This window comes from Neopelma chrysocephalum, unplaced genomic scaffold, assembly GCF_003984885.1.
Source record: "Neopelma chrysocephalum unplaced genomic scaffold, ASM398488v2 Primary Assembly neopelma1_126, whole genome shotgun sequence".
NCBI classification, from domain to species: domain Eukaryota; kingdom Metazoa; phylum Chordata; class Aves; order Passeriformes; family Pipridae; genus Neopelma; species Neopelma chrysocephalum.
In genome coordinates, this window is record NW_020897788.1 from 88,925 (window position 1) to 161,013 (window position 72,089).

Below are 72,089 nucleotides of genomic sequence, written 5' to 3' on the forward strand. Positions count from 1 at the left end.
TAATGTCCAATCTAAACCTCCCTCAGCACAGCTTAAGACCATGCCCTCTTGTCCTACTGCTGGTTCCTGGGAGATGAGACCAACCCCCACTTGACTACAACCTCCTGTCAGGGAGTTGTAGAGAGTGAGGAGGTCTCTCCTGAGCCTCCTCCTCTCCAGGCTCAACACTATCAGCTGCTCCTCATAGGACTTGTGCGCCAGACCCTTCATCAACCTTGTTGTCCTTCTCTGGACCTGCTCCAGCTCCTCCATGTCCTTCCTGAACTGAGGGGCCCAGAACTGGACACAGTACTCCAGGGGTGGCCTCACCAGTGCTGAATCCAGGGGAAGAATCACTTCCCTGGTCCTGCTGCCACACTGTTCCTGATCCAGGCCAGGATCCATTGGCCTTCTTGGCCAACTGGGCACGCTCTGGCTCATGTTCAGCTTCCTGTGAATTCAAACTCCTAGGTCCTTTCCTGCCTGGCTGCTCTCCAGCCACTCTGTGCCCAGCCTGGAGCTGCAGAGGGGTGTTGTGGCCAAAGTGCAGGACCCGGCACTTGGCCTGGTTGATGTTTCAAACTTTCTGATTCAGCTACCCATCTGCACAGGCCACATTCTGTGTTCTGAGATGCCTTAATATTGCCTTGTGTAAGCTTATAATGTGCTGAGTTATGGGTGATAAACCCTGATAATCCTGCTGTATTAGTGATCTGACTCACCCATTTTCATTGACAGCAGTAGCACCAGCTCAGAATTTTTTCTGGAGTGGCCTCAAAGCTGTGACACCACATGATTTACACCTATTTTTGACATTTGTCAGTTTTGAAGCTTGCAATCCAGGTAGTGTTTCTTTTGCTTATTCTGCATAACAAAAACATTTGTTAAAAACAAAATGCAATTGGACTAATTCAGCTTTCTTGTTTCAGCTCTAGTGTATCAATAGATGCCTTTTTATCAGCCACATCTCTGGTTTTAATCAAAACTAGGTGTCTGATGAGCCTAAAATTTCTCATATTGAACCAAGTGTAGCAACATTACCATCTCCTTCAGAGTTCCCTTTTTTCACAAATTATGATTATATTTAACCACAAATAGTGAAACACACTTTTGATCTTCACATCACAGGAAGGAAGGTAGAAGATTAACATGTCCAAGAGAAAATGCAACAGTTTACTAATCTTCTGACAGCTCAACTGTTACTTTGCAAACTCTCAAAATTCTGATTTATTTTTTTAAACCACTTACTCCACTGGAATCTCTGAGAAAATTAAAAAGAGGACTTTCCAGTGATGACTTGTCTACACCATGATAAGGAAAAACATGGGCAGAACAAAAAAAATTCCACCTAAGGAGAGCTTAGGGTGTTTTTTTTCTCCTCTCTCCTCTTGACTTCATATGGAAAATACCTGATTATTTCAGAGAAATTATACAAGAATCGCATTCAATACTTATTTTAATTCTGCTCCAGGCTAACCCTGTCAAAATTGTAAGTGATTATACAATATGCCCAGAACTGAAAAGTTCTGCTTTCAGTCTACAAATTAGGGCTCTTTTCAGCACACACAGCAGTTTTTTAAGAACTAGGAACAGTCATGCAAGTGCTTTTGTGCTCTCCAGCATATGATTAGTGAAATGATGAAATGGGGACTTTCAATGAATATTGATATGTTTATATGAACTCTTCTTCTTGATTTTCCCCAAACACCTCTCAGCACATAGCATAAAAAGAAAAAATGAGAGAAATACCTTTAGTTTTTGCTTTATCTTTGAATTTGTTTCCTGTAGGAATATATTTTTAAAGCTTGAACAGGAAGCCTGGACACAGTTCGCTCCCCTTTTCACTTTTACAATGTGATTCCATATGCACATAACTCACCCCCTAATACTGGGGTTACTCACTTCTTGCTAATGGTAATACAGAAAAAACAGTGCATAATACATTCCAAGAATTTAGAAGAGATATCCATAGTGTTGCATGCAATTTCCATAATCAAAATCTTAGAGAAGCCCAAAGGCAAACATTCAACAAAACTCATTGTGCATTCTGTATTTCTCTTTCTGGACTATTGATTGACTTACATTGATAAGATGCAATCTTAAAACTTATTTTAAACTATTTTTTCTGATTTTGGTTTGTTTTTAAAAGCATTTCCCTCCAATCCAAGGTACAATGGACACAACTGTCTCTGGTTCTCCATTATTATGCAGGAATGCAGGCTGCATTCCTGAAGCTAATGAAATTCTGCAAAGGCAAAAAAAAATGTGTACCCATGTAGGTTTGGGGTGCAGGGGTACAACTAATTAGGAGAACATCTGAAAACTCTTATATATTGTCTGTAAGCAGTAGAGATATATCTTGTATTTCACTTGTGGTGATCAGATCATGCCTTAAAGCACAGACTGTCTGCATTTTACAGATAGGAAGATGGAAATAATAAGACAGAATAATTTGATCAAAACTACCAATCAGACAAACGACAAACCCTCGGGAACCAGTGCTCCTTACATGGAGAAATCCATCCTTCATAGAGGGTTCTCCTTTGGTTCATTGCCACTGAGTTCCCCTGTAGCCCACAGGGCTTCCCAGAGCAAGGTGGGCTTATCAAAACTGCACCCCAAAACCACACCTTACCTGCCCTGCAGCCAGAGCTCCAGGCACCACAGCTTTTAAACAACCTTAGCCTTTTGTTTTCTCCCCACTGACTATTAAGAGTGAGCTCAAAGATGAGGACTATGCAGGAAGCATTTTAGGAGCATCTTCTATTTTTACACCACTAGAACTTCACCTTAAACCCCTGCAGTGACCTCTCTTGGGGCAGTAGTGCAAAGGTAAGGTCATGGAGAGAGGACTGAAAATTGTCATTCTTTCAGGAGAACACATATAGAGAGGGAAGGCTGTATATAATAGATAATAATCAAGCCAAACAGTTGTTGGGTCTCAGCCTCCAAATACCCACTGTACCACTTCTTCACTATCAAGGGTGCCATATCTTGCAGCTTCACAAAGCATCACGTGTTAATGTGCACTGTTAAAGTTTCCCCACTCAGAGCCATTCTAAAATCAAAATCAGAATATATTTTCATTAAAAAAATTAAAGGCCTGAAATAAGAGCAGCTAATTGTAGTTTAAAAAAATAGTCATAGGTAAAAATTTCAGTTTTATAGCCTTGTTACATTTAAGATTAATATTTAGGATTAGCAGTGCTGGAACAGACAAGAAATGGCAGGAAGTTTTATTCGAGATGACCTGGCAGAAACAGTGCTAAAAGTTATCCTCCAAACAGCCAGATGTTCCTGCAATTAACTAGCAGGGATGGGTGGATTACTGTCTGACCCATGTATCCATGTTACTGAGCCTCATTGCCAGCAAATACAGGAGTCCAGGGAGGCAGCAGGGACACAAAAATTGCATGGAAGGGAGTGTGGAGTGGACAGCATCTCTGCAGAGCAAAGCTATTTGCATTCTAGATGTCAGCAATATCTTTCATGGCATTTATCTGGCTGAAAAAAGTCATATTTTAATCTGTATTGATGTGCCCAGAGCAAGCCTTGCTTTATCCTGAATCGATCCCAGCTCAGAGCAACATTATCATTTATCAAGCTATAGACAGATGAAAGCTGTTTATGGACCCAAAGCCTGCTCACAGGCAACAGAAGGACTTTTCCCCACTGGTTCAGCACTCAGTAAAATTCTTATGATCCAAGATTTGTTATAAACACACACAGAGGGAGATTTGATTTATAAAGTAAGTCACTGTAAGGGAAGTCTGAAATAACTTCAGAACATTATGTACACAAAACCTTACAAGCCACTTTCCATTCTTTATCCCTCATACATAAAAACCAATGAAAATACATGTTTTCAGAGGAAAACAAAGTCCTTTCCTCTGTTTTTCTGTAAAACAGGTAAAGAATGTCTTACTACCACTTTGATAACATTTTTCAACAAAGATTCTCAAAGTCTTCTCTAGAACAGCAGACTATTAATGACTCCTCACAAATGGAGAAACTGAGCTTTCATGTGCTGGAGATCTGAGGACTCCAAGTACAATTTAGGACAGGTCAGACAGAAGTTTTCTTAGCTATGATCATAGTGAGAGAACATTTGAACATTTCCCCCTCTCCTCTTCTGTTATCTGCCAAGTGATTTCAAAGACTCAAGCTATGTAGTGTTTCAGAAGGGAAAAACAAAACCAAAAAACTCCACTCCTCATAAATTGTGGTGAAAGGGAGATAGAGGCTTTTACTCTTTAACAAACAGGAACAGAAGAGATCAGAGCAAGAACAGTACGGGGTGGAAAGGCAGGAGAGAAACCCTGTTGGCTTGTCTGAAGCATTAAAACTTGCTAAGGATTAGTTGGGAAGACTAAGAAACTATGGGAACTTAAAGTTTTGCCACCTGTGTTTTCTGTCAGAAAAAGCTTGCTAAGCTGTGTGAGAATATTCAGTTTATTCACGTCGTAACTCTCAGAAGCTCCAGAGAAGAACATTGATACCAAAGTTTGGTACCAGTTAATACCTGACTCCAGCTACTTTTAGTGGAAATCAAGCCCTTAGCCAGGGGCTTGATTTATATCCAACTACTCCAACTAATAAAACTTTCCCAAGATACAAATATTGGTCAGACTAAACTTCTCTAAGCTGTCCTTCATCCCTGGATGCAGCCAGAGTGCCTAGCAAATCTAAACCAGTGTTAAGTTCCAGTTTCACTGCTCAGTCACAGGTGGGCAGCCCCTGCAAACTTGGGTGAAATGTTCATGGAGAGATCTGCCCACAGCAGGGGCGGCCAAAGGGAAAGGAGCTGGGATTTTGAGCAGAGTGCCTCTTCTGTGGAAATGGAGCCTCACAGGGCTCTTTCATAGGGAAATGTGTTTAAGAGGGGGCGATGAAAGCACCGACTGATCGAAACCTCCACGGAGCAACTGTTGGTGCATCAGTACTCAAACACTTCTCCCTTACAAATGAAGGAGAAGTTTCCCTCCTACTTGTCAGCTTATAAACGAGGGAGAATTTTCCCTCCCACTTGTCAGCTTCAAGTTTTCCTTCCCACTTCCAGCACTCACTTGGAGCAGCACACACCACACAACTCTTACAGCAAGCTCGTGTTTCAAAATTCTCAGCAAGAGCTAATGGAAATAAATGCATTTTTAACACAACTCTTCCCAGTTTCAGCTTAATTTTGTTGTCTACATGACACTTCCAGTAAGTAAATAATTTCAAATGGAAAATCCGGGATGGATTAGTGTAAACTTATTGATTGTCAAGGTAATAATTCTGAGACACAGAAATCTGAGACCTCTTGACCAGAAAGGAAATAGAAAATACATCTTAGAGAAGCAGGCTTTTCTGAAAAGATAATTTAGAGGCTTCAGGGCAAAGAAGACAAGTTTGAGAGCAGTTACAATCCATTTTTAGATTATATTACCTCTCAGTCCTTTTTCCTGAAATAACCTGCTTCTCCACCTCCCTCTACTGCAATCTTCCTTCTTTCCTTGCCTTTCTTCAGAGCAGCAAGAGAATGAACATTATGAATTATTGATGTGAGAAATACAGAAATCTCATCAGGAGACTTCTTTTTTCCCTGCAAAAGCTCAGGAGAAAGTTTGGACAGGAGCAGAAAGCCTACTCAGCACAGGAAGGCATGTGTATAACCATCTGTAGCAGCTCTACACTTCCCACTGCCTTTCAAATAAACCAGAGACAAGTGGCATAAGGAGTCTTCTAGAATAGACAAATTCCACCAGAAAAACAAACAAACAAACCCCATAAATGAAAAAAATACATTCCCTACGCTCCCCACCCCAAAAAGCCCCTCAAACAATGACAAAAAACCCCAACTCACCACCACATCCAGAATATTCCTCAGAGGCATTTGACTGAATGTTACACTGATCAAGACTCTTTGGGACCCAGCCAGACCCAGCTGCAAGTGGCAGTGAAACAACCTCCATTCTTTCAAGTTACATATCAGCATCAGAAATATTCTTACCAATTCAGAGTTTCATATTAGCAGGGGAATCTGCTCCTTGTATTTTTACAAGAGGAAAGAGTTTTTGTTCACTTTTTTTCCTTCAGTGACCCAGCATGCATCAAACATCCAAGGCTTAGTGCCTCAAGGCTTTCACATTTCTTTTCTGTCTCACAAAGTGACAGCTACAAATGGCCATGTATGTGAGCTGAGGCCATGGCTGTATCCAAAAGGACCTTCAGAAGGCCAGGATACTCAAGGGTGCGATGTAGAAGAGCTTGTAACACTAATATATGTGCCTGTCAAATACCTACAACCTTTACAGATATCATGGTTAGAAATTGGTTACTGCTCTGCACTGGAAGATCCCAGATCCACACTTTTCCTTTGATACTTTTGGGCAAGTACCTGAAAACAGACTGAAACAGGTTTGCTGTTACCTCTATCCCAGAATTCCTGTGCAGAGAATGAGACAGAACAAGATCCACTTAATATTTGGAGGCATAGGGTCAAATGTGTTTTCTGAGTACTATGTTTACTCTTTTGAATACACATTTCTGGGACGGTATTTTGAGGATTATCAGAAAAATGCATCTCTTCAGTCTTTCTTAACTTTCCCCTTGCTCCTCTAAAGGATCAATCATACTAAAGGTTCACTGCCAAAGCAGGCATCAGTAACCTGCATCTCACTTCACATCTACCTTTTACAGGAAAGAGGGAAAAAAAGCAAAAGGGATCAACTATGCAAATCAAAGCCTGCAGACTGACTGCTCAAACTGCTCAAGCTGATTTGTTGTTATGATTCCAATACCACTCAGTTTTCCCTCTCACTGTTCCAGACATGTCTGCCTTCACCAAATGTCTTTGCTTCCTTTCCCTAAAGTAGTGAAAAATGCATCCTCATTTCTTACTTTTCTCTCCCTGTCTCCTACATCTTCCACTGATATTTTTATGTAGGTTTATGATGTCAGGTTTAGTCTCCTTATCCTCAAGAGTTGTTTCATCTCAAATCTATTTTCATAAATTATGGGTAGAACCCCCTGGCTCTTCTCTGGAAGATCCGCGGGTGGTTTCAATCTTAATTTTTACATATTTCTCCTCTTGATGGTTATTTCTTCTCCATAACTGCTCTCTCACCTCAACAAAAAACCTTCTTCTCACCATCTCCTGTTCTCCTTTACTATATTGTTTTCTATTCCAAGACTATATCTGTGTTTTGTTCTTAATTTTCAGAGCTGTTTAAGGGTAACTCCTACTTTCTATTTGTGAAGTGCTATGTAACTTTACAGCCATATCAGTTATTTTTAGAGCTAAAATCAATTATTAGGATGCTCCATTTTACAAGGCTATAAACTGGTTTCCACTTAAAATGGAAATGAGTAAAATCTTCAACATATATCAATAGAACTTGTTTGTAAAGTTTCATGCTCTAGTAAGTTCCATCTTTATTAAGGCTGGAGAAGTCAGTCCCATGTGTCACATTTAGAGAAACACTGGCAGAAATGGCCCTGAAGACACAAAAACCCACTAGCCCAAATAATTTGCACTTTAAATGTAAATTTCTATCTTTCAAGCCCCTGAAGTTTCGTCTCCCAAAAACACCTCTACAGGTTTATCATCTGTATTCAAACATAAATATTTTCCATAACTATTCTATTTATATATTGTTATTACTTTAATGACAAACTAACTTTTACTAACTGATTACTTGACTTTCCAGCCCTACAGAGTTACTGTAGGAGCTCAGGTGATGTTATTTTTATAAATCCTATATATTGTATATTTAAAAGAGAGTATTCTATATAGCCTGTAAAATTCTACATGTTAGAAATGCAAAGCGGTATTGCACATGAAGTTTAGAGTCAGAAAGAGTAATAGATCATTTGCATAATTAAGTAAACTCCTGAAAACTGCTATGCTTTGACAGTCAAGTATATTAAAACAAACCTTACAAAGATTTCATGATTTGGGAGCTGTGAAAGAACAGTTTGTTTTAAATAAATCAGAGGAGATGAAGCTTACTGTATAAAAACCTAGCTTATTTTTTTTTAAACAACATAACAAGCAAGACAGACTATGCATAGCTCACAAATGTTGTCTCAACTCAAAACTAATCCTTCCCTCAATCTCAGACTGGATTCACAGAGATATATGAAGACATCAAGTGCACCTCGAGGGAAATGTTGATCTACTCCATTTCTGCTTCACATTTCATCAGAAAAATGATTTGATCATCCTTCTCACCTGTCGTTCAAGAAGAGAGCACTTGATTTTTGGATCAAAATCTACTTTAATTAAAGATGTACTGTTATTACTTACTCTATGCAAAGCACAGAACAAACTCACGTGGTTGTAAATATACCAGTGGCTACTGGAATGCAATAATCAAAAAGTGTTCTCCTGATGAAAGGAGGTTAAAAATGCTTCCTCCTGGATCAGATGAAGCTGGAATTGTCTTTTAAAAACCATTCTGCTACTGAACAACTACAAATCATTTCAAGCAGTGATTATTTCACCTATGCCTACAGAAGAGATATCTAAATTATTCCAATCTTCTTCATCCCACCCTAACTCTGGGACTGAAGAAGAAAATCTAAATATTGTTGATATTAAAGCCTGTGGGGCTGGAACTGTAACACAGAAAAACTTCCCATTCTAAGTAAACCTCTGGAAACACGAAAAAAAACCCCACAAGTCAGATGCTAAGCAAGGAAGTTGTGGAAATTAAGGAAGTGCATAAAAGATGTTGAAAAGCAAATTGCATTGGAAGAGTTTGAAATTATGAGTGAATTGAAACACTACAAATTTGCACAGCTTTGATTACTTGAAATAATTAACAACTCAAAGGAATGAGCAAATAAAATGATTGTCTATATATACACACAGTGTATATGTAGTTTTTAAATGAAAACCTTTAGCCTGTTACATTCTGTTCTCCTACATACCTGCTATTAAAGTTAACTGAAAATTAATGAAATTTTCAATAAAAGATGATCTAGTACAAAGACATTAGGAGTCTGACTTAGAATGTGAAACTTCCTATTCTCCCATCTGCACAATTTTCCCACTTAATTTACGTAACAAATGAATTCCACTCACAGATTAAAGTATTTCAGGCTCTCTGCTCTGACTGTATTTGATCATGAAGAATTACCTAGCACACTGACATTTTAGGAAAATCAGGTTTTTGTACTTTTTATAGGCTATTTCCTTTCATAATGTTTTAAAGCAAGAAATGTTAACAAAATAACTATATATGCTCACAATGACTTGCAATGTGGAACTGAGGATCTAGGACAGAATTTTAAATAAAAAAATTTAAAAAAGCTAACTATATACTTCTGTTAGCATGACATCTACAGTTTTATGTAACTTAAAATATTAAGGCAGGTGATATTTCCACGGAGTTGAGGTCTCAGTGTGCAAAATGCCCAAAGGGGGTGTAATTAAGTATTACAAATAGCTCCACTGATACCCAGAGTAGCATCTGTCTGTTCCAGATTATGCTTGAGCATGCAAAGAAATCAAATTCAAAGCACAATCCAAACACTGCTTTCAACCACATAGGGAGTGCCTAATGAGAGTTTAATTCAGAGCAGCTCTCCCTGCAAGCAGAGTATATCACAAATAAAGGAAACTCTCTGCTAAATAGGTGAAAGCAAGGCAGGCACCACTCAACACCTCCCTTGCCTTAATATTTGCTATTCAGAATATTTGGGAAAGTGTCAATATGTTCATTCATTTCATATTTATAACAGAAAAGGTGATTTGTGAGGAAAAAGTGATAAAATAGTCCCCAAGCTGTCATGTATCTGTGGACAAATGAATTGTGAGATTCTTTTTTTTAGTCATGTTCTCTGTCTTGTTCCTTTCATACATTATTTGGATTATGAAATCCAAAAAGGAAGGGGAGGGGAAGATGAAACTCTGACAAATAAACTGTAGAAGTTCTTTCAAGGGCCAAGTTCTGACAAAATCCTGTCCATGTTATGCAGCAACGCTGAGGGAAGGCAGCCAAAAAAGAAAAACACACCTGTTACCACCAGGGTTTTGAAAAAGAAGGGTAAAGGCTTTAGTCAGGTGGAATGACATTTGGATCCAACAATCTTGCATATTCAGTCAAGCCACTTCCTTGAACTAAAAAAAAAGCAGTTTACACAAGGTGCTGTAGAAGACCAACTGCTGGCATCCTGCTGCAGGGCTGGCATTACAGCTTTGGGGATTTGGGTTTGTTCCTCTCTACTGCATGGGGAGTTTTGCTTTTGTTTTTAAAGAAGAGTTCCAGAAAGACCTGCTTTTACCAAAAAAATAGATATGTAAAAGAGCTGAAGCCATCGAACAATAGAAAGAAAAGAAGTCTTTCAAAAAGAAAGGAAATCTTGCTCTATTGAAACAAAGCAAGTGCTGGAAAAGCAATATAATGTACTAACCTAAGCTAATTGCCTGATGTAAAAGAGCAAGAAACAAGTGTAATAGCAGTTTTCTGGAATCTGAGCAAGTATTACAGCAACAGTTGTATTTCTAAAGCAAGTTGAACTAACAGAGCCAGACTACTAAAATTGAAAAGCATGCTCTGCTTCTGACATTATCTTTTTTAAGACTGTTTTTTTCCTCTGCTCTGCTAAAGGCTTGGTCATTGTGCTTGCCATGGGAATAAAATAAGCACATAGAAAAGAAGATGGTGTGGATCTATGTCATAGCAGGTGAATAACTCATCTCATAACCAGTATTAGGTGTCTTCCAGATGAACCAAAAAAAATATCTGGAACTAAAGTTCCTAGTAGAACCTGTAGCCTGATTCCAGATCTAACGGGGTGTAACCAAGAAGTTATTTTTCTTGTAGGATCAGTCTAAACTAAGCACATTCCTAAACAAACTTGCAACTCTCTTCTCTTGGGATTATTTCATATTATTCCACAGGAGAAGCTTAACACACTCCTTATTCAGGCCTCTCTGTGTTGTTTTATTTCAACCACAGCCTGATCATGAGCCTTGAAGGGATTTCATGAGCCACCATCAGCTCATAGGCTCTCCCACCATCACCTGGAATTGTCAGATACATTAAATATTAAGTACCTTTATCAGGCTTGCAGTTTCAACAAGAAAAAAACCACCATCATCTTCAGAAAAATAACTTATTAAAACCCTTCCTCACAGCAGGGAAATGAAACAAAAGCACTAAAATAAGCTCTTAAGGAGTTATATTGGGACACATTTCCATAGAACAGGGAAAAAAAATATAGACTGCCAGTATAAAAGATTCCACAGCAGGAAAACAATAAAAGAGTACTTAGGTACAGAAAGTAAGGAAAAAGTAATTAGCTAAAAAAAATAGCTGCTTAAAAAGCATTAAGTCATAAACACTGAAATACAAAGTTTCTGCTGCATTTTTTCAAGCCTGTCTTTGTAGAGACTGTTGTTATAAGGGTTTTCCAAGTGAATGGGTAAATTTACAGGGACATCTGTAAATACAGAAGGCTGCAATGACAGGCTTATGCCAGCATTTGTAATCAAATGCTCTTCTGAGGAGCTTAATTGTTATTTAACATAATTTTTAGTTCATCGTCTGAAAAGGAGATTCGTTTGATGCTACCAAACAACAGGGTGAGGAAAAAATGTTTGTGTTCTCTGCTACAGGCCCTGACATTTCAAAACCAGGTCTTAAATTAGGTGAGAGCTACAATGAAAGTGAGAAACCTGGAAAGAAGTCAGAGAATAACACAGTGGTCTTTTGATTAGAGGGGTCCCACACAGTCCCTGCACTTTTGTGCTGCACAGTGTGGTTGGACAATGTGGCAGAAACAGCCTCTTCTCTCTTTTATCCCAGCAAGTGTCTGCTGGCCAAAGTACCTGAAGATCAGTCAGACACCAGATGTTGGGGTGGTTTTCACTCACAGACATTGCAAATCTAGGGAAGTATCTGAAAAAACTTTCCAGCTTTGTATGTGTTACCAAAACCAGGCTGGAAAACACAACACAAGTCACTGGGACACCTTCAGCCAACTCTTAGTATGTCACAGCACAAAAAGTAGTCAGCACTTGCATATGGGTGCAAGCAGCTTAGAACCTTTTTTATACTTCGCCCAAAGTAAAAAGGTTACTCTGGGCCACAGTTACATTTCACAGAAAACATCCTGTCTGCTAATACTGAGAAAAAGTGAAAGCAAGTTTAAAATTCCAAGTTATCAGGAGGCTCACTGCAATCTAGAATCCATCTTGAGCCAATCTTGTTCTGTCAAAACCCATTGCCATCAACAAAAAAAGCAAGAAAAACTTTAAGTGGCTAATCTTTTTCTTTCTCTTTAGATTAACTGTATTGCATTTCCCTGAAAAGACGCAGATTTCATGGTCTGATCTCTGATTTTGAAAGGCAAGAGCTGACACTTCTATTGAAATCCCGGGGTGGGTTGGTGGCAGAATTATGCACATTCTATTCCTCCTACAAGAAAGTGGACAAAAAGTTCTGGCATGCATGTTTATGGTGTATTAACAGCAAGGGAAAAGAAAAATGGAGGGGAAGTACATCAAGTTTGATGTTTAGTGCTTCACATTCACACATTCCCAGGAGAAGTCAGAATTTGCAAGTGTCTACCCAGAAGATTTATATTTTAATACCACACCCAGGTTTAAACCTGACATTCAAGCAATCAAAAATAAGTCTAACATTTGTATGGTAAGTTTGGTAAGCTAAACTGTTACATCGAGAAAACTCCAGATTATGTACAAGTTTATCAAGCCTGTCAAGTGTCAGCCAATGGAAACATTTTTAGGCATAGCAAGGAAAATGCACATTACATAAGCAAGGATTGCAATCAAAATGTTAGGGGTGAAAAAAAAATAAAGAACACAATTTCCACAAAAAATCAGCAGCATCTTAACAGAGTTTAGCAACCAAATCAGTTAAGTGCTGTTCATGCATTGCTTTCCAAAATAGCTACCTGAAAATGAAAGTCATGCTGAGTTGAAATGCATTTTTCCACACTTATTTTAGGGAAACAGTCATCACTGAATCACCACAGAGATATTCTAGAATGAAAACACAACTGACCAGACATTTCTGCAGTTTTGAAGTTCTGTTGCACAAGAATTATATTTGAAGAGGGGGAATTGTTGAATGGAACTATTGCATTTATAATAATTTGTAGCATAAATATAGTAGAAGGTGTCTTCAGCTATGTCATTAAGCTGCATTATTTGCTTATGATTTCAGGATAATGACTGAGGGAAATAATGGAAACCTCTGAAGACCACCCTGAAATTATCAGTACATTCAGCGCTTCTTGCCGCAACCCATATCCTTTCATTCAGAGAGACTTTCTGGTAATTTTAGCTTTTAGCCATATTGCTGCATCAAATCAGAATGAGGCAGCAAGTGCTGGAGATCATTTCACAGAAAAAAGAAAGAAAACACTTTTAAATCAGAGCTCAGACTTTAAAAATTATCGTTGTCTGGCAGACTTTGGATGGTAAGACTGCTTAGTTGAAGAAGTTTCCATGTGTGATCCTCCTAGTTAGTTTTAATAGTTTTAAGTCAAGAACATGACATTTAAAATAGGAGGTATACTGATATTCTCTAATTTATGTCAAATTTTAATGTGTTTTGCATGGAAATGCTACTACATAATTACTTGGCTCAGTGCCCAAGGTAATAACACTCCTTATCCTGCTGCCTTGACTTGCTGCCAAAACTGGCAAAGTAGGCATTTCCCTCAGACAACGCTGCTAATGAAAACTGTCAAAGTCCTTTCAACACTCCTTATTTTGTTACACTTAAAGTTGTCATCTCAATTGTGTGGCTTGCTAGACTTCTGCTCTCAACAACGTATTTCTCAGCAACATGCCTGTGCCTTAACACTGGATTGTTTCCCCTTCATTGAAAACAGAGCTCTGAATAAAAAGAAGCTTCCTCTCTTTGGTTTAAAAAAAAAAATCATATAGAAACAACCAACAAAACCCCAAAACTGAAACTTGCCACCCAGATAATAATGAAAAACAATTTTCACTAGCTTCAGAAGATGCAGGTAGATGAAATATCATCTCTCACCCAGAAAAAAAGTCAGGTTGCGAAGGGGCCTGGTTAACACAGCATGGCCAGTCTTCTTCAGCCAGCACAAGATGTAGCAACAGATTAAAATATCCGCTTTTTCATTTCCTTATCAGAAATGGAGAGGCACAAAGGAAAGGTAAAACAAAAAAAACACCCCAAAAAACAAGCTCACCAGCACACAGGTGTGTTTTGCTGAGGTATTGATGGAAACATAAACGCAGTGATGAAGCAGCACACCCTCCCCCAGCCCTGCAGGATCACAGGGACAAAGGGATCTCTGACTAATGCTGTTTGTGGGCTCTGCTTGATACATGACACGGCTCTCCCTTTCCAGGGAAGAAGGTAAATTTTTCAGGTAATAACTTCTACACATGCCCCTCTTACCAGTGCGAGCTGCAATAGGAGGCCCTGGCACAGAACCCCCGGAAACAAAGCTGTGAGGTGATGATGGGGAGAGATGGTCAGCAAACACAAGGGAACACAACTCAGAGGATCCAAAAACTTTTGTTTCGTTCTCTGTAAATTCTTCAGTCCTGCCTCCTTTGGAAGCTTGAGTTTGCATTCTTCTCTGTAGTGCTGCACAGCTGGGTGGCTGAAAACACCTCCCCTCAGGTGGGAGGGTTCCCTGAGGACCCCACAACCTGAACGCTGTAAAAGCTGCTCTCATTCAAGGAACTATCTACAGCTTTTCCATGACAAGGAAGCATTTGGCCTTAGTCTGATTGCAAGTATTTCTGAATCAGCTAAAAGAAATATCAGATGACATCTGTAGCCTCTGCTTCCCTGGAGGAATGAGATATGGTACAATTCTGGTGCACTGTGAGGAAGTCATCACTTCTCCTGACATCTGGATAAAAAGACAACTCTGTTTACCAGAGCAACCAAGTGCACCACTCACACAAAGAGTGTTTGTCAGATTGTCTTATGGAGAAAAAGCATTGCTGTGCTCATATTCAATCAAATTGGAGGCATGAAAGCCACAGGAGGATGGTGGCTAGAGGCTGAGCATCTGTCTCACACATAATCTGAACACCAAAGAAAAAAGGAAGGGGGGAAAGAGAAGAAAAGCAAAAGAAAAACATCCTTCTGACTTGAAAGCTGTGTCAGAAACAGAGCACTACAATAATTTCCTCCCAATCCATCCTGTCACTAGCAAACATTATCATTCTGCCTTTTTCTGTGTCTGCAGAAAGAATCAAGTGCAGCTATTTCATGCCACTCTTTGGTGCCCAAGGTTTTTACAAGCTCACATCTGCTAATGCACACCAAAAAGAGGGACAAGCATGAATCTGAGACACAATACACGAGAGCCTCCCTTCAACTGCCCAGTGTTCCTTGTCAATTTTCTGCCAGTTTTCCAGATAGGAACTTCTGACTGCAGAAGGTGATTGTATTGATAAATAAAAAAAATGTCTTTTTTAAAAAATAATCTGACTGATCTCAGAGCTACCCACTACATGAGACAGGCCATGGCTGCTGAGAGGTATTTTAACTAAAAAATATTTGGAAGAGAACATTTGAAAAGAATAGTAAAACTCCTGGGACACATTCAGATCATTATTGGATTAGATTCTGATTTACATTTCATGTAAAACAGCACAGGAAATAATAAAAATTAAGCATGTTGATGAATAAACTTTCCTTCCTATGGCCACACAGACTCTCACTGGAACATGACTTGAGAACATTTTATGTGCTTAAACCACAGAAAGAGATAAATAGTGAATTGGGATAAGTTAGGAATCACACGATCTGTTTGGTTTTTTTTATCCCATTAGGAAAATCAATACAGAGCAGGAACAGGTAACATTAAGAACTCCCACAAATTTTAGAAAGGTGCTGCACACAGAACTAGACCACATCAAGTTAATTTATACAGACGGCCCAGTGAAACATAAATTGTCCTCCAACCCTCATCATATACCAAGGGTATGTTTTCAGAAGAAGGTAGTTAACTCCTTTCTCTATCAAAATAAAGTTAGCATTGGAAAAAAATCTTTTTTATTTTGTCACCAGTGAGTGAAAGAAAGCAAGATGATATAACCAAGGCAAGCATTTGCATGTTACAGTGCTGCAGGTGGTATCACCACCTCAACCTACTCACCACATTTCATCACTTCACTTCCAAATCCGTGGTCTCAAAAAGAAATAACTATTATACATCACTATTGCTGTTTTTACACCAGTGAAGAAACATCAAAATATGGATCAATTTTTCCAGTATTCTTCTCAGGGGTGTCAAGGTGCATTCAGTTTTCCCTTTAATTTATGCTTTTCTGTTTCTCTCTTCAGATGCACCCTAACACTCTGGTGGGTGCAGTTTGCTAGTCTAAAAGTTGTGTTTGCAGAGCCTGACACTGCTACAAGTCTTGGATTCCACACTGGAAGAAAGGAAAAGCTCTCCAAGCGCCCCAGAGCTGAAAGAGAAAAGGAATTCTGAACTAGTCCATTTACTGCTTTTATAATCTTTTCAAAACCAAAAGGAAAATAAGAGAAACACAGGCTGCAATTTCCTTTCTCTCAATTTATATATTCCTTTACTTGTCACCCTCTGTCTGAAGAAAGACAATTAAACTAATCTGAAAAATAAACAGAAGTACTAAGAGAATATCTGTATGAAGGACATTCAAAGAAATTTAATCAAGCAAGTGCAATATCCCTCCTTCCTTTAAAAATATTCCACATGAAGAAAGATGCAAGTCTGTAAAAATTAGTACTTAAGTGAGCTGAAAAGATGACTTAAGCAACCCAAGCAACTTGAGAGTTGACCAATATCAACTATTTGTTAAGAACAAAGTGCTGGCATAGTATAAAAAATTTAGGAATCTTAACATTAGACACTCAGCTTTGGAAACTGCTTTGTTTTAGTAGCAAAAAAACCCCAATGGAATTTGCTTCCCCATTTAAGCCTAATTCTATCAAGATCTTTAGCACCATCTTATGTATAGCACATGGTAAAAGACTGTTAGTGGAGGTAAGAGGGAAAAATAAGTTCTCCAGGTAGTTATTCCACTACCACATCCATGTGCCTTTTCATGGTAAAGTCAATTATATGTAGGAGAACTTCTTTGGAGATCATACCTCCATCATAAGCATCAGAGAGGAGGAAGTTTATAGGAGTTTTCTTTAATCAATAGTAACATTCGTAGAGAAGTTTTGGATTTGGGCTGATCCAAGGCTGTGGGGTATCAAAATTTCCTGTTGTAGAAAGAAATGGAGAGCTGTTCTACAGGATATGATGACATTAATATGTCGGTTTAACTGGAAAGTTCTCTTTTTTAAAAGAGAGAACTTTTAAAATTGAAATACACTTTTAATGTTTTGAAGCTGCTCTAAACCTATACTTGCTACTTTCTTCTGGTTAGGCAACCTAACAAGAACTTATTGTAGCTTTATAATTAGCCTTACATTCATGAGGAAATCATGCCCTATTTTTTTTTCTTGAACAGCTTTCAGTGCCCAAGCCTACTTCCAGCTTTTTCAGGGGTACAGAAATATTCCTGAAATACATTAAAAAAATTTAGATGCTTCTTATAGAAACCAACCAGAAATAAGTTATGAAATATGTAACTTTTAATTTTATACCTGAAAATGGAGAAAATCTAAGAAATGTTTGAGCCAAGTTCACACAGCTTTCTGAGTTTCTCAGATCTCAAAAGATTTTTTGATTTATACACCTGAGCACTAAAGTAAATTTTGAAAACTGAGTCTGGGTTGATGAAAAAAAAAACAAACCCTGAAACTGTCACATAATTCTTTTAAAAATGTTGTTCTGCTTGAATTGCATCATCACATGTACTATTATCCCAAGAAACTTTAAAGAACTTCCAGAAACCTTCTTATGTGTTTTATTTGTAATTTTTTTTACTTAATTGCCACTTTTAGCTTATGCATCAATTTATGCTTGAACATCCCTGTGTAAGAATGGGATATAGTTCCCACTTTTCAGGATGACTGCAGCAAATAGAGAAAGCTCATCTATTACATTTTATGGTTGGTCAAGTGGCAGCAATGGTTATTTAGAAAAAAAAGGAGCTTTTATGCTGCTCTTAATATAAGAGAGAACTGCTACTAGAATAGGGGTGAGATTTTTTTATTTGATACTTCGGTAAAAGTTAACTATCAATAATTTAGGAATGTAAGATGAATTGTTTAGGATAACGGACTTCTGAGTGTTTTTTGTGGCTTGGATTGTATAATTTCTTCTGTTGGTATGTCTTCAGAAAAGAATAGGAAGAATTTCTAATAATGAATAAAAATTTGAAATGAAAAGAATACTTTTGCTTTTATAGGTGTCACTGAAATACCATGTAATGGCATGTAAAACAGGACTATTTAATAATTACTATAAATTAATATCACAGTTATCTCCTACTTCTTACAGAGCTACTCAGGAGCATAACCCAGCTTTTGCTGTAAAATAGTAGATGAATACAAACTTCTTAAACAGCCTTTTCTAAGTCTATACTCAAAATTGCAGAGTGTTTAATGAAAGGGAGAGGAGAGACAGTTTCGATCTCCACAAGCCTTACCCAACTCACATCGTGTGCAACTCCTATTGATTTCTAAAAGCATCATTAGGTTGGGCTGTGGACTTCAGCTGCTTCACAGGTGATTGTGTGCTCACTTGAGCTCTATGGCAGCTGGGAATTGTGGAGCTTCTATTTCTGACTGAGACAAGTTAATAGGCCCCAAATATGTTAAATAGGTTATGGCATCACAGTCATGAGGCCATTTAGCCCTGGGTAGCACAGAGCAGGGGCAGGCAGGATCTGCCAGAGCACAGGTAGAGCAGGATTGAGGCCACCCACTAAATGTCATGATGACGTGGAAGCTGAATGGGAAACCAGCAAATTGCCCGCAAAGCAGAGCACACCTCCATGTCCTTGTGTTCAGTTCTGGAAGAGAAAGGATGGCAGGAGTTTAATCTCATGTTGTCACAGGTGAAAGTGGAAGGCTTAGGACAAAATTTATTAAAAAAGCCCTGTTGAGTCCTGAGGTGAGGAAAGGACTCCCTTGCTTTCTAAACCCCTTTTCAGAGTGGAGTCTGGGTGCAGCTGAATCCAATCTTAGCTTGGGATAATGTCAACGGCTTAAATTTAAGGACTTACAGAGGTGTGATTGAACCACTCTTGTCCCATGGGTTTTAATTGTTGGTTTTAATTGTTGGCAAAATGCGAATATTTATATAAAATGAATCATTTGTTATTACAAATGATCAGATAAAAGATCTTAGAATTATTTAATATACAGTGTAAAAGCTAAAAATCTACTAGTAGGGTATTATATAAGAAAGTAATATAGTGCATTATAACAAAGCAATTATATTAAAGTAATTGTATTAAAGCTGGCAAAAGAAACAATCATTAAGTAGAGATTGATGTAACTCACCATAAGGGATAGCAGGCAGATCTCTCTCTTTCTTTTAAGGGTAACCATGAAGAGACCTCTCTACTTCACGGGAGAAGCTCCACACTTCAAGGAAGTATGTGGAAGAATCTGCCATATGGAAGTGTGGACTGGGCTTTTATAGTAATAAAGTGATGGACTGGTAGTCACAGATTTACAAGCTCAAAGAGTAGTTTAGCTGTCAAATCTTGTTTGAAAAAAAAGGATGTGTACTGGAAGACTGGTGAACCGGGATGGTCTTTGCATAATTTCACACCACGACAGCAGCCTGGCCCCAGGAGTAGAACTGGCATGGTAGCTGGCATGCTCCTTGCACAGTCTGCATTATTGGAATGTAGGGTTGTTCACATCCTGCCACATGTGTTGTAGCAAACCACGTTGTACAGAGCCAAGGGTTCTCTGTTATCTGTTACCTGACTAGATCTTCTGGCCTGATGGCAAGGAATGCGGTGCTTGAGGGCTTAGTGGTGGACTTGACAGTGCTGGGTTAATGGATGGACTTGATGATCTTACTGTGTTTTTCCAACCGAAATCATTCTATCAATGCATTCTTGATTATGGAGCAAATTTTGGTGGGGTTATGAGGAAACGTGAACTGTTGTGTATGCTGTAAACCCAACACGTGTTTTTTTCCAACAGTGAAGGGAAGCTCAGCCTCCTGCACTAGAAAGGAGGTTGTGTTGCTCTTCCTCAGTTGAGCAGACACCACAAGCTGTGCTATTGTCTGGCAAGGTTTTATTTATTTTATTTTCCTTCATGCCATAGCCTGAAACAATGAGAGAGAGAGATCCTTAGAAGAAAGTGTGTATATGCTTCTCAAGCAGCTACAATAAAATAGTTTGATTTCCCCTTAGTCTCTGGGAAATATGAAATGGTCAGCAAATTTTAGTGATGATCAAGTCCCAGACTTTGTAGACTGAGGTGCAAAAAGATCTATCCAAAGGCTCTATGATACCAGAAACTTTTTCTGGTTTATTGTCTGTCTAGTGTATTACAGGGATAAAATAATAAGAAAGCACATGAAAATGGGAACAGGGTTTTTTTCTCTAAATATGGTATAGAAATATTGAAACTTAATAGCACAATTATTTTTGTGTAACATGGATGGATATTCTGTTAGATGCAACCACAAGAGGAAGTTGCTTATGTTTGAAGGATTTCTTGATTTTAAATTATCTGTAATATTGTCCACCTGCTCCAAGCTGGCTGATGAAGTCTATCAGCTCCTCAGCCTTCAGTGGCTAATTTCTTGTCTTCCTTAAATCAGTAGGATTTAAGCAGTGCAAAGGCTCAAGAATTGGTTAGGATTGGGCCCTGAGGCCTTTTTGACGTTCTGAAACACTGCAGAAACCTCTATGTATTTCAGGGATTTTGTGTGATAATGTTTTGTATGTGCTCATGTTATAGTTTGCTAGTTGGAAATAATGCCTCTTGGGAAGTGTTACATTGTTTTTCTTCTTTTTCCAAATAAGTAATTCTTATTTTTCAAAGAATGAATTTGTTAGGGAAGCAGTAACTATCTTATATTATGTCTGTATAGTATATTCTTGGCAGGAAAGCCTCAGATTTTAGAAAGTCTATGAGCCACTCGGATCAGTTTTATTAGTTTCAGATTGATTCTGTGGATCAGATTAGATTCCATGAGCAAAGATGTCTGTGAAAAAAAACAGACTTTGCTCCTAAGCAAGTTAAAGGAGGAGCTACAGGTCTTGTATCAATGGTGATGGACCTAAACTAGAAACAGTCAAAAAATAAATCAGGAGTTAACTTGGGAGTGGTACAGTGACTACTCAGTGTTGGGTGTAGAGTGAGGGGGCACACACTGGTAGCTGTTTTAGGGGGTTTTATGACACTCTTTAATGCAAGTTTGATGTTCAGCTTGCAGAATTGAAAATAACAGCCTTCTAAATGCAACTAGAGTGAACACAAGGGTCTCTCCAGGGAGTTCAGAGCAGCAGTAGAAAAGGAAGATACGACTTGACCTCGTTGTTTAAGCTTAACAACGGCAAGATCATGGGCTTCCATTGCACACCAAGGCATAGGAATCATGCCCCTAAATGGCTTCTGGTTTTAATGTTAACTTGTTAACTAATGTTAATGGAATTTGGGAACATTGTATTGCAAAGTGAACCATGTTGTGTTCTCCCAGACAGCACCACTGGTCCTTTCCTGCATAGTAACTTATACCAATCAGCACATTTGACCCCTGTGTTCTGAGATTAATGCCTTCCCACCAAAAAGTGCAATTTGCTTTATTAAGTAATCAAAGCAATAAGTTAAACTGCAGCTTTTTGATGCTTTATCTCATTCAGGAGCAATTTACTCTAAAGAATGAATCACCAACACTTAACTGTTCCTCCCTATTACACTTTTTTAAGTAGCAAAATGATTAAACACTTGTACAAAGGCCACCAAACTCAACTTCTAGCATAATACCATAGTTCATAAGGTTCACAATAAAGGACTTTCAGGTTCTACAAACCATGCCAAAGGGCACTTAAATATATGTGTTCATTTTGGCTTTAGCTGTCTGTAATGTATTATTTTTAACAGCAAATGCATTGAAATTAAGTAAATGAATAGCCAGGAAAAGTCCAGCCACTCCTAAAGATGAGCTAATGAATAAACTACCTTCCCTATTGGATTTATCCACAAACGCTGAAAAATGCAGCGCCAAAAAATACTAAACAGAGCAAATTCCTTAGGATGCATATTGGTATCAAGAAACATATAATGAAAAATGAGATAGTATAAGCCCTTTCTAACTTCAAATGAGGAACTATTAGTTTAGGAATATCACCCAGTAGGAGAGAGGATGGGTTTTGGTTTTGGGGACACTTTTAGACCAGAACAATCAAGATTAAAATTTTATAGAAACTTTATTTAGCTATATTTATGTCTATAACTATAAAGTAGAAGTGCAGGGTATCAACACCCTAGACATGAAAAGCTCTTAGCCCATTAGCAGTCATCTCAGTATTTTAAATTACTCAATATAATAGTCATTTAAAATTCTGACGTGGCTAAAAACCTTAAAAAATTGTTCAAGTAATTCAATTCTAGTTCACCAGACCCATCTCAGGATCATTTCAAACACAGAGAGGAAGAAAGGGTTTCCTTAAAATCAGTCACCATCCTTTAAATCAATGCACAAAGACAACTATTGAAACAGCATATACTAGTTTTAGGGATTATGACATTATATTTTCATAACTAACTATAAATCTGATAAAACATTACTTTTGAGCTATCTTAGTTTAATCCAGTCAGCACAAATATTCTTTCTCTCCTGCTTTTAGACTGTTCCCATAGTAGATTCCATCCTTCTTGCTTTTCCCTTATTGGTTCAACTGTTTAAAAGGAAATATAACAAATAGACAACATCACACAGCATCTTCTGTAGGATTCTTCACCAAAATAAATATGATGGCCCACCCTCTAGTACTGTCTATACTAAAATGCAATTAGGTAAGTCACTATATATAGCTCACAAGATCACGTCCAAGATTTTGTAGTCCTGGCATCCAATTTACCAAAAAGTAGAATAGATTAATATTGAATAGAGATAAAAAGTCCAGGTATGGTATTTTTTGCACAGAACATAGGGATTAGCCCTGCACATGCTTAGATCTTGAACATTTAGAATGTAAAAGGATTTTTTTTCCAGAAACAGCCTTTCTACCTCTCCATCCACACCTTTCAAAAAACTAAACGCAAAGACTAAGCCCCTGAAAAAACTGACACACCATATATTTATATTTTTTTTTAGCAAATAAAGGCACAAATTTCAAACTTCAGGAAAATAAAACAGATTTCCTAAGGAATCTAGGACCCTGTTTTCCAGTCAAACTTTTGTGTCCAAAATTACAGAGAAATTTAAGACGACTGGCAGTGTTTGCACAGAGAACAAAAGATGTTTCAGACTCTAAACGTCAACTTTCTGTGCCTTGTATCTATCCAGGTCTGTCCAAGCTCATTTTCTGCAGAAGACAGAAGCAAGGAATCTGTTTCCCAGCTCAGATCTGCCTCAAAGTGTTGTCTCACAATGCTGCTTTCAAAATGACTAAAAGTGCACAGGTGACAATTGTAAATATGACAAGTTAAAGGTGTCAAAAGACACATGATCACAAGTTCTCCTTCCTTATTTCCCAAATCAACCAATTATTTTAACAAATTAAATTCAGAAGTCAGCATTTCAAAGCCCGTCCTAGACAGAAGTACCACTGAATGATTAAAGGAAGTACAAATAAAAAGGCTACAGAGCAGTTTAGTCTATTAGAACTAAAGGTTTCTAACTTGATGAACTTCACCTTTTTGGAGGTCATATGAAGACGGTGCCTCATTCTCAGTCAGAAGGTTAAAGCTGCATATAAAAACCAGTCAGTGTGATACTGTTTGTAGATTCCTTCTTTTGATTGTTGTGGTTTGGCTAAAATTCCCAATCTATATTTCAATGAAAGAGCAGGCAAGGCATTCCTCCCAGCTGAGGACTATCTACCAGTGTCTCTTCAGCTGGAGAAATCAACTGCAACAATTATTTTGGAACAGTTTTATTTTGGTTTTTGAATCAAGCTCACATGACCTTTAACAACAACAACAAAAAATCCTTAATTTGTTCTCTCTGTCATTTTAAAAGAGGCTGAAGTTTTCCATAGTATGTTCCGAGGGGAGTGATGTCAATGTATGGCTGGAGTGCCAGGCTGCTCAGATAAAGGCAGGGTATGAGATGAGCCTCTGATTTATGCTTACACAGTGTTCCAGTTCAACACTTCTTGATGGAAAGAACACTTTGTGTTTTGAGAACTCCAGGCTTACACTGGAAGAGTACAAACTACATATTCTTTCACATTTGTCTTCCAATGCATCACCCAAAAAGAAAAATGCTGAATAGATCAAGAACTTGGTACACGGCACCAGCAATTATGTGGAAGACAAAAGGGCTCAAATCCAGGCTGTCAGTCCTACATCAAATTTTTCCACGAAGTTCTTGGAGGACTTTTCAGAATGTCATGAAAATAGAGCAGTCCCAGGAAGGTGCCATTTGGTACCACAGAGCAATCTCCTTCTATTTGCAAAGAAATATCACAGGAACAGCCTGTTCTCATAGTGGGCTGGGAACTGAACCTCTCCATAACATTTTCAGTGCCAAGCAGCCAGTCTCCCATCTGTCTGCCAGCAGGAGAGACAGAAAACAAATGAAAAACGGAAAGGAGAAGCAACCAGAATTTGGGCATAGGAGAGAAACATCTGCTAACGGGACAAAAAAAAAAGAGGTGAAGATAATCAGACAAAGAATCATAAAAGCAGGTAACACAACAAACCCATGTTACCAAAAAAGAAAAAGAGAGGGGGGTAGAAAAGGTGGTGGGCATAAAAATAAAGGGAATTTTTGGGGAAACATAATGCCAGATGTGCTGCGCTTACTTGTATTAATAACATGAGATTTGATGAACAGAATGACTGAATAACAATGAGTTTTGATTTCTCTCATGTATGGGTTTATTCACTGGTTTTGATCTTAGTTTTTCACCTTTTGAAATCCATGCCATAAAAAAAAACAAGTTAAAGATCATTGTATGAAAGTTATTTTCCACATTGTGGGAGAAAGAAGAATCAGCCACTTAAATGCAAACTTCCTGAGTTTTCTGATTATTCCAATACAAGCAGATGTGCATTCCTGGGTGCCTGGGTGAGAAATGTGAGCAAAATTTAGGAAAAAAATAAAATAAAAAAAAAGAAATGGAATTAAGTACAAAATCCTTAATCTTACTGTAGATAAACACAAGTAGCTGCCACAGATGGGATGACCCAGCAAGAAGATATAATGAGAGTGGTATGATGTCAGTCTTGAACAATTCAGAATCAGAAACTGGGCTTTTTAGAATTAGGAAATTACCTTTAAAACAGTCAGACGTTAAAAATGTAGAGAACATCTGATTTATTTTTTTTTGAGACAGCTGCTCATCGAGCACCTAAATGTCATTCTTTGGAGCATTGTCTCTAATTTTTAAGTATCTCTTTTTAATGTAACAAATATAAGGCTTTTCTTCTGTATACAAAGTCAGTAGATGGAAGTTCCATAAAAATCGTACATGTGGTAAGGTGGGAAAGGACCGTAACACACAAATTTGGTGAGCAGGAGAGCAAGGAAGCTCTTGGAACTGTTGTATGTCTGAAACCTTGTGTTGTCTTCCCTTTTAAGTGTTACTGGCACAGGAAGGATGAGCTTTCACAAGCAGTTTGGAGCTGCATATTAGAGAAATGGGGGCTTCACTGTTCCTTGTCCAAAGATTCACAGGAAAAATAGGGACAGTTATTGCCCTCAACAGTCAGGATGCTCTCATTTGTCACCCAAAAGACAAGGCAGCTCCCAGGTGGGTTCAGGTGTCTGAAGATTTTAAACCATCTCTCAGCAATGAGAAAAATAACCAGGACAGCTGTCTGGACACACGTGATTCAAGAGGAAATTCACGTTTGAATTTAATTTCTTCCGTGTCACTGCTCTGTCTACTGTCCTTCAGTGATGGTGTATGTACAGTCCATCACCTGTGCCAACCAGGAAAATGGGTTTGGAACAGCTTTGCTAGTGGTTAAACCACATCTTTTTTTGGCTTTCTATATTAGCCTTACTAAAACCAAAGCAATACAGCACGATACTTCATGATTACTTCATTCCTGTTGTCACAAGGATGATAAACCTGATGCCCTCCCAAGGCCTTGCAAAGGAAAAGCATCATTCGGCTGCTGTAGGTTCTCATTACTGAGACACAAACCTAACAGACAACAGTCAAGAAATTAGATTATCATGTGGTATATTCCTACTAATACTCCTTATTCTGGGTAACTAATTTGCTGACTGTATAAGTCTCATTCCTGGGAAGTGCTTATCTTAGCTACTACAGCATTATTTTTTTTGTTTGTTTCTATATTATTGAAATCCTAAACTCTCAATAAAACCCTAAGATGCAAAGGCAGCTCCTAGTGCTCTTAGCAGCTCCTGGTACTTCTTAGCAATTTCTCACAGCTGCTCATTTTAATATTAAAAGTGCTCCCAACTTTTCATCAGTCTTGGACAAGCATAAATGGATCAAATGAGAAGGAGAAGGAAAAAAATTAGATACAGATTTCCTTCTACACCTTGATCTTTCATGTTTTGTTGTCTCATGCAAATTATCTTACCTCTCAGTGATGCTTTCCTGGGGGTTTATCAGAGATAATTCACAGAAGGAAAATATTCTTGTCTGAAAATATAGCAAGAGCATTTCAAAAAATATTTCTATACAAGTATAGCCTTTGATGTTTATTAGTCTCACTGCGTATTTAAAATTCAAATCAAGGGATCAGAAAACCCTTGAGACAAATGCATAATTCATATTTTCTATTTAGTATACTCATAGTATGTATTAGTTTAATTTTTCTTGATTTCTGTTCATGAAATATTTGCCAAAATAATAACATTCTCAATATTATTATATATTCTAACCTTTTATCTCATGAATTTCTTCAGAGCTGACCTCTAAAAAGATGACATTAACGTCATTATTTATTCACCTTAATTTGTGATATAGTAGTTATTTTACAGATCAGTAGATTACATAGGATTATGGGACTTTTAGATTCACACATCAAAATATTTGCCCAATTTTTAAGGATGTCTTTCCTACTCACTGTAAGTAAAACTGACAATTTTTTCTTACTGAACAACAGCATCACGAATCAATAGGAGATGGATTTTTACCATTCACTTCTGCTCTAAGAAAACTGTTTAATGAAGAGCCAGATGACTTTAGCAATTTTACTGTGTTTTGGTTCTCTTCCATTTACCCCACATTCCCTTCTTACTGCTGTCTCATATTTTTAGTATTTGGGGGTTTTAGGTGTTTGATTTTAACGCCTGAAATATAGGAAGCTTTTGTTATTATAGATTTGTCTGTATCTTTTTTCTCCTGTCATTGTCACTATTTGGTGTGGCACTTTCCATTTAGATGTTTCTACAACTGATGAAAAAGATATTTAGCAAGAAAGTACTGTCAGCATGACTGAATCAGATACTCTGCACCTCTAACAGATTACACTGTATGTAGAGGGTGTTATAGGAAAATCAAATTGCAGATAATTTGAAAGGAGTAAAAAAGTGGATTAAAAGGGGAAGTCACATTTCGGGAAGTCACATTTCTGAAGATCTTCTCAGGGAAAAAAAAAATAAATCCATGTATAAACCTAGAAATAAGAAAAAAACTTCAACCTGTATCCACAGGACATTGGCAAAATCTCTTCTGTGGTTCAAAGCCAGCATGACAGAGCTCACTTGCATTAGATTTATGGAGCTTTGGACTACACACTATTATAATAATAAAATTTTACTAATTATTAAGTAACCTTTACTTAATCAGATGAATGAAAGACTTAATACAAAGACACCATTTTAGGAAGGCTGATGGAATTAGAACTGGGGTGTCAACCAAAATCTTTCTGCTTTTCCATTGGAAAATACATAAGAATCTGTTTTCAGACAAAATTTGGAATCTTAATTTCTGAAATTTATACAAATCACAGTTCGAGTTTCTTATGCCCCCATTGCACTTCTGCCCTTGATTTTTGAGACATGACAATGCATTCTCTATTCCTAGAAGAATTAGAGATAATTGTGAGTCATAACTCTGGTCTGATGGAAGAACGTGGCCTGTAGGAAGAAAAGTGAGATACATGAGCTGAAGAATGTGGACTTTCAGCTGAGTCATGTCAATTTAAAGAAAAAAATCTAAAGAAAATCAAAATCATCTAAGAATAGGACACTTCTAAACCATCCTAACTAACTATTAAATATGTTTTAAGTTATGCCTAAGCCAGTGTTTGCTGAGAGAACATTGGTCCAGGTAGCAGCAGTTACTCCTTTCACATTATGTCTTGGATTATAAGGATATTGCTGCTGACCAGTTCCCAACTTTTGGGTTGTAGGGCATCTAAAAATTTAGAAACCCTGAAGTATAATTATTCCCTATAAGGAAAATAACAAAAAACAGTCCTTTCTTTTTTCATGGCAGTGTATCTATATATGCCTTTATATGGAAGGGAGAGAGGTGGAGGGAGACAGACTCTGTATTTTCAATGTTTTGAACTTAAGGGAAAACAACTTTGCAATGAGTTAACTCACAAGTAGAATGTACAGTATGAAACAAAATGAAGATTGTAGAATCTATTTTTCTGTGATATATCTTGATAGAAGATATCAGGCCTACTGGATACAGGATTTAAACTTAGTTCAGTCATAACTTCTGGATAAAATGGAAGATAAAATGTAGTAAGATTTTCATATGATTTCAGCAATCCACAATAAATCTCCCCAGTCTTCTGTCAAATCAGTTCTCAAAAATGGCCACTGCAAGAAAATTTTAAGGAGTATCTAAGGAAAAAACTTCTTTGCACTGCACTTTTATACATTTGACCTTATACATTTATACATTTTATACTTTGTCTTTATCTGTTCTTTTAAGATGCAACCACCTGTTAGAGTAATTGATGATTTTAGCATTTCATGTTTAGGGAAACAAATGTCCAGTGAAGAGTGAAGTGCTGAAGCTCAGTCTTACCTGGCACACCAAAAATTCAAATGGGTTTTTCTACTTGATCTCTGCAAAGCAGCTTAACTGGGATTGTTTTTGTAGCTGCACTTGTCCAAAACCAGCCCTGACTCAATGGGTCCAGCTCTGAGATCCAGCAGGGCAAACTAAAAGTCTTTTTGATGGAAGTCTCTGCCACAGTAAAGAGGAACATCAGTAAAAATTTTGTGCAGTTATCTCCATATACTGTGTTTGCTGAGAGGCATGAGGATGTTGTTTCCCTCATAAAATCCCTCATTACTAATAGTTTACTTGTCTTCTGCAAGCCATTCCCATCAATTTCCATACAAGCAACTGCAGGATTTTAGAAGACTTTAATTTTATAATCTTGCCAATTTTTAAACATGAGTATTTTCAGTGAACATGGATAAAATGGTAGTATCTCTATTGACATAAATTTAGTCTAAAAAAAAAAAGCTCGTTTCAAATCCTAGCCAGCTTATTTATCACACTCAAGTTGCCAAGAATCGCTGTGCAAAATCTGTCAGTTTTTAAATTCTAGTTGCTGCATATTCAAAGCCTCTTCAAAGGATATTTCCTTGAGTTACATCACATGCAAACACCCACAGCTCCCCATATCCTGCCTACACGTTCAAATAATTCAGGTAGCAGGGTGACAGAAGAACATTAACCTATCACATCTGAAGGGTTATATAGGGGTTTATTTTGATTGGGTTTGGATTTTTTAAGACAAAATTGGAACAAAAGACCTTTTCCTTTTTCAACATTAGTTTTCCAAATATCTGTATAGTCTCTTGGAGACTACTTCCACTAATAATGAGTGCTGGCTGCTAGGGGCCCTTTAGGTAATGACTTCTGCAGGAAGTCTTGGGGAACAAAAATTTCACTGAAATAAGTTAACAATCTCACCCACCAAAACTCCATGTTGTGAATATTTGTACAGCATATTTCCAGCAAGGATTTCATTCTGCCACTTCAGCTCCATACAGCATTACTTGGCTCGAGAGGAACAGCTCACTGTAGTTGAAGGGATTTAGTTTAGGTAGGGAAGGATTATCCACCCTGAGTCAGAATGGCAGAATTTGGGCAGAGGAACCAGGACAGCGTTTGCAATGTCAAGCCAACACATTATTTTAAAACAGCCAGGAAATGGGTATTTCCTGAAACAAAAAGGGCTATAAAGTAAGAACAAACACGGCCTTAATTCAAGCAGGGATGCAGTTTTTAATTCATCTAATTGTGTTAAACTGCTAATAGGCTAATTTGAAGAGCCCAACACATTGAAGAGGCTGGTATTTAATTAACAAAATCACGCTTCACAGGATGCCAGACAAGGGGTCAATCCTTGAGTGAGGAGTTCCCTTGAGGGGGAACAGCATGATTAACGCTGCAGAAATTCTTCGTTCCTTCTTCTGCTGCCGTCTGTCATGGATTGGGAAGGAGGCTATTGTTTCCTAGTCACTCTGTTTGGCATAACTTTCCCTCTTTTCCTGTGCCAGCTTGTCTCTTTATCTGACCCCTGCATCCCCCTTCTAGATTTGGACCTGGAGCTGGCTTTGTGCACTTGTGGTTATATCTATAAACTCGAGTGGGGCTGGACTCTGATAGTGTTATCCATGCAGATTCTGTCGTGGTGGAGGGAGTTGCACTGATGCCATTTTAGTGTCCCTTTAGAAGTTCCAGTTCTGGCTTCTTCTGGCTTTAAAGGATTTTACATATTCGTAATAATGCTGGGAAAACCTCATGGGATTCATACAAACGCCTCAAAAATCAACCACTTTCCCAGTCAACATGAGCTTCAGGATAACCTTGTAAGAGTTAATACCTCAATTCAGTTCTGATTCAAGGGCTTGCCCAGAATGAATAAGGTACAGAATCCAGCCCCCATTAGGACCCAAAACTTTAGCAGTGAGAAGCTATAGAGAATACTGATGAACAAGGAGGATTATTTCAACAAAAGACATTTTCACAAGCAAAGAGAGACTACTTGGTGAACATATTCAAGACTCCTGGCAGGTGTCATTACATGGGTAGAATTCAGAGGAATTTTCAGTCAGGTGGGTTTCTTCCTTGCTCCTTAAACAAGGGCAGTTAAAATCTAGGTTTACTGTTGCTCAACTGAGGCAAAATTCAAGATATCTACATCTATAAAGAGCTGTGAGGATCTTTAAAGGTAGTTTTTGTCAGTGGCAAGATGCTTTCACTCCTTGCAATTAGAAATCTGTACCTGGGGCTGTATTAAGCACAAGAGCCTTTTCTCAACAGTCACATCTCGCAATTAGCAACAAGAATTGCTTCTGGCTCAGTACTTCCCATAACTAATATTGTGCTTGTTATCCTCAAGTATTTTAAGTTAAATACTTTTAATACATTTGTGACCTTCTTTTATTTATTACATGGCAGTCATTTGGTGTTGACAAAGGCTTCAAAGAGCAAGTTTGTTTAAATGTTTGTGAACATACATTCATAAACTTTAGGAAGAAAATTTACATTTATATTGCATGCAAAGACTGCAGCCTTCTCTTTCTGGCATTTCTAGTTCTAGTTTCAGTCTATGGACAATGTCAATGAATTATAAAGTACAACACTTTTCTATTTTAAAGAAAATGGCACATTTCCACAACATATGTGAAATATATGATTCCTCCCTGCAATTCAATCTGTACACAATACTTGAGCAAAAGATCAAGTAAAACATTTTTTGAAAGAAATATAGTTAACAACCAATTGAAAAAAAATAGTGAGAAGGCAAAGGTGAATACGTGGGCAGGCTCTGTTAATAATCTAAGGAAAAGGCAAATTACACTTACATTCTCTCAGCAAACGGGTTGATAAAAGATATTCATTGAACACAACCTAATTCCTTGTAGGTTTCAGTAATAACTAGCAATATGTTCTCCTCACTTCACAACCAAAATAACTGCTTTCATTACTTTACAGGTCTGGAAACCACTCCCTTGAAAAATGTCACTTCTGTTCTCTTTTACCCATTGTATGTGCACAATTCACCAGGAATGCTCAGCAGTTTTAGGCATAGTCAGAACTTTGGTTGCAGTGGTGCAATTATAGAAAAAGCAGTTTTATGGTATATCTTGGTAAGGGGAAAAGCATTTTATTGTGTCCACATTTCTCTATAAGAAAAAGAAAAAAAGAGTAATTACACAAGCAAATAAAATACACATTTTACTTTATTCCCTGGAGGAAAATAGTCTTTTAAATGTGGGATTGAAGCTTGTAAAACTCTACTTAGGCATTTAAATTTAAAGGCCATCTTGATTTTTTTTATTTTTTTTTTTTTAAATGATAGTGATCAGTGGGCTCCAAATTCAGAATAAATGCCTCATGTTTAAGGTCTGAAAACTTAGAAGACAACAGGCACAGAGATTTAGTTCCCAGTCTTAGTTGGGGCTGTGCAGTCCCACCATTTACACTGGAATTACCAGTGCTCAGCACCTTCCAAATCTGCAACTGTTTCTGCAATGAAAACTCACTGAAACTTTACAGTCAACAGGTTCTATGTGGAAATATCTTGGACCTTTCAATATATTTCTTGCTCCAATTTATCTTATTTGTCTATCATCTTGTTTTCTATGTGGAGCTACACAGGCAAGAGCTTCCTAATAATCTTCAAGTCCTAAATGTGTTGCTGTTCTTACACTTTTGCAGCCAGTCAATGGTCTCTGTTAAATAATTCAGACAAAAATCTCCTTAGAGAGTGTGCTTGTGGTTCCTGACAGACTCTGGAGCCAGCAGTGGGTGAAACCCATGATCACAGAGGGGAAAAAAGTTCTTTTTATGAATCAGATTGTAGTGATTTTTGTTTAAGATAAGATCTACTAAATAAAAACCCAGAACTAGTGAAAACTAAAGAAATTAAGAATATAAACTCACATGTGCTTCATTTGGAAGCATTTCAGAAGAAAACTTAGTTGGAAAAGAGAGAGCATGGGGCAAACTGAGGATTAGTTCCATATTAGTTACATTAGTTACTTTAAAAACATACTCTGAAGTGACTAATCAGAATACTGAAAGAAAGTATTTTATGCAGTGTTTCATAAATAGAGATTTTTATTTTTTAATTTGAATGTCCAAGGAATGACTTTTAATCAAAAAGGGAGAGTTGTTGGGTTTTTTTTTTGCAAATCCCCCTTCATCTCCTTTACCCTCCTCACGGTTTATTGTGCCTTCCAGAACAGACACCTCAGGGCAATTTCTCTGTTTCCTTTACTTGCAGAGCCACAACAGCTTTTTTGTAGCAATCCTTTCCAAACTGCAGGATAGAAATCTTGATCAAAAACATTTTGACGACTTAACGCTTTGAACTTGCTTCAAATACTGCGGTAACAAAACCAGAAATAAAATCTTAAGATGGGACCCAAGTCATCAAGAGATTTGAGATAGATTTGTCTTGGGTTTTTTTCTCATATTTTGTATTTTGTTAAGACTGACAAGTCTTTTAAACTCAACAGCCAAGTTTGACTAGTGTACAAGCTTTTATTTTTTTACTGAGAAAATTAAACCTACTTCAGAGGAGAAAAATAGCTGTGTGAGAATCTGAAAGAGGCAGTTTATCATTGGCCAAATCTTAAAAAAAAAGGCACAAAGCCTGAAGTACTCTGGTTTAAATTAGACAGAACATTTGGCAGAGTGTCTCTGGGGCTAATTCTTTTATGTACATAGGATATTGCCAGGGCAGGAGGACCAAGAGCATCACAGTCTTCTAGAATTACAGAAGAAAAATTCTTCTATATGTATTTGTGCTAAAGTTGTTAGACAAAAATAAAGTTGAGGGGTCTCACATGTAGGATGTGAAATAGAAACACACAATATAGTGGAGGCATAATCGACTTTCAGGATTACAGGCAGTGGTCTGATGTATTGAGAAACTCTTTAAAATTAATTCAGTCACTTATTTGTAAGTAAGATTTAGCTTGCAGAGTAGGGTGATCCAGCCACTCTGTAGTACAGAGTTCTCCCTGAGCCAGTAATTTCATTTTATATACAATATTATAATTTTCAGGACCTTCATTCTTTTGCTTCTCTTGCCACTGACCCCAGTTAAGAGGATTGAACGCCCCTCAGGTCTCTTGATCAGGTGCCAGAGGAGTGTTTCTCACCTGCCATGGTACCTGACAATGAGGCTGACAGAGAACTTCCAGCACTCCAGTTCAGTGCAGGGGAGCTACACTTGTTTTTCCAATCCAGTATCCTCATCCTGAGCCTACTAATGACCAATTTCATGTTTTCCATGCCAGCCTGTGAGTATAATACAGCAGCCTCCATTGGAGGCTCACTATTTTTTTCTTTAAGGAAGAAAGAAGGAATATTTTTGTAAGCACTTTCGTGGCAAAGTCCTGCATTTTCTTGTTACAAAAACCTAGTGCCAAAGTCTATTGTAAAGCTTAACCCTACATTTTATAAATCTAGGAAAATAAATATATTGGTCATATCATTAACCTGAAACACTTCTATCTCTTTAATTCAGAATTATAGCACCTCATGAACAAAGTAATGAAATGCTCTCACTGTTATCATGCACCACTTCTATAAGTGTGAGTAGTTTGGAATAGAATTGTACTTTTAAATCATTGTAAGTCTTCCATGAGATATAGAAGTTATAGTGCATTTAGCTGATTTATATGTATGTTCTATATAATCTGTTTTCACTATTTCATGTAAACCTACTATTAAAATGTCTACTTTATCCCAAACTGGCATTTTTGGATCATAAATATATTTTTTCCATAGTTAGGAATAATTCTTTTCCTGTAGCCACAGCAGTCCTGGTGCACACCACTTGGAAGGTTACCTGAAAAGAGAAAAAAAAGATTCAGTAGATTTTTGTCAGAACCAGTGTTTTCCGAATTCTTGATGGAGTGTGAAATTGGGGATTGGAGTAATAAACAAGATTCCTTAATTCAGCCTGAAATGAATGTATCCTGCATCCCTGCACTACCTCACTAGAATATGTATGAATAGCTGTCATCTCAAAGGCATAGTTTGTTCCAATTCTGTAAATTCTGTATAACACACACAAAAAAATTAGTTCCTTGATGCATGCCACAGAATTGCATTTTTGCCACTGATTTTTAATATGCTTCAGGGGTTTTTTTCGCTGTTCAACAGAACCAGAGACATAAAAGAGGCAGGTTTATGCTTTAAAAAGATATTATATATATTTAGTTTCCTAAGAGTCCTGATGTACAATGTTAAAACTTATTATTTCACATAATTTCACATGACTTTCATTTTATTCCTTCTTTAGATGTTAGAACATCCTAAGAAAAAAAAAGAAAATAAATATAAATATCCATAAGGTGATACGCATATGTGGGCAAACACACAAGTACTCATTTTCATATATTGTGATTTAATTCAAAGGGCCATTAAATGCTGAGAATTTTAACTGATTCTCAGCAGAGAGTTACAATTCAGATTATTACAGAAGTAATAAAGTCACTGAACTCTGGGGCTGTACTTCATGACCATAAACTCTCACATGTCAATTAACTGGCTGCCCTATGGAAATTAGTGACAACAGACCCACACTCTCTCTTTGCTTTTCTTACCCTACTTTATACCCTAGTTTCTATTGTTGCTGTCAACATTTAAATATTATTTAAATAAAAATGTTTAAATAAAAACAAAATTACACTGCAAACCATCAGCATTCTCGCAATATGTTGCATTGTTGTCTAAACCATCAATAGATCGACTCTCATTACAAACTCACCAAAAAAAACCAAAAGAAACCAAAGCCAAAATAATATCAAAAAATAGACTTAAAGACCCTAAAAAACCCTAGACATGATATATCTGTTAAACAGAGTTTGTATATTAATATAAAATTAGATATTTTATTTATACACAACCATCTTGTTTGTAAAGATTTTCGGCATATCAAAGATTTTAGCTACATCTCCACAAAGAAAAGTCTCATATTACAAACATACCCTTAATATAAAGAAAGGAAACTCATGTTGAGAGCTTTTTCTGCTTTGGCAGATTAGCTGGAGGCAAAGTATTTCAGCCCAAAAAAAAGCAAAAGCTTGGCTTCTTAGAAAAACATCTCCTTCTATGTTTGGGTCGGAGCCCATGGAGTGTTCTTACTCCTACTCTTTACATTACCAACCACAGGAGACAGGGAATTTAAACTGCAGCACTTAAGTTGCTCAGAGAAACTACTACATTGCCCAAAGATGTGAGAGTTTTAGATACCCTTTTTCACAAATACTTTGAGATTGGGCCTCTCAGATATATATAGCTTACTTTAGTGCCTTCTCAGACAAAAGCAGAGATTAAAATCATGACATTGGTAAATAACTGATCAGGATTCAGTGGAAAAGGTTGGATCTGGATGACAAGGGGAAACTTGGAGCTTAGGAGGGTGTCGGTGGGGTGTAGAAACATTCGTGCTTTAGTATTTATGAGATGCAGCCACAACAGGTACCCAAGTGACAGAACTAAAACACAAATGACTGGTGGCTGATGAGTGAATATTCTTCTGGCTTCAACCAGCTTCATTAGTTAAAAAACACTGTCTGCCTTCTCTTCATTTCCTTTTCATGGAAATCTGCTGATGTTCTAATGAGGGACACTGGACATTAACAAATGAGTTTAGCATGTCACAGTTATTCAGTATCTACATTTCTCACGTTACTAGGAGCAAATCATAACATCAACACAGGTATCAGAAACAATATCCTTTACTACACATTCAGCTTTAGACATAATTTCCCAACATCATCCTTACAGGCTTGGCAGTGCTTCCTATGTCTTTAATCCCATCACTACTCTATTTGGGTTGTTTAAGGCTACCTTTCAATACCCTATTAGAATAATTTCAGATTTTCAGTTGCCATCACTGCAATGAATTGAGGGGTTTTTAATTATTAAGTTCTCCAAAGCAAGAGGAATTAGTGAGCTCAGCATACTACGTGGGTTAGTGTGCCAAGTTCCTAGAAATGCAGACAAAATATGTCATCTACCTCTAAAGAAATTGGAACACAATTTTATGGGAGAAAATACTTCTCAGCATGATGTCCCTGACACTGCAGGTGGATGAAAGTTCAGCAAAAACTTAACAGATAATAAACTTGGTTACCTCCTGTTTTGATGTCCAGTCAGGAGCACCTCCCAGAGCTTTGCATCTCTGTGGGGAATGGTTCCCATGACAGGGGTCAACAGCTGTGACAGAAAGATTTCTGTTTATATACACAAGACATTCTTTCCTTGCAAGCTGATTCCAAGGAATCATAATGTAGGCAATGGGCTGTCCTGAGCAAAGGAGCAGTAATATTCCTCAGAGAGCTAAATCTATTAATGCCTGGAACAAAAAAGGGCCTTGAAGAAAGCCTATAATCACGTGCAATGCTAAAAACAGTGATTTAACTCTTAGACTCTTTGCTTGAAGCCCAAACTTTTAAGAATTGTTCCAGCTCCCTATTTTAACTCCATAATGCTCAATATTTAGCTTAGGATATAGAGTGTTCTAGCCAAGACTGGCACAATAGGGGAACTGGACCCCATTTGTAAACAATTCTGTAATTGCTTTTGTTCTGGCCTTTGGAACACACACTTTGCCACCTCTAAATGGCATCTTTACCTTCCCTCTGCTGGAACACTCATAAAAATTTACTTCCTCTGTTAATCTTGGGTGTTTTGGGACTAACTAAAGATGTTATGCTTATACAGAAACAGATAAAGGAATAGCCAGAATCTCACAGAAGCCTCCTGACCCTGCATTTCATTTCTAAATAAGACACTTGGGACACTCCGGCCAGGAGAACAATTGGCGAGACTGTTTTCCAACAGAAGCAGCATGACATTCTGTAACTGCACATTAAATCCTCATTCTGCTCAATCAAGACAATTGGGATGCATGGAAGTTATTAAAAACTGAATTCAAATTAATTGCCTTTGAGGGCAAGAGGTGAAAAGAGACTTTTCATACATGTATTTTTTCCTGAGAAACACGGGGTATTGTGATATGAATTTGTGCAGGGGGGACAAACTTAGTGTCTTTTTAACTCTCTTTATCCAAGACAGAAAGTAGATTGAGAAAGCTGGATGCAGCCAAGAAGGGCTGGAAGCTGGAACTCTGTTAGCAAAGCTCTAGCTTTGAAAAAAATATGCTTTCTTGTCAAGAACAATGAGTTGTGTGGGTACATGTTCAAGGAGCATTCAACTGAAAATAGTGTCACCCAGAGAAAATGAAATAACTTAATGCACCACCTAACCAGTGACAATGACTTTTTTTTCTTTTTGCTCCTTTTGGATAAGTCTTTCATTTTGTTGTTTTCTCCAAAACATTATCATTATTCATAGTTATTCAAGCAGAGAGAAAAGTCAGTGATCTTGAATATCCAACTTCAAGTCACTGACTTTTGGTCTGCATTCAGCAGGAACTCCATCACATACAATTTTTTTAGTCCTGTAGACGAAGAGAAGAGCTTAGGATTACCAATTCACAGCTTTTAATGCTTTTCATGAGAAGTGATGTAAAGGACTGACCTTTTTGGAGACACTCACGACAAAGTTACAGCTTAGAAATTTCTCTATGAACCAAAGTCTTCCACAAGGCTTGTCCAATACTGACATCATTGAAATTGGTTTAAATACCGTAAATTAATTTGTTTTCACTCTTCCAAAAGTGAATGTCACTAGAAAAATTGTATGCAAACCATACAAACTACATATAAAGGACAAATCATAAAATATACAAACAAGTGCTGACTCAGAGTTTTCTGGTTAAAATAAATATTGGCCAGTGTTGGTAGGACAGTGAATTAGAGCTCTTTTTTTTTTTAACATGCAAAAGAGCTTCACCACCTGTGTGCTGCAAGGAAAAAAAAACAAACCAGCAAAAGAGTTTTTCCTCATGATCAGGTTTACAAACCAGTAGTTGCTTGCAAGTCCCACACTGGGCAGAGGGAAAAAGGGCAGCTTTATTGCTGGCAGCAAATGTGGTTGCAAGGGGTGTGCAGGTTTAGCACCCACAAGATGACTGTGGCTGCTTCTGATCAGGCCTGGAACACTCTCAAGCAGAGTGAAAATCTGTTCTTTAACAAGGCTTTACAGCTGTGTTCCTGCCTGGGAAGCTCTTCAGAGAATCCCCAAATCACCTCTTCTCCCTTCAGAGGTTTCTTTCTTGGAATCTTCCTCTACATTTGATGAGTTCCAAGAAAAGACATTCTAAATTCCTCACCAAAGTTTTGTGAGTTTCTTCTCTTCCTTTCTGCAAGTTTTTTTTTTACCTAAACTATCTCACTGTTAGAGATACCAATATCTTTTTGGATTATCAAAAATTACACTATCATATTTGAATTGCATATAAATATACAATTACATCTACACACACTGTGTACGTTGCAGGACTGAAGCCAAAAAGCACAAGTTGAGGCATAAACACTTCTCTAAACAATATTTTTATCCTCAAGCCACTTTCCCTCCATTTTAAAGTAATACATACAGGAGGAGTCAATATTGTACTAAAATCTTTGTGCTTTTTATTGCAGTGGGTTCTTAGAACTGTTATTTGAAAGTCAACTGCTGAAATCTGGTACTGAGAGCTGTCATCTGCTGCCTGCCTACAAGCTGCCAATAGATTTTCATTCCTATTGCCATGGAAACACAGGTTGGCATGAGTCAGAGAAAAAGAGAGAAAAAAAAAGTGTTTTAAGCAGTCAGAGTTTTCATACTTTGACCCAAGACAGAATTTGCCTTTCTTAGCCATGAAGGTCACACTGAGAGAGCCAGACAGGAACAGTGTGTGGCATTGCCCCTTGTTCCCATCTCCCAGCTGTCAAAGCTGTGAACCTATCCTGGATTATGCCATGGACACCTTCCCACCAAGGCAGCTGCCTTCCCAAGGCAATCAGGAGTGGGAAGTGAATATCTGAGATTTGTCTCCCCTGGCAGCAGCACAGAGCTGGTGAACAGGCCACGTGTGGGAACCTGTACAGGACTTGACAAGCACCACAATCACTTCAGGCCCTGCCTAAGCACTCACATATTGTCCAGAAAATACATTAAACTGTATGAGCTGCATTTCACATAAAGCATTTCTGAACTGTCAGATAAAGAAGTTCTTTCAATGTCTGTTATATATCTTTACACAGTACTTCCATTATAGTATTGTAATAAAAGAATCATAGAATAAGAGTCAAAACTTACCCAGCCTTAAGGTGGAACATTCCCCACCCCAGATTCAACAGCCATTTCCTAAGTCTCTCAGGTACTGAAACACTCAAGTAGCTGCTTTTACTATACCTGACAGTGACAGCCTAGAAATGTAGCTGCTATAAACATTTGCCAGCTTTCTTTCATCCAGTTTTTCTCTCTGATATTTTGAATTCATTTGTCACCAGGTTAGTCATTAATTGTGGAAGTTATCCCAACTTTTCCACTTCTTTTCCCAATTATTATTCATGGTTGTGAGCAAGCATTTAACTTTTAAAATTAGCACAAGCAAAACTACACCTTAATTAATTTTAATTAATTAATCACATTTTAATGCACTATTGATAGCAGTTTAGTTAGCTGGTATATTTATGGACACTTTAGTAGCAGAATTTAATGGTGTCTTGCTATTGAGTGCTTGGCCCCTCTGTCCATTATAGCTCCATGTGCAGTTTTTCACAGTCTTATCTGAGGCACTTTGTTTTTTTCCACTTCTTTACCATATATGAGTTTTATTTCCTCCCTTTTACTTGAAGAACACTAAGAGGAACCTGGTGGTGTCTCTCCTTGATCAGGGAAGTGTTCCTTGATCCCCTGTGCCCCCCTGCTAAGCCAGACTCTGTAAGCCAGAGGCTTAAACACGTGGAAGTTTCTCCAACACTCCTTTTCTTCAGTTAGTACATCATCTCCTGGGGTCACACAGATAAACAGATTCTGTGTGCAGGGATTGTGCCTGCATTCTCAAAAGATCTCAAAAAACTACTGCCTTAAGCACAGACTGTCAGGTAAAGTGGAAAATGGACAACAAGCATATTCTTTCATCTCTTTCACTGTTACCAGAAGACTTGCAGAAACTTGGTTCTAACCCACAGCATCTTGCATTGTGCTGCTGCAGAGTAGTTTTAATTTGAGTTAGGAAAAAGAAACAGTCTGTCCAGATGCTTGTCATAGTTTATTTTGTTCTTAAATAAATGTCTAAAAGTTGAAAAAATATGGTAAAATAGAGCATTGTAAGGACAAAAAAAGTGAGAGTCTTGCACCTCCATGACACAGGTATCCCTACACACCTTCCTGATTCCTGTTTTAAAGAATTCAAGGACAAAAATCACAGATATTATAATTTAACGTTGTTTCCAGATCAATATGGTGGAGCACTAGCAATCAGGGTAAGCAAAAGAGTACCAAGCTATTATTTCAGGTTTTTAGTAGCAACTTTTCATAATAGTGGACATCTCTTTTCCCTCTGTACTACCTTTTATTTTATTTTATTTTTAAAAGAAGTTTAGCCTATATCACAGCTGGAAGAAAAGTCATGGTACTTAAAAATAACTCTGATCTTAATTTGGTTTTTGGTATTAGAAACTTTAGGACTGTATTTCCATTCTTCTAATTATGCATGTAAATGGTAGCAATGGCTTTCTGGAAACGAATGACACCAAGTGGTCACATAATCATGTCATCACTTACACATGGGAAATGAAAAGCAAAACAAGAAACAACACAACTCACAGGGAAGGACAAAAGCTGACAGGTGACAGTGTCACTACTCTGCCAGCTCACAGGACTTGGGGAAGCAATTAGGATCTGATGACCTGCAGACAGTTACTCTGTCTTTATATCTCCTTTCAAAGTGAGCCTAAGAAAAGTTCTTTCAGATGAAACAGCTCCATTCTGCTTTGGCAATGTTCCTGAGCACCTCCTGTGACCAGGAAAAGGATCTCAAGGGGATTCAGAGACCCTGAGAAGACAAGAAAATTAAGGAGGGGAGGTCAGGAATGATGAAGGTGGAGAGAGCAAACAGAGGCAAAGGCAGAAGTGACAATCAGAGAATTAAGGGACAGAAAAAAGCATTCAGGGTAAACAGAGGTGAAGAAAGACATGCTATCTTTTGCCCAGTGGAAGCAACTGTGTTTAAAAAAATGTCAAGATGCTGCTAAAAATTGGGAACAAGGACACAAAAAGGAAGTTTAAGGAAAAGAATGGATTCATGAAGCTGCCACACAAACACCCCTCATAAACTATAGGCTAAAATTTTGTCTTTGCACAGCTACTGCAGTGACTGAGATCCAAAACCATTGGCCCTTGCACTTTCATTAGATTATTTACTTGCAGTGATTGTCAGGGTATCCTAAAGCCTAAGCCTGTCTTCTCTCCCAAGTCTAGTAAGTCATGTTTAGGGCTGTTTATTTCAAAGACTACAATCTCAGATTTCTTTGGCAGCACTGGTGTCTCTTGAAATACTAAGCATTAGCCAATTTTCAGTTTCTCAAGTTACTACTTTCTATACTTTTATGGCACCTCTGAAAGTTTAAGTCTTCTTAAAAAAAAAAAAAGAAAAAGAAAAAAAAGAAAAACTTTAATTCCCACTTTTTTATTATTATTATTTTTTAATGGTTTGGTCAAATATCAAGGTACAGGGGATTTTTATTACAGTTATATTACAAAAGAAGCTTGTTTGTAGGTGAATGAGTTTTGAGCTGGACTGACTAGAGCAGCAGAGAGGGGCATCCTTAAAGGCATCATGACTGACACAATATCAGACAAGACATATACACACAGAGCAGGAATGGAGTGAGGCATCGTTTGATGCTCCTGACTGATTCATTTCTCAAGACCAAAGGTTCCAAACTCAGAAATCTACTGAAAAAAAGTATAAGGATATATTGAAACCTCTGCCTGACATACCTTGGAAAGTCAAAGCCTCATTACTTTTCTGAGCATTTCTGAAGGCCTTTTCTGCTACTCTGGACTCCAGTTCTGGGGAGTTCTTGCTGGACTTAAGAGACTGTAGCTGAAGAGAACTCAGAAACCAGGCACTGTGAAAATCCACTGTGGACTCAGTGCACAGGACTTCTGGGCCTGTCTCCAAATAGAATAACTGTTGACCAAGTTTGCAATTCAGTAAGATTTTTTTGTTTTTTTTTTTTTCAGTTATTTCAAAGCTTGTCAGGGCTACTGGGAAACCTGTGGCTTCTCGAAGGCCTGATAAGCCCAGCAGCACACATTAACCTCCCTTCTCTGAGTCAAGCACTCCAAAATAATTCTCCCACAATTCTGTCAGTCTCTTTTTCTCTGAGCTTGCAGAGCCAGTTGTATGAAGTGACAATTAGATGGAGGAGTCATCTTTGGTGAGAGTTCCTGGAGTCACTTTGGAATGTCATGTACTGGCAGGGAGATCACTCCATGTGCAGTTGTCCTCCCAGAACTTGACAGTTATTTATATTCTGTGCTTCTACACAAAATGTGTCTGATTTCATTATTACAGGCACTGCTTATCCCAGAGAATTTTATCCCTGAGTAGCACCACAGGCACAAAATTCTCTCAAAGATTTTTCAGAAACTACTTTGGTGCCAGCATGGTCACACCATACTTTGTATTTAGAGGCTGCTGAAGCATGAATGATTTTTGCTCCTTGGAGAATTCCACACATGGAATTGCTGCTTGACAAAGCCCGATGCAGCAGCATCTGTTCTCTAGTGAGCATCTATTGGAGTGCCAGTGACAGTTCTCTCATCAGTGCTTTGTCTCAAAAGAAACATGTAACTAAACTTGACACATGTTAGGGGTTTTTTTTGCCATGGTGAAAAGTGGGACAGAATTCTCCATTTAAAAGGAAATGCAATTATTTTCTCAAGAGGAGTTAATTAAAAGAAAGAGGAATATTTTGCTCTAGCAAAGGGTTCAAACTAAATGGACTTGAGGAGAGGGTCACTGGGAAGAAGTAAAGAACAACAAACATCCTTCCACAGTGGTGAGTTTTGCAGTAGTGGTAATGAAAGTCAAGGATGATCCCAAAGGTATTGTTGAAAGGTAGTATTAAGGCTTCCTTTTTGTGTATTTGTCTATTTATCACTCCTGATCTGCAAAACCACCCTAGTTCTAGTCATGTTTTTTTTATAAGCTGGACTGCTAATCAAGTTAAAAACCGTGAACAGTTTCTGATGAAAGATTAATAATTTTTAAAGTATTATGCAATCATTTCTGTGGAACATTTATCAGAATAAAGAATATTTTATCTTTTTGTTACAAAATATATAAATCAGTGTTTTCAACATACTGAGGAAACTTGGTAAGGGAACATAAAACATTTCCATTCTCCAAAATCTATAGGCAACCAGGCAAATAAATGTTAGAAGGATAAGTGCATTAGCACTTAAAGTGCCCAGAACAAGAGAAGTTAAGGCAAAAATCTATGATATTAGACAAAAAATATTATCTTGCCAATGCTTTTACACAGAAATGTAATTGGCTGCATAGTGAGTGCAAATTACCATTTTGTGATTTGTTGCCACAACTACAATGTTTCATTACAGTAGTTTTTGAAAAATAACAGAACAGATCTGCTTCATTTTCTATATCCTAGTGCAGAAGCTCCATGACAAATAGTAATTGCTGTATGAAAAAATGTCTGGTGAATTCTCAGTGTTCCACATTCACATCGATAGGCCACAACCAAAAAATCAGTACAGCGATTGTTTTACAGTATTCCATTGAAAAATAACAGATAAAGACCTCATTCTGATTTCTCACTGGCAGAGACAGGAGAAGTCTTATAGACAGATGGCCTCTTTTCCAAAAGCCTTATTTCTCCAAACTTGCACAAAGCCATGTGGTCAGGAGTCTGGGCTCTTGGTTACTCCGTAGCAAGTTCCACCCTAATTCTTCCTTGGTACCAACAGCAGCAGCTCAGCAAGGGATTTGAAACACATCAGTTGCAGACTCAGAATGGAAGTGTTTTATATTCTCTTACCATTTCTTCAGTATGTTGAAACCATTAATTTATATAAACTCTAACAGATAGATAAAATATTCTTTAGTCTGAAAAATTTTCCACAGAAATGATTGCATAATACTTTAAAAATTATTAATCTTTCATCAGAAACTGTTCACGGTTTTTAACTTGATTGGCAGTCCAGCTTATAAAAAATGCATGACTAGAACTAGGGTGGTTTTGCAGATCAGGAGTGATAAATAGACAAATACACAAAAAGGAAGCCTTAATACTACCTTTCAACAATACTTTTGGCATCATCCTTTCATTACCACTACTGCAAAACTCACCACTGTGGAAGGATGTTTGTTGTTCTTTACTTCTTCCCAGTGACCCTCTCCTCAAGTCCATTTAGTTTGAACCCTTTGCTAGAGCAAAATATTCCTCTTCCTTTTAATTAACCTTTGAAGTTGTGTATGGTTTACTACAGTCTTTCTAACATTTATTTGCCTGTTTGCTAAAATCTATTGGCAACCAAAGGGTCAGAGAGCCACAGACTTTGTCCCAGAGGGAGCCAGGTCTGACTGTGCAGATTATTTTGCCACAGAACACAAACAATGGTTAAGGTGCCCCAAAAGATTGGTTCACAGGATGAAAGATTCTTTCAGTACATCTAGAACACACACACCTAATGTAACATTGTATCCACTTAAATAGTCCATAGAAAAGAGTAAACAAAAAGATATCATTGTCTTAAGAATGTTAAGCTTCCAAACTGAATGGTATTGAGGGAAACAATCTATCTGAAAACAAACCCTTTCTTTTTCTAGCAGGTAAAAAAACGCACTGAAGTTTGCCTGCTTTGCCTAAAGCACTTTAAAACATCCCTTTGTACAGCATTCATGTACCTGAACCTTGTTATCACCTCACCTCCCTCTGTTCATCATCAACCATCATTAAGCTCTTTGGAACTCTACGGGTTAATTACAACTTAATTGTTCTCTTTACCATGACAGATGCGTGGACATACCTGGTTTTCCCTTTTTAGTAACAAATAAACAATAATCTAAATATATTGAATTCAACTGTTCCTATTTAGGATCTGTTGAGAAAGAACATATTTGAATATTGATAAGCAATTACGTTGCCAATAAACCCCAACCAGTAACTATAACATTTACATAAAGCAATGGGGTGCATTGAAAAATGGGTTTAAAGGAATTGTGGGGAGGAAGATAAACTTTGTTACTCACACAAGTACACTCAGCTTTAACCTTGAGTGGAGTTACCACTCTGCTCATCTGCAAATCAGTCAGATATGGAAAAGTGCAGGGAAATCATAACAAACAGGAAAACACCCCCTTACACATGTCTTCAGGATTCCAGATTTTGGGTTTTGTTCTCCGGCTTTAGGTTTACTTTTCTAGCACAACATATGACAGATTCAGAAGATTTCAGTAGATCAGCATTACAAACACATAGATCACTTTTTGGAGACAGACTAAACTTTATGCTTATATATAGTTTAAAATGTTAATTGTTTCATTATAATATTTAGCAATTTTATTATATTTTTCCTCTATTTTCATTATAATATTATATTCAATATTATATAATATATTTTCATTCTCATGAAGGACCAATTTGACTTTTAGTCTAAACAGAGGCTGTTTTCTGACAAAAATGAGTTTTCTTACAGACACACCGCATAATATTTATTCTCTTTGGGCAATGAATATCTAAGAAGAAACTATTTTGAATCAGACAAGTTTAATTTCATAGCTTTATAGTTTGGTTTAATAACAAAGTCAACTCGATAAATGCCAACAGATGCTATAGGAACAAACCCAAATATTTCTAATCTCAAGCTGGTGAGCATAAACCTCGTTTAGGGTTGTATTCTTCACTTGGTGACTGTAGTCTAAAGCAAGGATTGAATGAACACAAGGAAGGAGAAGAAATCATTAAAAAGGAAAGGAAGTTTAAAATGTAACAGAAGGGGGAAAAAAAGAAACAGAAACAAGGATCTTCTAAGGAACCAGAAAACATCTGAACCAAAGCAAGGGCAAAAAGAGAGATGAATATACAACGTTCATGCACAATCCTAGAAAGTCTGTGTGATAGGAGACTTGAAGGGGCTGGTGGACAACATCCAGTAAGATCAGCTGATTAATATGACAGGGAGTAGGATTCATGCTTTGTATAGCCCAACATATATTTTTTGTCTCTTAAAATCAAATAATCATATTAAAACAGAGTTTGAGATTCAATGGCAATGTGAACATGCAGTCAAAAGTCCATTGGTGGGAAAAAAATGATGAGTATGTGGGGCAGCGAGAACAAAATAAGTGTCACTGGTAAGTTAGTGGGAGACAGTGTAAAGAGCTCCTGTGTATTAATCTGAGGTGCTCTAATCTGAGTAGTCACTAGAGAGGGAGTTGTTGGTGGCAGATGAGAAGAAAGTGTGAATAATAACCCCCATTTTAGAGAATTTATGTGTATTCCACATGCAGCAAGAGAAAATCTGATGATGGGAGGCACGAGAGTTAGACAAAGACACGGGAAAGAGACAGGTGAGGGGAAAATGGAAGGCAGGAATGTGAGACATAAATTTGTGTAGTTGGTTGGAAAGAGAAAGAAATGAAGATCACAATATAAAGAAGCTGAAAACTGCACAGAAAAGAGACATCACAATGCAGAGTGAGATTGTTGAGAAAGGCGTGGGTGAGCACAGTACAGATAATGGCTGTACAACGTGTTGCCCCGAAGAAAAGGAATAAAAAAGACATCTCCTAGACAAATGGAGAGGGAAAAGGAGGGAGAGGTTTTGAGGAAAAAAAGTTTGTATTGTCAGCAAACATTTTCATATTTAGTAAATCTGAATTAGCTTAGATTCATTGGAACCAATTTTGGGGAGTTAAATTTCCATTGGAGATTCAAAATCTATGAAAATCTGGGTTTAGATAAATAGCATTTCCAAATATTTCTGTCCTGAAATACAGATCGTAACGTATATCTGACTGGACATGAAGCTGGAATATTGTAAGCATAACTAAATATTGCAGAAAATAACAGACTCTAAAAGCCTGCATAATCCAAGAGAAAAGATAATTCAATTTTTAAAAAAAAATCTAGAAAACTATTACCTCTTTTAAAGAAATCTTTTTATTCCAAAGGTAGGTTTTATTTTTCAGTTAATTTCTAAAATATTAAAGGAAGTTGCTTGTCCTTGCAATTCCTGAGCTCATTTGAGGAATGAAGTTCAAGCTGTGAGTGTTTAGATTCAAGTTCATGGCACAGGTCAAATTTGTGTGCCCACAGTACTTTTGGAAAGATGGTCAAAAGTAGCACTAATGTTACAAAAGACGCAGGAAAATACAGATGAAAGCAAAAATAAAAATCACTCAGTTACAGGAAAGAAAAGAAATTGAAACATATCGTTCCCACTCTCTTTTGAAGAGCCTTCATCAGAGGTATAATCATTTTCTCATTCACCTCTCAAATAGGAACAACTTTTGAGCAGCCATTTCATGCCATATATTTGAAGATCTGATGAAAGTAATGTTACATTTCTTGAGGAAGCTTATCTTTCTCTCTCAAACTGTTTTCAAAATAAGCATAAAGTTTGCTTCTGCTAAAGTCAGGCACAAGTGTTCTGTGTTACATTGCCAAATCCAGCATATTGTTTGATTAAATTAATAAACAAGTTATCCTATTGGCATAACACTCCCTCAGGAATCTTAATAAACACTTTGGTTGGGTATCTATTAAATCTTCTGACTGTTTACAATTATTTTCTCTTATGGCAATGTGTGTCAAGCATCAAAAATAAAAATATTACCTGTTTATTTCCCACATCAGTCTGGCCAGATGTGGAAACTTTCATTTTCTGTTTACCCTCCCCAAGATGAAAATACAGAGCAAGAGTGGTAGCGAAATTTAACACTAATTGGTAACAAAAACAGCATCATCATTTAAAATCACACCATGTCATTAAACTCTGTTATATAAACTACTGGTTTCATTTAGCTTGTAAATCATTTAGACCTTTCACATTAGATGAAGAAATGACAAAGGTAGAGTTCATGCAATCAGGTAGTAATACATAAAATTAACTAGTCACCAGCTGCTCCGCGATAATTAATGGCAATGAGGAATACAGATTTCTTCTTGAGCAAAATAAGATTATACACTTGGGAATATGTTTAATCTCCCTAGGACAAGGTGGTACAATTAAAATAATAAAGAGTAAAGTGATTGGAAAATCTAAAATGTACTTATAGGCAAGCATGGACATACACAATTTTCAAAAGCCTGTGTTTCTTCTATCACCATTAGCATGTTTTATAAGATTTTCCTACATTAATTTAGAAATTCTCCAGGTTTCTTGCTAGGGGCTTCTCTTCACAAAGGAGGGATACGAAAATTCAGTTCAAATCCCTATTCAGTTACCAGCAATCAAACTCCCTCCAAGTCATCACACCTTAGCTAGAAAAAAGAGCACATGACTGAACTTTTGCTGGCTGGTGACAGACCATGCAATGAGAGCTCAGAAAACAATGGCTTGTTATAACTGGGCATATACAGTCACCTCAGAAAAAAACAATTATTCAAAATTCACAATTCAATAAACCAACCTTTCGCTCCCCCATTTCATTTGGAACAGTTCAATATGTGCAAAAGCCGTGGTCTGTAGCATTTACTAATGTTTCATTAAGGTATCTATGCAAATGAACAGCTTTTTCAGAAACATTAACAAGCAGGTACAGATGCTTCACTACGGCTTTCTCATTATAACAAATGATTTTGCAGGGCTTCCTTTAGCACTACACAGATGTCCCAGTCACTGTGAGAGGGAATAAACACTGGTTTTTAAATGCACCTGAAAGGAAGCCAACCCAAGAAGACCAGAAGAATAATCTTAGTGACCTACCTACAAGTGATACTCTCTAACGGGTCAAAAAAAAAAGACATTCTGTAATAATGTTGGCACAGTGAATTTAGTTCAGTGACCGTTTCACTGCTTTTAGCACAAGCACATTGAAAGCTACTGTGGGATCTCAGAACCATAATTGACTGTAAATGTTGGTAAAACCATCCTCAGGTTCTGAGAACTAATAATGATTTTACAAAAGCAAGCTGCCATTTTACAAAAAGAGATCTGTCAGAGAGTTGTTATGTCCAATGAGAATCAACAATTAAGCTGAACTCCACATAACAACGTGCCAGGTGAACTCAGAGCTCTCTGCCAGAAGTGCCAGGGCCTTGTTGACACCAGTTGGCTTCACTCTCCTCACCAAGCCTGATCCTGACCCAGCACAGCCTCAGGGGTGCCCGGTGCCCAGGGCTGGAGCTGTCCCTGCCTGGGTGGGGGCAGTGGGACAGGCCCTGGTTCTCTCCATGGGGGCTCCCACCACCACTCCTGGCCCACGTGGAGCTGCTGGGCCTCCCTGCACACCAACAAGAAGATAATGTCTTTTTCTTCAACCTTCCCCTCTTCTCCTGCCTGCACACAGGGAACATTGAAGTTCCATGGCATACTTGCTGCAGCTTGATTTCTTGTTGCTAAAAAGACTTACCTATCAGATCCTGCAATCAGTATAATCAACACTACACTTATTATTTTCTAAGCACGTCTTGCAGTTGCAATTATTAGGATAACAAATGGAAAAAAGGGACAGTAAACCCCTCTGCTTATTGTTTTCAGTATTCATCCATTTCACTGCAGTATTTTTAGCTTGCTGCTTACTATGATTCTTTTATTCCTTGTCAAAGCTTCAAGAACTGTGGGTGAAAAATTACTTTCAAGACCTTCAGCTGGGTACAACGACAACTATGGCTCTGCCTTTCTTTTGCAAAACACCTCTCAGGACAAGCACAATGCATTTGTAACAATTCAAACTGTTCTGTGCCATGCAGTAACTTATTTTATTATTGTATGAAACATCATTGTCTGTACCCTTCAAAAAGACATCAAAATACAATTCACTACAATAATATTATTCACAATGTATCCATTCTTCTTTTTCATTTACATTTGAAAGTCTTGCTCCTAGACTTCACTACAGAACACTATTCACAAGATTAAGTACTTCTGTCCATTGAAAGGATACCTTTGAGAATGTGAAAACTTGGTTCTAATTGAAGAGAACTTAATTTCTTCAACATGCCCTGTTATCTGCCTTTATAAACTCTTCCTGACAGCCCTGATTAGTTACCTTTTTTATCTAGATTTTCTTTACTGAGTGATTACAAGACAAGTCACTCAGGGGATATATCAGGTAGGAAAAAACCCAGAACATTTAGGCTTGGGAATAAGCCTAGATGTACAACTGCAGAGTTCAAAAAGAATGACAAAACCACTATGTTTAGAGACAAAAGAATGATGTGTGGAAGTTGGCTAAATCAATAACTAAATGTAAAGTATACAGTCAATCCTAGAGTTGATCCAATAATTGAAATCTGCGCTGGTCACCTGAGTCCTGTTTAGCAGGGTCAGCTCATAATTCAGGTGACTTTTGCACTTCTCATTGATTTTATTTAGTAGCTGATTTGTGGTTCAGATAAAACTATACATTTCCCAGCACGGATTCAGACTCAATGAGAGCAATTACACCTGATTAAATATGCTCGTATTTAATCTTTAAAAACTTGCAAACAGAAATCTTTTTTTGACAAAAAACAAACCTTTGTGCACATAAAACCTGCTAGTTTTGTTTTCGTCTTTAAGCTCACAACATTCATTTAAATTGTATTAGAGTCATAGAATACTCTGAATTGCAATATCTTAGTTATCAGACAGTTGGAGCATTAGGAGATGCAGGTAAAAACAGAGCAAATCTTTACAAATTAGAGATGTTTCAATTACAGAAGAAAAATTACTATCAACTTGCCTTTTTTTTTGTTAATCGAAAACAATCCTGTGTTCCTATAAATCAGAGCAGGAAACTTTTTCACAGCAGTTATGAATCTTCACATTCTCTAGTGTATTCTTGTTTCCCATGCAGTACAAAAAGCATGAGACAGCTGAAATAACCCTGTCATATCTGTGGCTCAACCACATTTGGTCAACAGGCCTGAGTCAAACTATGTGTCAGTTTAAGATAAACCTCAACAAGATGTGATCTCCCGGGGTCAGCCTTTATAGGCAAGTGTAGTCCCAGAATCATGCATACTAGCAAACCAAAACTGTTATCTTTGCAGTTTGTCATGCCATTTCCTCACTGCAAAGAAATATGTTTACTCTTTTTTTAGCAAATATGACAACTCTATTTTATATTACATGAACTGAAGGGACAAAATAATAAGGGAGATACTGTCTTCAGGAGTCATCACTTAACAGCAGTGGGACAATAGATCTCTGCAGTGCTTCACTGTGTCTGATACAGAGACTGTGGGGAAAATTATTAATAGGATTTACATGCACTTTTTGTACAAAAAATATATTTCCCTTTTCATTCTTATGATGAGAATGTATTTCATTCTTCATTCATGTGACATAGTTCAGTGGTGTCACCTGATGATCCCTTTCTCTGTCCCTATACTTTCCATTTCCACACCTTCAACTATTAAAGCTTTATTTCCTTTTGATTTTTATTTTGTTTGTCTGTCTGCACACACAGGCTTAGTTGGCTTAGTTTTGCCTAGTATAGGGTTGGACTTGACTCCTGTTTATAGCTGTATATCCCAGGAAAGGGCAGTGTCATGCCTGGGAATTCAGATACCACGGTTCAGTTTTGCACAGGGGTTCATGACAAATCTCAATTGCTTTTACCATTTGAGCCAACATGGGAAAATAAATTCAACTCACAGAGATATTATGATTGCTGTGAGTCTGTGGAGTGTCAGGTCAGATCCTTTCCCTATGTCCTCATTACAATTGCTATGTTTCACAGCTCACTCAAGCAACATTTAGCACCTGTGTTGTATATTCTCAAAGAACTGCCAGGTACTCATTCATTAGGTGGGGATACAGGAAAAAGCAGAAGTAGATCCTTCAGATGAGTAGACAATGCTTTTGGTTTCTTTCTGCCTTTTTTTTTTCATGGAGTCATCCGGAAAGGAGCCAATATCAAAGAAACTGAGAGTGGAAACACCTGCAACAGCCACTGGGAGGGGAGGAACCAGGATGCTGAGGCACAGACAGCAAAGATCAGAGAGAGAAACAAAGAACTGGGTTCCAACTCTTGGGCTTCCAGAACTTCTCCTTGGGAGTCCTGGCAGTCCAACACAAGAAATAAAAACCAAAGTGACAATAAAGTTGTAGTCTGACACAGAACCAAGCCAATCACCAGAGAGATTACAGCAACATAGAACTTCAGGCATTTTTCAGCCCTGTGGCATGTGCAGTTCAGGCAAATGAAAATATCTGAACCAAGAGTGGTTGTTTTTTTTTTACCCTGCTCTAAAAACCTGCATAATGTTCTGCTAGTATTTTGCTATTATTTGCTACAGGTATTTTTTGGTTTACTCTCCCCTCCATCATTATGGGCTGAAGGTTTCTGTGATGCTCTGATGCAGCTGCTCATTCACCACATAGAATGTGCAACAGAGAGAAAAGGAGAGGAATATCTACTAATTCTGCTTGTTATAGATTTGCAGAAGCTTGTGGTGCCATTGTAAGCATTGTGGGTGATGGGTAACTAAGCAAATGATACTAAATTTGTGAGATTTTGGTTTAGAAGCAAAACTAAGCTGTCTGTCATCCTAAACAGTTGTTTGGCAAATGCTGTTTTAACCCCTTCATTATTTAATTTCTAGCATGAATTCATAGCCAACTTGATAAGCTGGTAAACTCAATCAATTTTAAAAATAAAAACCCTCAAGTATCAGACTCTCCGTGTGTACTAAAAATATAAGATGGAACTGAGAAAAATTTTGTTTTACAGGAACATAGTCACAGTTTTCTTTGCAAATTCAGCAATTTATTTATGAGGAGATGCTTGAAGTAATATTTAGCCATCCCAGTTCTCACATGGAATTCAAGAATATCTCCATTAAACTTTTTTCAATATTCCTTCATTTCTGGGACAAGAACTGAGGGATTTAAAAGACATCTTTAGTAGTTTATCTGCTATTAACCAGAAGTAAGCTGCAAAATACAGACCACTTCTCTACCATCTACTCTTTTTTTTTTTCCCTTGGTTTCAGTTTGGTTTGAAGTCTTGCTTCCACTCCTCTCCATCCCAAATAACTTGGACCTTCCTGCTATTTTCTTGTCTACTTCTAACACAGATGAGGATGGATATTTTTCCAATTTTTAAGTGGTAGGAATTTAGACAATTTATACAGAAGCCTTCCCCTAAGTCAATTTTCAACTGAATTGGCCCCTTCTGTGAATGAATCTGGAATAAACAATACACTACAATAATCATATATTAGTAACTTGCTTATTCACCTGAGCAAGTTATCATAGAGAACCTATTGTAGAGAACTCCAAGAACAGCACCATTTTTATTCTGTCTCATTTGAAACAAACAGAAAATCTATCCCTAGGCCTAAAGAAAAGCAGTTTCCTAGTTAATATAGAGAGCAGATTATGAAACCTAGTCCTATGTCCTGACTAGAAGCTGTTGAACAGGGGAAAAAGAAGCCCAGATGTTTAATTCTCAAGTAAGCAGAACATTAAAACTAAAATAAATCCTATTTCTGTTGCATATAGCAGTTCTAACACAATTTCTATTCACACCAGCTGGGAAGTGCCCTTTGACTCCTGCCTAACACACAGTGCAGGAATTCTATTGGCAAAATTGCACTGTAACAGGTTAAGTTCCAGAGAACAGTTCAGAATTATGCTGATCTAAAAGAAAAAAATGAGAGGGATACCAAAAAAAAAAAAGCTCAGCAAGCTTTAGCATACTGCAGGCCTGCTGCCAAACCTCTGAGCTCTGCAAATATGAGAGGTTTGAGGCATTACTGTAGGAAGCACAAATGTTCCCTGCCCTCCAAATAATTTGCAGAAAGTGTTGCACCTATGTAATCAAAACCTGTGGTTAAATATGCCACTTTCCACGAACACAAGATCTTTATTAAACTACATTTTGAGCTAAACAAACTGGGTTAATACCCTAGAATTGCTTTGCTTCAGGGTTTTTAGGTCAAATTCTGTCACAGTAATAAGTGACATTACAGCTGCATCTGTACAAACAACTTTACTTGCTCTAAACCCCCAGTAGATGTTTCAGAATGGTTTGTTCCCATGAAGGAAGGCTCTTAGTTCACATAAAACTTAATTTCAGTGCTTAGACATTAACACCCTCTGGGCTATCACACTGTGCAGCCGTGAAAACACCCAGGTCTCAAATCCTGAGTTGGGGAGCCTTTAGCCCATGCTTTTCTACACAAAAAATCAATCATGTCTCTTCTGCAGTGACCTCTGCTTCTTCAAAACAGTTATTTTAAATACTTTTAATTTTCACCTTCCCCAGTCTGTACCTGAGGCATAATGGTGGCACTTTCACAGAGTACCATTTCACAACAAGTGAAAAACCCTCCCTGTTTTGAATAGCGCTTCAGAATAACTTTTTTTTTCCTAAGGAGTGTTACTTTAAAATGATTTTTACATTTATGGTCTCCTCTACTTCTGAAAGCATTTGAAAAGATCAGTAAAAAGATTTATCAGCCATTTACTCTGGAGATAGAAGGAGCATAAAAAGGTGATTGTTAATTTAGAAAATGCCCTGACATCTGGGCTTGCTTGATGAAACCACAGATGCAAGGCTTGGATGCAAATCTGTTGTACTTGATTTCATGCTAAGGTAAGAACTCAGACTTGGAATACCAGCTAATACCCTGGTAATATTTTCTATCTGTCAAAATACTGTACAGAATTAACCATTATATATATTTTAAGTAAAAAAAATAGAACCCTGAGAATATTTAACTCTCAGACATTCAAACTCACTCTGCACACTTATTCTAAGTAAATCCAGTGTATCTCTATCACCAAATTATACCCCAAGTTACATCTAAGAGATTTGATGTCTGAAAATGGTCTGTAGGCAAAACATGTTACTCCATCCATACCATACTCTTCACAGTCACGTGTGGAGAAAGAATCAGCCATACTTCTGTTTTAGCTTATCTTCTTAAGGATAAAAATCCTAAAAACAGGGCATGAAAGAAAACCTTATGTGTTTCTAAAAGCCTAACAAAAAATCTCATATGACCAGACAAAAAAAATTCTATAGAATTGCATTTAAGAACAGAACAAGACGCTTTTCACATTGCTTTGTGCGACTGTAGTTCGGGTGCTTGAAATTATTATGCAACAATTCGATGCTTTTCATTGTTAATCCTGGAGATCTGATAGGGAAGTTTTAGTTAACATTTGCAAGAGTCAAACCTGCATGCTTTCTGATTGACCTGCAAGTTCCTGTCAGAGTCTACAGAATATATCAAATGATGGTTCTACATTAACTATTTTCTACTTATCAATGGAATTACTTTTTCAAACTCCCAGGCTGCAATACACTTTCCTTAATATATTAAGACCATACAGGCTGTTTTCTCTTACTTTTGATTTCTAAAAGTACAAATGCTAAAACTTAAAACAGAGGAGAAATATGTACAACTCCCCCAGCATTTGAGGCAGTTGAGATGGCCAAATAAGGAAAAGTATTGCAATTACTAATCCTGTGAATCACTGAAGAACAAATGAATGGAAATTTGCTGTTTGCTGCTTGGACCCATTTTTCTACCAGCTTTGAGAGATTTCCTTTATAGGGCTGTTTATGTTGCAAGTGGGTTTGGAGAAGAGTGATATAATTAAAAACAAAGTGTTAGTTAAATTGTATTGCAAACATCTGCAGTTTTCACCACATAGTCTTCATTAGCACAGCAACAGTCTTGGAAATACAGCTTAAGCTAAAAGCTCTTCTAAATTTTCTGTGACCTTTGAGTCTTTTCCTGTCTTTGCAGTCTAATAGCTCAGCCTCTAAAGCTCCCATAACTTAGTCCTAGAGATGCAACTGAGTACTGAGAAACACTGCTCATACTATAGTGAGGAAACAAAATAATCAAATATTGAAGGCAAAAAAAGATTTTATACAAATTAAAAGCTATTTGTTTCAATTCCCAGCTAAGAATAAAAGATAATGATGTGTTTAGTCACTGCTGAGTTAATACCCCTAGTTAAATGACAATTTTACATACCTTGAGAAGTGATGAAAACAAGATGGCATGTGACTTTAAATTCACATTAGATACTTCATTTAACGGTTCTAATAAACTCCTATGCAAGACTCATCTACAGAATAAAGCATAGGTATTTTAAACAGTTTATTAAGATGTTAAAGCATTAATGCAGAGCTCAGTAAAAAGCTTTAAAATACAGAAATAAGGTAGGCATGAAGCAGTCAGATAATTAAAAACTACATATAAAATGCAAGAGAAATAAAACAAATGTGCATACAGTCAGATAATGATAGCAACATTTTATCTCATTGGTGAAACAATGAACAATAATTATTACTAATACAGTGTTATTTTGACTGATACCCTAAGGTTACAAAAAAGAATCAGCTTGGCTCATCTTTTAAAAAATCACTGTAGAATTTGCAACAACAATCAGAAGTCATGCTGCCAAGCGTGGGACATGTTAGATGTAAATCTGTGACCCTTTTTTAAAGGTGGTGCACAAGGCCAAAGGTGGTAATGTTTGTAATTTGGTACCTGTGAAGTAGGAGCTTTAAAAAATAATTAAATATATCATGCATCACCGCAGAGTTGTTTGCTCGTTCTAAACAAAACAAATTCCTCTAATTATTTATGGATGTCAGTGCATTGCTGATTCGCAGCTTCTCTAATTTCAACTGTGCTTGGCATTGTGCCCTGGACTTGCTTCAGATCTCTGTCGTTTGTCTTTGCTGTGGAGTAATCGTTTCCTTGGCAAAAGATGTGACACTTTATTGTGAGATACTAAGTAGTCAAGCAGTTGTTTCTTTAAAGACAGTGGGAAAGTATGTTTTGAATAAAGCAGCTTTTAAAGTAAATAGAGTAAGTGTCAGGGGTTCAAGATGTATATTCCATTTCACTGAGGGCTGATATTGCACCATTTGTTTTCTGTGAATATGAAGCAGTCCAAGAAGTTGTTTTTTTTCCCACAGTACAATAATGAATACTTGTTGGGATTTAATCTACAAGATGACAGCAAGTCTGACAAGGAGACTAAACAAAAGAAGAGGGAAGAAAGAGTCTCGAAATAAAATGAAGCTTTTAAAATAAAGGCCAGTGGGACAGCTTAATTAGGGCCATCATAGATGATTATCAGTTACTGATATTCTGAATTCAAGGCCGGCTGCCATTTCTGAGAATATTCTCTTCCTAAACCAGAAGTCTTGCTGCATGGAAAACACACTGGTCTTGCTCATTGGTAACAGGATGAAATTCTACAGCTATGGTGGTAAACAATGTTTTCATCAAAGAAAAAACAATCGGATTTGAATAACTGCATTATGTGAGATTTCTGCACAGGAGTCTAGGGCATATAGTAATGTATATAACAGGAATGTATATAATGTAATGTATAGCTTAACATATACTTTTCAGTGTTGCCTAAACACTATGCTAGCCCAGTTCTTTTAGATACTTTCTTTGCTCTGAAGTACTAGAAATTTGAGGTTGTTATAGCTGAGCTCTGTTCCATGCACTTTTGCTATTTTAATTTGTCCACAGCAGCCTTTTTACCCATATCTGCCAGCAGGTATTTAAAAAGCAAGGTATTCCATGAATTATGCTTTATACATGTTAGAGACAAACCCTAGAACTGCTGTAAACAATGGGAAAAAAAAAAGAGCTTGCTTTCTAATGCATTGCACGAAACTGGGGTTTAGAGGCAGGAATAAACACATGAACACAGAAATGACAGGCCAAACCTCAGATACTGAAAGCTGTGGAGCCTGTCTAACTCGAGGCAAACTGTTACAAGTAGAAGAACTGCTAGCCAGTCAGTTAAAAAAAATAGCCAGCATACTGTGTAGTATGATGCTTATTTCCAATATCTATCCAAGGAGACTTCAGGGAGGGAGCTGTTTGTGAAGGAAAGATCTTGGCCTTGTCTGTGGCCTTCTCCTAAGAATAATAAGAGAAAAAGGGTAATTATTTCTTTGATATTCATTATAATTTATAAGTTATTGTGATAAAAACAGCCAGCATGCTGCTGCTATTAACAACAAAATACCATCACATATTTAATTACTTATTTGCCTTTTTATCTCTTTTTTGTTTCTTCCCTGTGGTGGCCAGAGGTTCCCTGAGGCTGCACCTGATGAGGAGCAGCAGGGTGGGTGACAGGCACCCAGGGCTGGCCTTTCCCAGGGTTAGGGTTAGTCCAGGACCCCATGGCAGCCCCTGGGGACTATCAGCCCCTCTCCCAGTGATGCCACAGAAGGGCTGGTCTCTGGGTCCCCACATCCCTGGCCCTGTGCCCGATGCCTGGGGCTGGGGCTGCCCCGGTGCCAAGGTGCCAGGATATTCAAGCCTGGGCTGTGGCATTCAAGCCAATTAGTCTCTGGGCTTTGTGTTAAAACTATCCTCTCTACCAGTGCTTGAAATTTTAGTCAGAATTTGGGAGGTGCTTCTGGCACACGGTGACCCTCAAAATACACACGGAATGCTCACATCTCCAAATCCAGTGTTTGCCCCTCCTCAGAGGTAATGCTAAACAGAGCTAATGCCAAACCGACCTAATGCCTCAATGATTTCAGGATAATTGTTGCTTGTGTGCACTTTAAGTTCAGGAGAAGGTGGTTCACTCTGCTTTCAGGTTCCCTTCACCATCAGCACATCCAGGGGCAAGGCAGGTATTTCCCACAGCCTTGCTGGAGAGCTGGAAACCCGTCAGGATCCTTGGCTCCCATTCCCTGTGCCAGCTCTGAGTCAGCACACAGGCACCAAAGGAGCTCCCAGTGCTTGGAGCTATCCAGCTTTTTGTGTAGCTCCTGGATGAAGAAATATAACTCTGACTCCCCCTCCCCTCCCCGAGTAATTTGCACGCATAGACTGAGTGTCAAGATGAAAAAAACGGCACTTTAAATCATGTCACAGCCACAGCGAGGAGACTGAAACTACAGCTTAGCATTTTTCTTCACCACTAATTAGTCACTGTAAATATATTCCAGCAATTGTGCTTCAGTGTGTAGAGAGTAAATGACTTTTTTTCTCGTGGGAGCCATAGAGCTATGGAACAATTTTATAATGTGAGATAAACCTCTGACACACAAGTCGTAGAAGGGGTTTTGACATTTAAGCACTTCCCTGGCTTCTGGGTATCATGTTAAATAGAATACATTTGCTCTCTTGAAATAGGCCTGAAAGACAAAAACATGTTGCTGGTTGTATAAACAAGAAGGATTAAGTTTTTCATGTTTTGCTGCCTTGTAAGAAGGGACAGATGTGACTGCCTAGATTCCTGTGGCACAGGCTGGGAGAAAACATCCAGACATTTTACCTTTTCTTCTCTAACTACTTCATTCCTATTGGTACATTACATCTCACAAATCTGATCTTTTAAAATCTTTTACTTCAAGTGGTTATATTTCTTCCTTTTCCACACAGTCCATGTGGATGAGCAGCATCCAGACCTATGACAAAATTAACACTTGTTAATACTTACTAATGTTTCCCTTTTTTTGGGGTATAGATCACTCTGTAGTTAGTAAATACATACAACACTGTCCAAGAAGCATAGCAAGAGTTTTGGGGAACTATACTGTTGGTTTTTTTGAAGTTCAAAATAGTGGAAGCCAAGACAAAAATCTTCAAATTGATGTTTGTTTATAATCTGATTATTTAACAGTCAGCCCTCCACATTGGTTGCTCATAGGCATATGCTGAATGACAATACATCAGTGTTACAAAATAACAAGTCCAGTGAATGCAAACCAATGTACTAGTTGGGATTAACTAGTCTTGAAACCATCATAAGAATTAAGAGGAGTAGAAAACCAACGCCTTGCTGTAGGTAGTTCCTTGTTACATGTAAGCTTTCTCAGCTGTACTTGACAAAAGATACAGCACACACTTGAGAAATGGCAAGTTTCTTACATGTTAAAGACCATTAATTTATTATTTTTAAAAATTTTCCAACATATTTATTGTGATCTACTTGCAGAAACTTATTTCTCCCACGTGAGGAAAAATAATATCCTTGCCAAGAAGATATTTGTATTTTAGTTCTTTAGATCATGGTTCTTGCTCAAGTTTTTGCTCAGCTCAAGTCACCTGTAATAAAACAGCCCACCAGTTAAGCTTTGGTAAAGTGAATCCTGATTTGGAGTGTCACTGCTCTCAGTCTGCACTAGAGGTGACACATCCTGGGTGCTACAACCACTGGCCTGGTTCCTGGTGACACATCTTTGGTACTGTGTATACTTGAAAGATGAATTCTGATTAAAGAAGGCCAAAAAAAACCCCTACACTAAAGCTTTGCTGCAGTAAAAACATCTATGAAGACGAATTTGACCTTTTTTTTTGATATTTTTTATTACTGTCATAACCATAAAGCCCTTAAAATACAAACGTCTACCTTAACTGACATGAAGTCACAGAGAAAAAAATCCTCTTCCTAAAGCATCCTCTTGTAATCCACATGTCCATCACTATCATTATTTACTCCTGACAGTAGATATTAACTACATTAATCTCATAGGACCTTCTTCCAGACATACTGTTTCCCCCCAGACGTACAGAGCCAGAAGCATCACTTTTGAAAATATGTGCATTTTGAGTTTCCCAAACTGTGAGCTCCAGATGACTTCTCTCCTGTGGTCCTACTAAGCTTTTTATCTTCTCTTTCTCAATCCTCTTCCAGTAGTCCCAACCTAGCAACTAGTTCAACCCTTGTATTGCTATGAGGAGCTTTAAACCTATTTATATTTTTGGAAATGGTGGGCTGTAGCTTGGCAAATAGGGCATATTAGTTCCAACAGCACTAAATTGGTGAAAACAAGCCCTTAGTATCAATTCTAACCATGAACTCTTCCAGCACTGCTGCAGTAGGAGAGAAGGAGAACCAAAAGCTGTGAAAAGGTGTGTGGGTTTAATACCTGTAGGTGCTAAACCTTCTTTGGTTTCACAGCTCCCAGCCAGTGGCTCATTTGAGAACATTGTGTGTGGCTTGTTCACTGGAGGTGTTATCAGACATTGCTTTTGCCTTTATCCTTTTTGTAGTTTCAGCAAATTTGGCTGTCTTGGCTGTCATGAAAAGCTGCAATACTTGGCCTAGTGAAAAAAATCAACTGTCAGCATGCAGCTGCAAAAAAATGTCACTTTGTGAAAGTAACGAAACAGCAAAGGTTTTACATTTCAGCTCCCACTCAATTTAAGCAGAAAAAATATCTTTTTAAATGAAGTTATTAGAAGAGAGTATTGGTATAAACAAATGTTGAAATAAACTACTTTTTTGACCTTGATAAAAAAAAAATGAATTCTCCCAATTGAAACACCACTGAATCAATTCAGGTCAATACTTATTCCAGTAAAAACATTGAAATTTATATTACAGTAATTAAAAATAGCCACAGTGGAAGTTATCTGATCTACTGCTGCCTTTGGGATAGACATTTTGTAGAGACCATGTTCTTGCAGAGTGTCTGGGGAGTGTCTGCCCAAAACATTATGGCAGGCTTAAAAGTTTGAAGTATTGCATCAGGAATGAATCTGGAATTGTGGACTTTGCCAAAATTTATTTTTCCCCCAGATTCACTTTTGGAGTCACTGTTTTTGGCATGTTTTACTGTGCAACTGTGCAAGATGCAGCCATGCTTAGCATTCTGAGAAAGCCTTTGGAGGATGTTGGGTGTTTTCAGAAGCTTCTGTGCTACCAGTGGTGGTTGGAGTTCACTACGTTCTGTCTGAGGCCAAGTTCTGCTCCTGGGTGGATGGTGATGCTCCATTTCAATCCTTCAGAACTTTTCAGGGAAAACAATATTAGCTGATTGAGATGTTGAGTTAATATCCAGCCTGTGGATCCTGAAGTCCTTGAAGCAGTTCCTACAAACACTTTTCCTGACTTCCCAATTTGCCCCAGTTTCACTTCAGCTGACTGTTTATGCTTTGCAATTGAGACAAAACTGAACATGTACCAGAAAAACTTTAATATAGTCCCTTTCAACCCCATTTCTTTTAAAAAAATGTGGAAGATAGGCTGTGGAACAAAGAGATTTCTATTAAATGGGTTTTAAATGAATAATAAAGATTAACTAGTTAGCACCAGTTAAAACTCCTAAACAATAGTTATATCTCTGTTACTCAAGATTCAGCTAGACTGCAAAAGCAAAGAGTATCATTATTCTTGTAACCAAAAAAATCTTTGCTCTCAGAAACAAAAGAGAAAACAACTTTCATCATGCAACATATTTTATATTAAGATAGGCCTTTTTAGAGGTTTTTTTCCCACTGCTTTTGCCAATAATTGCCCTGTATGGCAGAGATAGCTATTTAGAAGCCATTTTGTATAACAAATGTTACTTGTTTCGTTTTTCTTTATTCCACTTAATTAATGCTAATTCTATTTTTTCTCTTATTTTCTATCAGTCTAATGCTTGTTTATGATTTTCTGAAGAAAAATTTATTTGAATACTAGAAGTCCAAATGTAAGTTAAATTCCATGAGGATCCATCTACATCTATGGGAAGCAGACAGAAGGAAGCTGCTTCTTTAAATTTGATTTGGCATTGTAGAAGGTGAAAATGTCCATCCAGATGGAATTGAGATTCTCTAAAAGTTTTGTGTTATGATGTTTCTAGTCAGTCCTTTCAGAGGGATATATTGTTCTGTGGAGTGGCACAACTTGAAGCTGTAGAAGAAAAAAAGGTGATAAACTACTGCTATAAAATCAAAAGGGGATAAAAGTTCTTAAAAGTTCTGTATAAATAAAATTTATCCTATCAATTTGTTGGTAAAATTTGCAGGTATGCAGGTCTTGCTTCATGTACTGTTTGAATAAAAATTAAACAAGTTCTTAATTTGTGTTTGAAAGATTAGACACATTTCTTCTGAGACTTTTAATCTGTGCACATCTCCATTTTACTGAGGGTGAACACTGATTATTTATTGAGGTTCGTTTGCATGAAATTTAAGAAGAGGAACAAGTTTGCAGTTGACTAAATATGCAACATAACCACTATAAAGTAAAATATACTTTAGAACAAGAATAGGTATTGAGCCTGAACCTATAATGAATTTTGAGAGACTTTTCAGCTACTTGAGACAGGTGCAGATAGAAATCTTTTATATTTTTGGAGGAGCATAAGACTTCATTAGATCTCTTTTTTAGGAGTGTTGATGTAGGAAACTTTGATGTTTCTTTAAGAAAAAAGAATCTACTTTCCTTAGGGTAGAGGTAGGAAGAAAACGGAACTCTGTGGTTGCGGCAGACTCACACTGCAATACAAACTCTCTTTGGAAGGCACACTATAGGAATGAAATTAGCTCCTTTCTAGAAAAGTTTTCTCTTTGTTATGCCAAAAGATAAAGTATTACCAAATTTAATGCTCCGTTCTGGTTTTTATCTGCTTATTTTTTCAATTCTTTCCTATATTGGATGAAATCTTCTTTGTATCATAGAACCTTTGTTGGCTTTAACTTTCTTATGCTCATTTCCATCTTTGATGGGAAGTTAGAAAATAACTTTCCAACTTTCATCTAAGATTCAGATCCTCCTATCCTACCCTTAAGGTGAACAGATGGATTAAGGTGCATTAAATGGTTCTGTAGAAACTTTCGGCCTTTTAAAGGACTGTTGACAGGATGGGTGATGTCATTTATGGGGTGGATATTCTAGATATAATATTAAAGAAGGCTGAGGAGTCAGGGTTAGTTCCTCTAAGGCATTGAACATCCTCAATTGCATAAAGAAACTCAGTAATCAATAACTTTTGGTGTGCAATTCATAATACCTAACAATAGAGGAGACTGGAAACTGTTGAAAATGTCAGCAATTACCTATATAAAGGTTGAATTCTCCAGGGATGAAGTTAGAAAACAAAGGAGTTTACAATACGGCATTGTCTTTATGGATTCTGATCATATTTTCCTATAACATCAGTGATACATGAGAGCTCTTAAAAATTATGTAGCTCAAGGAATAAGAACAGAATACAGAGGAATATTAAAATATAGCCCTTCAGCTGAATTTTGTAAGATGGATAATAGAATGATCCAGACAAAGCAAAAATGCTTATGCTTTTACTACACTTGCTCTTTCAATCTGATCTAAAGGTTCACAACACGGAACTGATATTTTTTGTGTGTGTGTGTCATATTCTGAACTCACAAATGAGTTATTCCCAAAACTACCCTGTGTCCATTGAGCATTAGATGGGGGGCAGGTGTCAGTTTTGAACAAAGCTCAAAATGTGTGGAGGTCCTTGTGAGACAAGGCCTCAATTCTTATAGTGCAAAGATGTAAGAAAATGTAATCCATATTTTATACAGAAGGGGAAACGTGTCATAGTTGAGAGAATTGTTCAAGGGCACATAAAAAATTTTATATTGAAACCAGGTGCAAAAGTCAATTCTCCTTTCAGCCCAGTTTTTTAGTAATTTCTTCTTTCCTGGCCTTAAAATTAAGAAAAATTTGTGTAGCTAACAAGGTTGAACTAATTGTCTTATACATTTTAACATCATCATTTAGAAAAATGCTGCTTTAATAAAATGCCCTTCTAGCAGAGCTGCACTGTAGTGTAAAGGAAATGTGTAGATCAGGTACCATGAGAAATGTGTTCAACTGGGCTGTTATATTTGATAGAATAACAGTCAAATCCATACCATGAGATACTGCAATTGGTGGGAACCCCCTTGAATTTAAGGGTCTTCTCCAGGTTTAGGCTTAGAAAACATCCTAAAAATAGTTGGTTCTTTCAGACTTTGATCATTTTCTCAGTACATGTCTTGTCACAAGTGGCAATGTTATTTTAACAATGCCTCTTGTTTGATGTATCAAATTATTTTCTGAACACACAGAAAAAAAAAGAAAGAGAAAATCTCTTCTTTTTGATTTGATATTTCATTACTAAGACAAAGATTTCACAGAACAACCCCTGTGAATAAGCAGCATCAGGGTCTGGCCAAAGCTTTTCACTTTTGTGGTGCAGTGCTTTGTGGCATAACATAATGTGGTGGTGAGGAGAGGTGCAAACACAGGAGAAATGCATTGAACAGATGCCTTTATTATCATAAATGTCTGGAAAAAAATGTCAGCAGAGGTGGGGTGAGAGAAGGTGAGAGACAGTGTATGAGATAAAAAAGCAGCACTTGTTTTGTGATGATTGGGGGAGTTAAATGGGCCTTATGATGTGAGAAAAAGGATTTCTCCTCTCTCATAGAGACAGCAACTGACAATCTTTTATCATGGAAAGAGTTCAGGGTAACTTGGGCTCAGGGAAGTTAAGGAAGTGCTAGAATGTGTATGTGGATATCTACAATATGAAATGGTGTCAATTAATAGTATGCACATCGCTATACTTGTGTAGTTTTTCATACTCCTATTTTAAGAGGTTTCCCTGAAATATCTTCCCATGGTTTACCTTTGAAGACTCCAAATGGAAGCACTGCAACCCCAAACTTCCCAGTCATTCCTAGGATTTGGTGTACTGCTGATGGCCTTCTTCTCCCTCCAGACCAAAATTATAGTTGAAAGAGTGGTAGACAGATACCATAAGATAAAGTACAACTTTCCCATCTTCCCTGTTAAGCAAAAACTCTTCTTTTGGTGTTCAAAAGCATTTCACAAAATATACTTCCCATAAGAAAGTCAGTCAGGATAAGTTTATTTTGTGTCTGCAGTTTGGGGGGATGAATCAATATCTGGAGAATAAATTACAATAAATTGGCTAAACTTGCATGAAAATATCTTTACTCAGACCTTTGTAATGCCATTTGCTGTTTGCTTTTGTTATTGTTCTCATCAAGAGATGGTGAAACCTGAGGGGGGCAATTGGGAGAATAGTGTTGTACAGATAATCCAAAGACTTTTAAACTTTGCTCTTTTCCAACTCACCATTTTATTTTTTTTTTGCTGGATGTCTGTTCATGACAGGCAAAGCTGAGGTACAATGGAATGGAGGAGGTGCAGCGCAGTGAATGCTGGAAACTTGAAAATTTGGGAGTAGCCTGGTGAAAGTGGAGTATAGTGACTGCTTTTGTGAAGTAATGCCTGTGAGGTGGAAAGCAGAATAGGCACTTCTAAATGGTAAATTATCTTCTTTAGATTTCATGCTTTTCCTCAATATGTTTTGGAAGATATCTTACCTGGTTTACAGGGGATTTTTTCCTACTTTCATAGATACTATTACAAAATGATTGTTGAATGGACTGTGTTTAATGGTGACTGTAGTATACTAAGAATATTTGAATTGCTGTAAGGAATTGCTGTCTTTCACTTCCTTTTTCTTTTTGAGACATGAGCTGGTTTTTTTGTATTCATGAAGTAGCTGCATTCCACTTTTAGAGGATGGAAAATCCTCTGCTGCAATAATTCCCTGAATGATTTTACAAACTAGAAATGGATTTTCTTCCAGTTTTGCTGTGTAACTCAAGTCCTGGTTTTTCACATTTTTACTTACATGAAAGGGTAGTAGTAAATACAGCCTATCATTGGAAAGTGAACAATTCAGATTTGTGTACTATGATTGAAAATTACCAGCTGAAACAGTAACACAGACAGTAACACAGAATTTCTGGGGAGATACAGAGCTGGCTTTGGTTTGCATCTTTTTGTTGTCTATAAAAATACAACCATGAATAACATACGTATTTCCCCAGATCAACCTCTTGTGCATTCCTTCTGCCTATCACCAAAACTTCTAGATTAAAAATCTATAGCTCATTAAACAAGCAGGGAGGAGTATATCATCTTAGAAATATTACAATCTGTCAGGACTGCCTCGTCCCAGAGCGGAGACTTATCTGTAAAACCTGCACACAATTACTTTTTAATGATTTTATCCTGGCTCATTAGGAGAGCAGCTACCACTGAGACTTAAGAGTAATCAGGCAGCTGTACCAGTGATACAGCTCCCATGCATCTTGGAGAGGCACATCAACATTTACTAGACTGGCTTTAAAACCTAGAAATTAGATAGAAAAGAGATAACACAAAGCTTGCAAAATATGTCCAGGATATTGCATATGGTAACAACACCCATTTCCCTGATGGAATTTGGTTGCCATTTGCTCTGTATAATTTATTGAAGAAATTTGTTGGACACTGGTTAGAAGAGTACACTTTTAAAAAGTTGGATTTGAAGTGTATTGTAAGCTTGTGCTTGCTTTAAAAAGGATCATAATGAGTTTCAACTTTGCTGAATGTACCTGGAGTTCCATCTTGCTTTCATTTTACCCCACTCAGAACACAAGTTATACGTTTCCAATCACTCATGAAAATTTGGTTTCACACAGCTGGCCTGACCAAAGAGCAAATTTTGGAATTTCTGGTGAGATAAGGCAATCTCATATACATAATTTATAACTAGGGATTTAAATTAATTCTCCCTCTGGTGATTGAGGACAGGGAGATATTTTCCATTACCTACCCCGTAGCTGGCAGGTGGTTTAATCTTGCTTGACCTTGCAGGGTCTTGCCAGACCCATAATAATGCTCTGTTTGAAGAGTTGTTGCATTTTGAGGTACCTTGAATCATCTCTGGCTGCAACAGAAGAAAACTTGTTACAAATTTCACCTTCTTAGAGAAAGTTAATTTACTGTGTGAACTGTGTTTTGCAGTTCACATCAGTACAAGCTTCTGTATGAAAGTGAAAAACTCACATACACAGAAAACATTGAGAGCAATTTCACAAATAGGGAAAAGTGGAATGAAGGATATTACCCCATATATTAAAAATCAAAACCCAAATCCTTGGAAAGAAATTAAAGCTTTAAAGTGATTTTTTTTTCCATGATGCTGGGTTTGGAACCTTTACTTTTTAGATTTTGTTTGTCACTGGGAGAAGCAGAAGCATCTTTAAAAAGACTTTATTAGGTTTTTTTGGAAGGAAAAACACCAATAAAAAAATGCAAGAATGAGAAGATAGTAACTAGTTTAAATAAATTATCTTGTTACTTTCTTTCTATTTAAAAAGAAAGCAGTCATAATTTTGTCCTTAAGTGACTCAAACTTCAAATCAAAATGCTTTGAGGAAACCAATGCAATTATACTTGTAACTTTTCCTAGACACGCAATTAATCTGGTTCTAGAAGGTGTTAACTACACACTGAAAGATGGGGAGGTTTGAGACTGCTTTATACACTAGACACTAAATAGTTGTAATGAATATTACTCTTTACTAAAGGTGTTACAGATTTAAAACTATTAATACCTAAACCCCAGATGTTATATGAGCAAGAATGATAATTTATTCCTGCTGTAATGAGATGACCAGACTAATGGATGGGGGGTAAAGGAGTTTTCCCTACAAACAATTCATGTCTGTTACTAACAGGGGAAGGAATACACTTAATGACTTCAGCTGCCTTAGCTTTAAGTTCAGCATTTAGTTTGGTTGTTCTCTCTAACTCTTAATATTCAGTGCAACAGGAATGTGTTGTAGATGCAGTAGAACCGTGTTAGATCCTTGCTGAAAATCATTTTACAGACAGTGTGTTTTCCTTCTGCAAGTAAACCTTCAGCAGCAACAAACTCTTTCCTGTGACTTGAATGCCTATGGATAAGTTTGGTCAACTAAATAAAGTCATTCCTCTTAGATTTCCTAAATATGACTTACATTTAAGGAGGTGGTTAGTGGTGAACAAATGCATTCACCTTACTCCCTTGTCCTTTCAACCAAGTAGCAGTCAAACCTTATGTTTGTTTCATTGGTACTTTATATATATTTATATGTGGCATTTTAAACACCATATAATACTATTTGTACTGTATCAAATGTTACAGAATGCTTCATTCTTAGACTGCTATTAGTAATGCATTCAATGCAGAGTTTGCTATTTCTCTGCCAAGTCTTTGTACAGCTCATAATGTTAGAGTGGAACACAAATTAAGAAAACTATAGACCTTTCCTGTAATTTGGTCCCCTATTGTTCATGTTTTTATACATAGCATTAAGATTTAACTCAGCAAGTGTTACATTTTGATTTGAAAACATTTAAAATAATATTGATTTGAAAACAGTATTTAAAATTTCTCTTCAGTCGGAGAAATGCACTTTGGACAGTAGCAACTACTCAGAACAATAGTGGACAATATATCCTAAACCAAGAGGTTGCTGTAAAAGTTGTATCTATCTTTCCACTGAGAGTGGTTTCCTCACTGGCACTGCACAGCTCTGCTGACTCCACAGGGCTCCAGAGAGTCAGTTTATCTGCCTGCAGATATATCACTGCCCTCGTGGCTTCAACACCTCTCCAGGGTAGAATATCAGTTGTGCAGAAGGTTTCACTCCTTTTTTTCGATCTTATCTGTTAAAGAAGATCTGTCAAAAAAGATAATATATTTAGATAAAAAGATAGTGTCTGGCAACTAAGACATTCTTGGGGCCTTTATATCCCAGTCCTCACAGACACAGCTTTTCCTACAATGCAACCCAATCTGCTTCTGGATTCTTTCTTATTTAAATTCATGTTGTGTTTTTGTTTCATGTATCTGATGGACTTTCTTGTCAATCACATTGTGGTTTTGAGAATCTGTGCAGATCCAAATGCTCCCTTCAAATAATTTGTCTGCATTAACTAGCTCAAAAGGTATGGACCAGACAAAAAGAGGTCCACAAAATTCCCAGGACAGGGATTGAGCTGAGGCAGAAAGGGACATGCAAGAGCCACCAGAGCCATAGGATTGAAGCCTGTGAGAGAAGATGGCTCAGTGCCAGCCCTAATTTTTCCAGAAGGATCCACAAATGCAGCTTTCACAGGCTAAGCATTCCAGAAAACAGCCTGACAGCATGTGGGTGTTACCAGATCCGGTCATCCCTGTTTGGGGAGGGATTGAGATGTGCAAAATGCAAAAACAACATTATCATAGAACCCTAGAATCACAGAATGGTTTGGGTTGGAATGGACCTTAAAGATCATCCGGTTCCAAACCCCCTGCCCAGGGCAGGGACACCTTCCACTGGCCCAGGCTGAGCAATCTCAGGTTGGTATCACGAGTGCACAGACAACTCTATCAAAGCATCTCTTTCAAGCTGAACTTGAGAATATACTTCAAGTGTTACAAAACTTAAATTTGTTCTGACAAATTTATCAGTCAAATGATGTGTTGCTTTATTCAATGTGCCACACTGCAATGAAGACAGATTTTAAGGCAAGAAATTCTAGTGCACAGATGAGCGAATTTTAGAAAAAGACATGAAGGAAATATTTCCTTTTCCAAAATACCACAGGAAAAAAAATCTATTAGGATTAAAAAAACCCAAAGAAATGTATTAAAATAAAGGTCTAACTAGCAATAATTGGAGGCAGATAGCATTATCAGAGAGGGTGGAGCACCTCTGAGGGAGGTAATAATGGCTCGAGAGATTTACCCAGCTCAACACTGCTTTAGTTGGCAAAGCTTCCATTGCTGGGACCTGATAGAAGATAATCAGAATAGAACAATGACAGCTGGGTTCCAAATAGGCTCTAACCTCACAATATTATTGATTTTAAAAATACCCATTCAAAACTGAGCCTTGTAATATCCAGCCTGTCTAAAAGCAACAAAGAGGAAGATCAATTAAAATCTCTGTAGGCTATAAATAGATACATTTTTTTTCCCAAATATAACACACAAAAAAATCCACAATGTGTTAAAAGTCACAGTGGTAGAATACAAAAGAAAACAGAGATTAAAATTCTGGTGGGAAAATTGAGAGGTTATGTATCTTTGGAAGAAGGGGAAATTTGTTTTCCAGAGAAAAATAATAATAATAATAATAAAAAAAACCAACAACACAAGCAAAAAAAAGAAAAGCAAAGGGAAGGTTAGATACTCCCTTTTATAAAAAAATGGTAGTTGACTATTTTTGATCTGAGAATAAACATTGCCTTTCAAATTTCAGAGTTTTGAAGTACTTGACACCCTTATTCCAGTGGACCTTGGTACATCTAAGAGCTTAATATGATACTTGAAACGAAGGTGCAGGTTGTGTATTCAAAGTTAGGGAGGAATTGAGTTAACAGAGGTTCATGTCAAAGGAGAGTTTATCTTGTCTCCTGTTTACTGTGACCGTCAACCTGAGAAAATCCTCATATTATGTAGGATCATAACATAATG